At 33.8% G+C, this 72089-nt stretch overlaps 5 protein-coding genes across 7 annotated transcripts; 3 read left to right on the top strand and 2 right to left on the bottom strand.

Moving 5' to 3' along the window:
- Nucleotides 1–9192: 9192 nt before the first annotated feature.
- Nucleotides 9193–11361, top strand: LOC129305535 (probable inactive receptor kinase At2g26730). Its single transcript, XM_054945537.1, has 2 exons — nucleotides 9193–10510; nucleotides 10606–11361. Exons 1-2 carry the CDS (start codon nucleotides 9193–9195, stop codon nucleotides 11172–11174), a joined length of 1887 nt encoding a protein of 628 aa, XP_054801512.1. The 3' UTR covers nucleotides 11175–11361.
- Nucleotides 11362–14934: 3573 nt separating this feature from the next.
- LOC129307301 (RING-H2 finger protein ATL46-like) lies at nucleotides 14935–18136 on the top strand. Of its 3 annotated transcripts, none has more exons than XM_054948223.1 (2): nucleotides 14935–16716; nucleotides 16987–18136. In XM_054948223.1, exon 1 carries the CDS (start codon nucleotides 15555–15557, stop codon nucleotides 16710–16712), a length of 1158 nt encoding a protein of 385 aa, XP_054804198.1. In that variant the 5' UTR covers nucleotides 14935–15554; the 3' UTR covers nucleotides 16713–16716; nucleotides 16987–18136. The 3 variants fall into 3 exon arrangements, with proteins under 3 accessions (XP_054804198.1, XP_054804199.1, XP_054804200.1); XM_054948224.1 differs by having other exon boundaries at nucleotides 16996–18136; XM_054948225.1 differs by lacking the exon at nucleotides 16987–18136 and having other exon boundaries at nucleotides 14937–15237; nucleotides 15554–16877.
- A 9713-nt stretch (nucleotides 18137–27849) lies between these two features.
- LOC129306810 (potassium transporter 8-like) lies at nucleotides 27850–32529 on the bottom strand. Its single transcript, XM_054947549.1, has 8 exons — nucleotides 32046–32529; nucleotides 31486–31975; nucleotides 31301–31354; nucleotides 30012–30272; nucleotides 29871–29923; nucleotides 29556–29679; nucleotides 29201–29455; nucleotides 27850–29110 (listed from the first exon to the last, which is right to left on the bottom strand). The coding sequence occupies exons 1-8, from the start codon at nucleotides 32085–32087 to the stop codon at nucleotides 28059–28061; spliced, it is 2331 nt and encodes a 776-aa protein (XP_054803524.1). The 5' UTR covers nucleotides 32088–32529; the 3' UTR covers nucleotides 27850–28058.
- Nucleotides 32530–46823: 14294 nt separating this feature from the next.
- LOC129306694 (cyclic nucleotide-gated ion channel 18) lies at nucleotides 46824–50089 on the top strand. The gene is made up of 6 exons (XM_054947400.1): nucleotides 46824–47494; nucleotides 47596–47799; nucleotides 47888–48198; nucleotides 48570–48681; nucleotides 48886–49122; nucleotides 49255–50089. Exons 1-6 carry the CDS (start codon nucleotides 46922–46924, stop codon nucleotides 49993–49995), a joined length of 2178 nt encoding a protein of 725 aa, XP_054803375.1. The 5' UTR covers nucleotides 46824–46921; the 3' UTR covers nucleotides 49996–50089.
- A 2056-nt stretch (nucleotides 50090–52145) lies between these two features.
- LOC129304605 (UDP-glycosyltransferase 90A1-like) lies at nucleotides 52146–53366 on the bottom strand. Its single transcript, XM_054944320.1, is given in 3 exon segments — nucleotides 52146–52391; nucleotides 52393–53227; nucleotides 53230–53366. Coding segments are annotated over 3 exon segments (1155 nt in total). The 5' UTR covers nucleotides 53357–53366; the 3' UTR covers nucleotides 52146–52198.
- Between the last annotated feature and the right edge of the window lie 18723 nt (nucleotides 53367–72089).

Raw genomic sequence — 72089 nt, forward strand, 5'->3', positions numbered from 1 at the left:
ATATACATGTTTTGAAGAATTTTAATCATCATACCTGCAAAGCCTTATTGACTTATACGGTAATATGATTATCCTAAATATCTACGGAGATTCTAAAATCTCACACGAGACAGGAATTAAATTTAATTAATTGATTTAATTAATTATATAATATATATGTATATATATTTTAAAAACTAAATCGTTATATCCGCAGAGTCTTATTGACTCACACGATAATACGATGATCTTAGAAGCCTACGGAGATTCAAAAATTTCACATGGCTAAAAGATATAATTGGTAAATATGGTTATAATTTAAATACATTTAATTTGGTTAATTAAGTTTCTTAAATTGTATATTATATGATTATTTGCAAAAATTACTTAAAAATTGAAAATCACTATATCTACGAGGACTTACTGTCCCACATAATAATGTGACTAATTTAAGTTCCTACGAAGATTCTTAAAATCTCACATGGAACTTAAATATTTAGTATAAAGAGAGAGTTAATTTTAATAATGGGCCTTTAGAACCCGTATAAGTATCTACAAAATTAATCCTCATACTTGTAAAATCTTATTGATCTTTATGGTATGAGATCATTTTAAATGCCTGTAAAAATTCTCAAAATCTCCTACTTTAAGTTTTAAAAAAAAATATATGTGCTTAGCATATGAGCATAAAAATAAATACGTATATTCGAGACTTATTCATCTGGATATAAAATTCATAGAAGCAATTAATAAAGTGTGAACTAACTTTACCCACGCTCCCGCGATGCCCGTAACTGAGAAAGGAAGAGGAGATGAAGACACAGAGGAGAACGGAGTGCACAGTCAGTGATGGCAGTAGCCCCTGCAAACTGAGAGGAAACGACGAGGGATGAAGAAGGTGTGAGTTTGACGAAGCAGCGGTAAATGCTCACGCGGATGAAGGAGGAGAGAAAAATGATGAGCGACGAAGAGCTTTAGGTGATTCTCTCCCTTTCCTTCCACACTTTCTCTCTCTCTCCAGTTGCTCTGTTATTCTTTTCGTCTCCAGTCTTCGTTCGTCCTCGTGCTCTCTCTCGGTTCTCCTATGCTCTGTTTTTACTTCTGATCTCCTTCTTCCAGTTTTTCTCGCCCCGTTTCTCCATTTTTCCTCTCCTTTTCTGCTGCTTCCTCTCTGCTCTATTTTCTTTCTCTCTTCTCTTCCTTTTTCGGACTCTCCTCTGTCTCTGTTTTTTTTTTGTTTTCAGTCCTCTCGGTCTTTCTTTTTCTGTTTCACCTCCTCCGTCTCCTCCTCTTTTCTCCCAGCCCTGTCACTCCTTATATAGAGGATGGAAGAGCTGAATGATTACTCCCTTTCTCTACTTCTTCCTTTTCCCTTCTCTTCCGCTGCATTTTCTGCGTGCGCCGAAAGCTCTCTACTCTGTTTTCATTTCTGCATGGCTCTTCTTTTTCTTTGCGTGTGGGTGCTGCCTTTTTGCTTCCCTCTTTCTTCTGTCGTGTCCATGCCTCTACTTTTTCTGTGTGTGTTTCGTATGTGTTGGCGCTGTGTTTTTCTTTCTGCTTTCTCGTGTACGTGCATGTTTCTATTTCCTTTCATTGTGCGTCTCTGCTTGTTTTTTTTTTTGCATTTTTCTCTGTGTAGCTGTGGCTGTGTGTTGACGTGTTCTGGTTTCTCTGCATGGCTGAAAGTTCCTTTTTTCTGCGTCTGCTCGTGCGTTTTTCCGGCGTTCTCTTCGTGCATGCGTGGCTGACTGTTCTCTCTCTCGTTTTCCTTCTTTTTGTCTGTTTCATGTCTGCTGTGTTTTTGTTGCTGAAGCTGGGCAGTTCAAATTGGCATGCACGTGATACTACCTCTTTATTTTATTTTATTATTCAATCTATTATTAAGATATCTCATAGTATTTTTTTTAATTAATTTTCTTTTAAGAGAAGGGTTATCTAAGGTAAAAGGAGAGAGGATTTTTTGTTAGATGATGATGATGATTATTATTATTATTATTATTTTCCTAAAAAGGATTAAAATTTTTTGTATTTTTATATATTTTTTGGTTATTTATTATTACTTTTAAAAAATGCCCGGACAAAATACGGTGTTCACAAGTTAAGTCGGTCATATTGACTTTACCTAGTTACTATATGCAAATAGTTCTCCTCTTATCCAGAATACTAAATGAATTGGAGAAGGCTAGTTATGACTTCCTTTAAGGGGAATATCAAGGATCCAGGAAAGTTCATCTCCTAGCTTGGGATACTATTTAAAGCATAAGGAATTTAGAGGTTTAGGTATAAAACATTTGCAGCATCAAAAAAAGGCCTTTATTTGGAAACTTTTTTAGGGTCTAGTTACTAGTCTTGAGGCCTTATGGGTGAAAATGTTGAGATCTAAATATAACTACGGTGATGGGGTAATGCCGGGAGTTAGAACTAACGTGGGGGCATCTATCATATAGAGAAGTATAGTTAAAGCATGGGATTCTTTTCTTCAAGGAATAGGTAAACATATTATTTCAAAGGGTCAAACTTCCTTTTGGTTTGACAAATGGTTGCTTAATAAACAGCCCTTCATTGATTTTATGGAAGATGGCAAATAATTTATTGACATAAATGAAACTGTGAGACATTATATCTTACTTTATAGGGGATGGGATGTGTTCTAGATGTTACTATGGTTGCCAAGCCACATTGTAGATCTTATTACTAGCACTAGAGTACTGAGTGAGGAGAGTGGTGAGGATAAACACCTATGGATCTATTCAAATTATGGAAATTATTCTATGAAATCTGGTTATTCCTTTCTTTGTACAGGTACCCAGGAGGAAATTGAACACACATGGCATAATATCTGGGGCAGTTAAGATGAGTTTTTGAGTCAGTATTGGTAGTTTACAACAACAGAAGCAAGCCTTATCTTATTAAATAGGATCGGCTATATGTATTGTATTACACCATTATGCTCTATTATTTATTAAGTTTTTAGGAATGTTATTAACTAAAAGGTTTTGCTTAACAACTTTCATAAATATTCTCTTTATTTTTTTTCTACCTCTCTTTATCGAACTCAAAATTATTCAATACACTCTTCTCACCAGTACCTCCTATAGTCTTCTTTGAACCTATACAAACAATCTTAAATGATTTTTTATCATTTCTCCTTTAATAGCCACTACACTCACTTTTTCTTGTACATGCTCATTTTAAATTTTATTTTTATTTTTACACCCGCACATTCATATAAACATTCTCATATTTATCACTTCAACTTTATACTCTTGTTGTCTCTTTAAAGCCCAACATTTAATACCATATAATATAGTTAGTTTTATAGTAATTCAATAAAACTTCCTTATAGTTGCATGCGTTTGAATAGGTAGATTTAAGTTAAGAATTTAGATTTAAAATCTCATATTTAAAATCTCACATTTAAAATACATAGATTCTAAATTCTATGTTTGGATGATATAAAAAATTTTAAATTATAATATTAAAATTCTTTGTTTAGATCTAAAGTAAAATTTTAAATTTTAAATTCTATATTTAAAATTAAAAGAAACTTGGATGACTGGTAAAAGTTGACAGTCTGAATAGCCAATTTCCATCGAAATCAGACAATTAAAGCTTACTAGTACTATAGCATCGGTGATGATTGGGATGGGACAATTGACTACCACAGGGACAGGACTGATGTGACAACGGGGACCAAATAGCTAACTTCTATTGAGATAAGACTAACGGCAACAATCAGAATTGGATAGCTGTCTTTCACCAAGATCGAACTGACAATGACAATTATATATAAATATAAAAATAGGAATTCAAAAACAAGTACAATACAACAAAATGATATAATAAAATGGTAGATAATAATAAGTTCAAAGAAATCAAGTGAAGGGTTGGGACTATTTAAAAGAAAAGTCATTTGTCACTATCCCCCAGCGGTTATGATTACGCTCCATTGTTTTATAGAGATTCTTACGTATGAAATGTGATTAATTGTGCATGGAACTAATTGTAAAGTTTTTAGAGTCATGTAACTATTGTCAATGATGTCAGAATATGTTGTGTTGATCCCATAAATGCAAGATGTGAACTTGAGTGACCTAGCATTGTTCATGAGAATGGTTTCCCTCATCCCTGGAATGAGTATTTATGTGCTCACCCTTAAAATCATTCAAATTTTAACATAGATGATTCAGATTTAAAGTATTACTTTCTTCATTAAAAAATATTAAATATTTTTTAAAAAGTTAGATGTTAAAAATATAAGGCATTTTTAGTCTTTTGAGATGTAATCATTGTCTTTTTTAAAAAGTACCCCTATTGATAATGACTTTATATTTATTATAGGATATTTAATAGGGATAAATATAAAAAAATAGGGTTAGTTTAAAAATAAGTAACTACTTTATTGAGGGGTGAGATTCAGTTAAAAATGCCTTACATTTTTAAACAGAAGGAGTATTTTATATTAATTTATTAAAATAAAAATTTATAAAATTATAAAATACTTTTAATAAATTATTAATTTTTAATCTAATCTAGATTTAATTTAGAAGGTCTAATTTAATATTAAAATTTTTATAATTGAATATCTTGAATTTTTCAAACTTACTATGTATAGTCCAGATATTATATCTAAACTGCTAGACTGTGCAGAGTGCATATAGATAATCAATATACATCAATTATAAAAATTTTAATATTAAGTTAAACCCTCTAAATTAAATCTAGATTAGATTAAAAATAAAAAATTTATTAAAATTATTTTATAATTTTTATAATTTTTATTTTAATAAATTAATATAAAATAATATTTTAAATCTGAATCATTTAGATTAAAATTTAAATGATCAAGATCTCATCTCAAGGATAAGCACGTGGTGCTCATCCCAGAGATGAGCAGGAAAACCATTCCCTATTGTTCATAGTGCTGAAATGTTGAAATTCTAAAGGGATAACACAATTTTTAATCGGTCCATGTTTTAGTATAGGTTTTTGTCGTTCTTTTATGTTGTTTGAGGTCCCTCTAGTTTATTCTTTATGTAACATAAGCTTTTTTATTTTTGAATATGCTTAGAAGAATGGTGAGATGACACTAACATTATTAAATATTCTGATAGGCCACTAATGCTTAAAAGGACGACATTCAACAATGTATTTTGGCATTCGAGTAAGTATGGTTAATGGGGGTTAAGCATTTTTCCCTTGACTATAATGCCCTAATAACCTTCAACCTAGTGGAATCATTGCACATGCTGCCTTTATCTTTTTTTAAGATCTAGATGCTTTTTTTTTTCCTTCTAAATTAATGGCATTAGTGACAAGTCAAAAGATTTAATGATATTAGTGCTACTTCATCATCCTTCTAAGTATATTTAAAAATAGTGAAACTAATATTATATAGAGGATAAGCTAGAGAGACCTAGAATAGTGGAAAAAAAGTACAAAGATTATACCAAAATGCGTTAAAATTATAATGATTAAAATTTATATTTTTCTTCTTACTAATGGCTTGCCACTTCAAAAACCACTACATTTCACTATTGACTGTGTTTTTTTAGTGTTATGAATACAGTTCAGTTTGATTAAAAAAAATCACTGCACTTTGGTTTTCATCTTGTATATGTACTATTTTTTATTTTATTTATAAGCCATTCCAAACATGCTTTACAAAAAAAAAATTAAAACTTATCAACTCTATTTAAAAATTTAATAAGTTTTTAATTTTATTCTTATTAAATATGTATACTTTAATAATATGCTTTCTCTCATCAACATTTAATGAGAGTAAATGAAAAAATTTGTAATAAAAATTTAATAATATAATGACTTATAAATAAGATTAAAAAAATTATTTATTTTCAACATTATAGGTAGAACCAGAAAAAGTAATAGAACCCATTTGATTATCATATATCTCATTTTAAAAAAGCTACTTTTTACTTTCAAAAAGCTCAATTTTGGGTCTTAAAGCACATTAAATAAGATTTGGAAGTGAATTTGAAAAATGGACAATTTTAAAGTTTTTGAAACTAAAAGCAAGGTTGGGGCTTTTAATTAGGAAATAAATATGTACCTAACTTTATATTTGATCACACAAACACATCAAATTTTTATTATATAAATTATTCACTATAGCAAAATTTATACTATTTATATATTTTTCAACAAATCAAGCTTTAAATAAAAAATTACATATCATAAACTAAGTCCTTTTAAGTAATTATGCTTCTAAATGTACTTTTCATCATACATTATGTAAATAATTTTCAGTTAATCAAATTAGTTTTTTTTTAAATATATTTAAATATAAATTTTATTATAATAATTAATTTTTACTAAGTTGATTATTGCCAAACAAACTTTTGGCAACACACTTTTGACCAACTAAAAGGGGAAAAAAAAAAAAAACAAACAGAGCACATAGTTTGACAAGGGACTTGAAGCTAGCATTATCTAAAATTAAGAGAATTATATACAAGTCACACATAACACATTTAAATGCCTTTAGCAAAGGAAAATGATAAAACATTTAGTTGTCATTTTTCTTTATTTAGTTGTTAATGAATTTTATAGTATTTAATTATATTATGTAAGATTTTAAAGTAATTTTTTCAAAGAAAATCATAGAAATTTGTGAATTTCAATTTCAAGAATTGATTCCCAAATAAGGAATAGTGAGGTGTGAGTATAAATAAAAAATTTAAAAAAAAAAAAAGTTGTGGGGGTGGTGGTGGTTTGTGGATGTGTATTTCTGGCGGGAATGATGGGGGCAGCATAAAGGTCCTCCTCTTGCAGATATCACCTCTTGCGGTCTTCATAGGCAATTTGCTTCAATGTTGCTCGGGTAACTATTTGGTTAACTACTCAATAAGTTGACTCTTAATTTCAATTCAGTAATATAATTCAGAAAACCAAGGACCTGTTTGGATTTCAATTAAATATGATTAATTATAAAATAAATTAATTAATATAATTAATTTTAATTATAATTAATTATGTTATAAAGTAATCATATTTGGAAATTATTTTCTCAAATTGATTTTGATAAAATTAAAGATGTTTGGATGATTTTAATTACAATCAATTTCATATGAGTAAATTACCTTAAAGGACATGAGTTTTATGCTGTTAATACTAATAAAGTTATATATAATATTATTAAATTCTTTTTGATATATTTAAAAAATAAATATATAATAATAATAATAATAATAATTAACTTAATACTTAAATTGCATTATATTATAACATTAATAATTTAATCATGAAATTAAAACCAGTGGTTAGTTGACAAGAGGGGAAATATATAAAAATAAATCTCCCAATATATAATAAAAAAATATGTGTTGGTCTCAAAAGGGGGAAATGTATATAAGTATTTACGGATAGAAAAATATCACTTACCGGTCAGATAAAATAAATAGCAATTGTCAGCGCACGCATTCATGTAAGAAAAATACTATGGAGGTTCCTCACTTCAAGAATCACGAGCCACATACAGGTATATTTGGATTGTTCAAATTTTTGACATATAAGTAATGCACCAAAAGATATAATTGATACGCAAAAGTAGGCTTAGTCGTCATCTTTGAGCACGGCTCAAAATTGATTAATGAAAAAAGTGGGTGTTTGGGGGGTTTTTTTTTTTAAATACAAAACCAAGGTTTTGCGGGTTTAGAATTGATTATTCAATCAATTCAAACAGGCACTAAGAAATACTATTAAAATTATATTAATTTTAATTTTATATTATTAACTATTTATAAGAAATAAGTTGTAATTTGTATAAAAAAATAAATAAATAAGTTATTATAATACAACGGGACTCAACTAAGGAATGAGCTCCACATAATGGAACGCATATCACATGAATGCTCATCATAAAACTACAAGAGATAAAAGAAAAGATCAAAATGACGTTTAAAAAAAGAAAAATAGCAATAAAGGATCGCCGGAGAAAGTTTATATTAGCCAAGAACTAATTATTATTAAAATTAAAATGAATTATTGTTAATTTAAAATAAATTATTATTATAATTTAAATGGATACTCGTTGATAAAAGACTAATTTAAATCGATAAATATTTATTCTAGTTTTGACAATAAGTAATTCTTAATTCTTAATTTATATAAATTTTCTTCCACCATCCTTAATTGATATTTTCCTTTTAAAAAATATTGCTCTCTCACGATATAATTACATCTCCAAGAAATGGAAACGTTTTTTATTTTATTTTCCATACCGATTTCTTTTCATTATTTTGTTCCTCTGGGCCCGTATACGGTATATAATTGTTATGATCAGTTTTTGAGTCAGTGTTTTGTTCGTCCATAGTATTGGGCTTATTCATTAAAGAGGCCCAATTCTTAAAGTCCAGTATTCATTCAGTTAGTGACATTAGAGTCGACTTCTGAGTTCTGTTCTTGATATTTACTCCTACTGTGTAAAAACGCTCCCCTTGAAAGTTGGAACAAAAAGATCCAGTATTGGTTCATACTTTAGTTATGGTTTTTTAGCAATACCTGAGATTGAACAAGCGCAAGTTTGTCTCCTTCATCTGTCACTTTCCTCTGCAGCATCTTGATTCCAAATTTCGCAAAGGTCATGTGCAAAAGACGCTGACGATTGGCCTCTTGACACTCATTGTAAGACACGGATGAAAGAGTCGTGCAACATTGAAAGGCGAAACTCAAATGTTGGCCTCTACAAACTACAAATTAAAGCTATTCTGCTCCTTAAACAAGTCCACCAGAGAAAACGACCTTGGACGCATCTACTGGTGGCTTTGTTCCAGCCTTGATAAAGTATCACTCATTAGTTATGATGCATCAATACGGTCAAGCAAAACATGTTCTCCTCACAAGGGTCACAGTCACGCAGCAGAAAGATCGTATAAGCCAACATCACTGTCAGTAGAGCATATGGATAGCCTGGTGACTACAATTGAAATGGAAATGACATTACCGGCCTTCAAATCTGTGTATGTGCCGGCCCATGCTTGTTGGATATATTAGTCATAGATAGCATGATTTTTTTCTTAATGGCAATCGGTCCCTCTTAAAAAACCAAAATAATTGAATGATCAGCCACTTGGACTTGTTCAATTGCCGGCAAAGAACCTCAATATTTGGACTTTTTTAATTTCGCTTACCTTGCCATTCTGATAACCATCTACTATTTAATATCCCCACATAATCATTTGTGTCAGATCCTAAATGGAACAATTTTCCATGTGGATAATCTTCTTGTCATTTCTTCTCCACTTGAACACTAGTAACTGTGTGGAGGACGAGGTCAGCAGCACACTGATAAACTTTCTTGCAAAACTCTCTAACAACGATGGCAGCCAGAACTCTAATTTGGTTTGGAAGCCAGGCTCTCATCCCTGCAAGGACTTGTGGCAGGGTGTGGTATGTAATGAAAAAAATGCATCAGTACAGAAGCTATTTCTTAACAGGTCCAATTTAGCTGGAACTCTTGATGTTGCCATGCTCTGCAACTCGCGGCCAATCGTCATGTCTCTTACATCTCTTAACCTCGACGGCAACAAAGTAAGTGGAGGAATAGCAAATGAGGTTGGAAACTGCAAGCATCTCACTCACTTGAATGTAAGTGGTAATCAACTTCATGGGATCCTTCCTAGTTCACTTGCCATGTTGAGTTACTTAAAAGAGCTTGACATTTCCAACAATAAGTTCTCCGGGAACTTGCCAAACCTGTCCAGAATCTCTGGTTTGAATACCTTTTTGGCACAAAATAATCAGCTCACTGGGGAGATACCTCCTTTTAACTTTTCCAAATTTGACTACTTCAATGTATCCTTCAACGATTTAAGTGGCCGCGTTCCATATTTGCAAAGCCATTTCACTGAGGATAGTTTCTTGGGAAATCCTGAGCTTTGTGGAAATCCTTTGCCAAATAACTGTTCATCTCTCCCTACATCTGATGCTAAACTGTCTGATTCAGAAGAATCGAAGGGTCCCTCAAAAAGCCAGATTCTCATGTATTCAGGCTATGCTGCAATGTGTTTGGTCTTTATCCTTTTTGTAGTTCTTGCGCTGTGTAAAAGAAACAAGACAGGAAACAAGGTTGAAGCAGAAAAGGAGGCAATTGATGATAGTACTATTGACAAGCCCAGCCATGTTTCAAATGAATACAAATTAGGCGTGAGCAGATCAGAGTTTTCAGTCACTTCCGAAAGTGCAATGGCTTCACGATCATTTGCAGTTCTTTCAAAGTCATATGAAAATGATATTACATTGGAGGGTTTGATGAGGTCTCCTGCTGAGCTGATTGGCCGAGGAAAGTTTGGTAGTCTTTATAAAGTACTGCTTGACAATGGGATGATGGTGGTTGTTAAGAGGATTAAAGACTTGACTATATCAAGCCATGACTTCAAACAAAGGATGCATTTGCTGAACCAAGTGAAGCACCATTCTTTACTCTTACCTCTTGCTTTCTATTGTTCCCAACAAGAGAAACTTTTGCTCTATGAATATCAAGAGAACGGAAGTTTATTCAAGATTCTACATGGTATTTATCGTATCCATTAGTTTTTCCCCTCTTGAATGTTATACTTTACCCTCGAGTATATTAAGCAACTGGTACTGCTTGTTTATTTTCTTCAGGTTCCTCAAAAGACTTCGATTGGACTAGTAGACTTGGGATTGCAGCAGCAATTGCGGAGTCATTAGCTTTCATGCATCAAGAGCTTGAACAACATGGGATTGCACATGGCAACTTAAAATCCTCTAACATTTTGCTAAACAAGAATATGGAACCCTGCATAAGCGAGTATGGGGTTATGGTTATGGATGATCAAGAAATTAAAATTCAACAGAGTTCCTCTTTTGCAAGTTCATTTGCAGCTGGCGCGTCAGATGCTTTCAAGGGAGATGTTTATGGCTTTGGAGTGATTCTTCTGGAACTACTCACTGGGAAGTTAGTGAAGAGCAATGGGATGGATTTAACTGAGTGGGTTGAGTCTGTTGTAAGGGAAGAATGGACGGGTGAAGTATTTGACAGGACCCTGATATCAGAGTATGTGAGTGAAGAGAGGATGGTGAGCTTGCTCCAGGTGGCTATAAGATGTATCAATCAGTCCCCAGAGGCCAGGCCAAGCATGAATCAAGTTGCTCTCATGATCAACGTCATAAAAGAGGAAGAAGAGAAATCCTTGATTTATGAAGCATTGTGAGGCTAGTGCTTAATTATGCTTATCCAAGTGTATGGATCAAGAAGAGAATCTTTCAAACAGAGCATATAGAAAAATTGAATATCCATTATCCGGTTTGTAATACATTCAGACATTGATTGTACATTTGGCACTTGATTTTCTCCTACTTGTATTTTCTGTTCACTTTAGTAAAATGAGCATTGCTGGTGTGCCCATGACTCCAAGTTCATCTCAGCAGTAACCTCAACACCATTGAAATGCAGCTTCATTACTGATTAACTCATAATTCAGCACTTTTGAGATCAAGGCTCTTTAGTTTTAGCAATAATATTCTTTTGTAATAAAGCTAAAGTAGGGAAAGCAGAAAGCAACTATCAGCAGCTGTAATTGATAAAGAAAAGATTCATTATACTATTAACTTGGGATCCAGATTTTGGACTAGATAAGTCATTGATGCGAATCTTCGAGCGCAAGCATAACATTCTCAATTACTACATTGCCCTTGATTATAAAAGAAGAATAATAGGAAACAAAGTGTGACTACACACTTACTGTGAAAAGTTGAGAGCCACAACAAAGAAAGCTTATATCCGTATCTAGGAGGTTGCCCTTATGTGTTGTTAGTACACAATCACTTTTTGTATAAATCCATACCAATAAGAAAGCAACAAAGTAAATGAATGAATAAAGCAGCCTCCCTGTAATGAATGGAAAGGAGGAATTAAACTTCTAGCAGGCCTTAAACCTTTCTCTTTTTTTGATACTTGAACCAACGTGGACAAAGACTTTAATGGTGGTAGTTAGTTGGTAGCTTAAGGAAGCACTCTCTTAGAATCACAATATAAAATATCTTTTAAAAATTTTATTTAGTCAAATATATAAAGTATTAGATAACTTTTATAATTATTTTTTTAACTATATTACTATTTCATTTGCTACACTTTTTGGAAAAAAAAATGATATATTAAAATTTTAATTATCATCATCAAAACACTTATATAAGAAATTTAATGAGAGAAAAATTGAAAAGATGTACACTACAGTATTTTAAAAAAAATTAATGTTTCAATTATTTTTTTTTATAACTTTAAATTAGTTACAAATGTTCTATATTTTGGTTTGGGGATAATACATCTTATCTTAAATGATTCAAAACGTGGAAAGTTAAGGCATTTTGGGGCCATCTGCTTTGATTATCTGCTTTTACGCCACACTCAGCAAGTTCTCCCATCATACATAATTATCTTCCCTTGGCATCTAACAATAGTTTTGTGACAGCCTTGGAAATGTTCACCAAACTTGCTTTAGATCTAAGATTAAGCACAGTTTCATCCTTCAAAGCCATGACATGACGAAATAACCCATTCTTAAAAGTAATACCGAAAGAACGTCGTGGGCATTGTGATATTATCTTAACAGCCTGTTTGGATTGAACGTATAATCGATTAATTGGGCCAAATAATAAATTTTAATAAAAATTATTCAAACAGTTAAAAATTTTGATAATTAACTATTGAGCAAGAATTACATTTTGAAATAAGTTTTGAGGAGTTTTTTATAGATTCAATTTTTAATTAAATAATATATTTTACTTCTTAAATAAATTTTAATAAATTTAATATAAATTTATCAATAATTTAATTTTGAAAAGTAATATTTTTTACAATAATTTATATAATTAAAATTAATTTAAAAAAATAATACCTAAACAGATTACGTTATAATATAATTAATTATAATTAAAATTAATTATATTAATTAATAATTTTTATAATCAATTATATCCAACTAAAACCTAAAACAGCCACTATAAGTTCACAAAAAAATTTTGGCAAATTATTGGCGGCCGCGCCACCCTCTACTCTTCACCTTTTTGGTATGAAAAACAGAAAAAAGACATCTTACCAAAAAAAAAAAGAAGAAGAGAAAATGACAAGCTCTTCTAGAGGAAATAAAAAGCATCCGCGTTTTTCTGGCCAATCAATTCTAAAGAATTTGCATGATCGTTTTCTTTTTCTTTTTGACATGAATATGATCGTTTTCTTTATACTACAATCAAAAGCTATAAATATACTAGTATATGGATTCTAAAGAGTGCATTTTTTCCTTTTAAGTTCAGATTTTTTTTTGACATGGAATCTAAGTTCAAAATTAAATCATTATTAACATAGAAAAAATATCACATATATATCAAAACAAATAATTTAAAAATTATAATTCCTTTGGTTATATATTGGTCAAACTTTTTGGTGGCAAACGTGTGTCTCTATATATTGGTCGTTGGCGCAAAAAAAAAAAAACGTAAATATATATTGGTAAAAAAATTTAAAAGATTTCAATGATTCTTAATACAAGATTATGCAATATATATATATATATACACACATATATATAATATGAAACATTTATATTTGTTTTAGATATGCCCTTAATTGAAAAATGAATTTTGACTTTATGTATAAAGAAAGAAACCTCAACACACTATTTCATCTGTCCATATATAGAATATTTCAAAAGATTGTTTTATCCTTAAATATAAGATATGTTATCATATTTTTTAGCAATTAAATAATTTTGTCTTTATTATCCTATTAATGATGTGTTTTACCATCATCACAATGATGTTAATTGTAACATTATTAGAAGCAAAATTAGAAAATTGTTATGATTTTATGTGCTTTCAAATAAATAATAATTTTTTATTGATATGTGAGATTCAGTTAAAAATACTTACTCTTTTCATCTCTACATATAAGATTTTTAAGTGAATTTCACATACCAATAAATAAAATGTTGTTTTTTAGTTGAAATCACAAAAAATCACAATGATTTTTTAATTTTACTTCTAATAATATCACAATTAATATTATGGTGGTGGTGGGTAAAACACACAATTAATATCTTCTTCATTTTTCAAGACAAGGACAAAAATATTTAATTATTCAAAAATATCAAGACATCTCTTATTTTTAGGGATAAGATAAACTTTTAAAAAATATTTTATATTTAAGGGTGGAATGAGTATAAGATAGGGGGAGTATTTAATAACATTAACCATGTGATTTTATAAATAGACTAAAGTATATATTTAGTTATTTAATTTTATATAAGGTTTCAATTTAGTTCTTTAACTTTGTAAAGTATCTTTTTAATACTTTAATCCTAATATTGTTAATTTTAAATAATTATTTTTTGTGTCAATTGTTATTATTTTAAAAAAAATTAAATTTAATATATCAGTATTTGAGAATGTTTTGCTAATATTAAAAAATTTAATGTAAAAATTTGTTAGGATAAAACTAATAATATTAATATTAAATGATTAAAAAATATTTTATAAAATTAAGGGATTGAAATAAAATGTTGTGTAAAATTAAAGAATTAAATATATAATTTAGCTTTATAAAATTAATAAAAATTTCTTATATAAGTACTCTTATTTAACTAATTTTAAAAATTTTATAATATATATATAATATAATTAAAAATGTTTTATAAGTCTGGTTCAAATTTAACTATGAAATTCCAGGTTAAAAAAAATTAACTATGAAATTTGATACACTATTCTTTAATTTAATTAATGGACAAAATCATAAAACCGTGCGGTATCCGGCATCCCTTTGACCTTAAGTCCTTGCGCGCAGCCAGGCGGCAGTGAAGGGGAGTAATGCTTGAAAAAGCGCAAATAATATCTGAACACGTACGAAAGTGATGAGGACGCTCTGGGTCTGAGAGTGGGATAAAGAATTCACAGAGTTTCATTTTGTCATCGTTAAACCTCGCAATTTGTAGCCTTGTGCCGCTTTGGGTCTTCGGTTTCCTTGGCTCTTTACCATAAACATGACAGAGACTTGAGTACATCCTTGGGGGGAGAGACACTCTCCTGAGAATCCCTTTCGCGTTTTCACTTTCCTCTTCCCTTCTTTCTTTCGCCTATTTAATCCTATCATTCTCCTGCCTTAGGGTTTTTTTTTCGTGTGGTGGTCTGGTAGAACTGCCAGCCTGCAGAAAAGTTGGCATTACCTGCTCAAAATTTCAAGACTAAAGCTAGCGCACGCTTGGTGGACTGCCCAATATGAGCTAGGTGAATTGTGATTCTGATAAGCCTTCCTCTCTCTCTCTTTTATTGCTCCATCACTGATTGCCTTTTCATTTGAAATTATTTCTGGATTAAAAAAAAAAAAAACCAATAGCCTTCTCATTGCTTCGTCGTTATTTCACTAATCTTCCATTCCCACCTACAATTTCTTTGAAATCTGAGTGTTAAAGCTGTCTGTGAGTTTTGGCGTGGTAGACGGAGAGAGTGTTCTCTTTTGGCTATGGCAGTGTCCAAATGTAAGTAGGATTGTGTTCGATGACAGCGGTTAACATGTTTTATCGGTCTGCCTTATGATCTGAAGGATGTCAAGAAACAGGTATGAGTGGTTATATAACCACACCCATTTGAAGATGGCTTGGATTCCTCATCAAATCCAGGAAAAAGATGGGTATTTGAACTACCCACCACCGGTTTTGTCTTCATATCCATCCTCATTCCCAGGTTCTCTCCGCGACGAATCAATGTCTTCTTCGTCATCACCTCCATCCGGTGGCAGTACTAGAATTAGTCCGGCTGTTCTTTTCATTATAGTGATTCTAGCTGTGTTGTTTTTCGTATCTGGTCTGCTTCATCTGCTTGTCAGATTTCTCGCGAAGCACCCATCATCTGCTCCGTCTGCTCAATCCAACGGACACCAGGACATTTCTAGCTCTGATGCTCTGCAGAGACAGCTCCAGCAACTTTTCCATCTCCATGACTCAGGGCTGGATCAAGCTTTCATTGACGCACTTCCTGTTTTCCAGTACAGAGAAATCGTGGGTCTGAAAGAGCCATTTGACTGTGCTGTTTGTCTCTGTGAATTCTCTGAAAATGACAAGCTCAGATTGCTTCCTACCTGCAGCCATGCTTTTCACATCGATTGCATAGACACCTGGCTCCTATCCAATTCGACATGCCCACTCTGCAGAGGAACCCTCTTCACTCCAGGACTCTCAGTCGAAAACCCGATGTTTTATTTTGACGATCCAAGGGAAGAAGATGGGTGCCCTTGCAATGGAGAAAGTGGAGTAACTACCAGCCAAAAATCTGTGGAAATCGAAGAAATCGTAGAGAAAGCTGTTCTCCCTGTAAGACTCGGTAAATTCAGAAGGCTCAATATGGATGCAGAGGATGATAATGCAGGAGGAGAGACTAGTAGCAGTAATTTGGATGCAAGAAGATGTTTCTCAATGGGGTCTTACCAGTATGTGCTCGGCAACTCAGACCTGCGAATTACATTGAACGGTGACAGAAGACTTTCAGGTGGAGCAGAACAGACTGATAAGCTTTCAGTGGAGGGCGATAAGGAAGCCAAAAAGATTACAAGTGTGAGTAAGGGTGAGAGCTATTCTGTTTCGAAAATCTGGCTGTGGTCCGACAGGGGAAAATTTTCTAGTTCTTCGGATGATCAAATGGGCATGCCATCTTCTCTCCGCGCAGATTTGCCTTGGATGAGGGCAAGGACAACGGAAGGAACCTAAAGAGGTATCCTCATTAATATCTTCCCCTTTTCGCTTGAATTGGATATTATCGGCAGAGGAAACCTTGTAGTAGAATTCCTTAATTCGGTGATTACAGTAAAATATTGATGTACTGGAATTCCATATTGAATAGATTTTAAAAAGTAGTATATTTCTTGCTTCAAACAGATCTTCGGACTCGATTAAGAATGTGGATTTATCATTTGTATAACTAACCCAAGTGGCTAACTTTTCCTATAATAGCAAATGTTAATCTGATACTAAATTCTTAAAGCTTGGTCAGCGAGGGCGATTGTTCAGCAATCTTGGAGCACTCATCTTGAACCTGTGTTCCATTCCATCTTGATCTGCCCAGTCCAACAAATTTGTACCATTTACTCTTCAAATATTTACAGCTGACATGTATTTACGGCTGTTGATTGAATCTGAATGTGGGAGCCTATCTGGAAGACAGAGTTGCCCTCATTCACTGTGTCAAGTTTGTGTACGGCAGGAGTCAAATGCCATTGTCAGAGGGGCTTCTTGAGATCACATATCCTTTGTGGGGTCTGAGAACACACTTGGGCTGGACGCTTGGAAGTAGCCAGGGGTGGCATCCATGAAAGTTGTGACAGAAATTGTATCCTGCGGCGCAGAGATTAATTTACCTAAAAATCTAAGCTCTAGAAGGAGCACCGTGGGGTCGTTTCGAAAGCTCCCGTGCACATGTTCCCGGCGAAATTAAGGACTGAGGTAGTTGAAGGTGGTGACACGGAAGAGTTGTGTAGTTGTAGATGTATGCAAGTGTTTTCAGGGGACAAAGGATATGACTAACTGACAATCAAGTAATGATAATCGTTTGTTATTGGAAAAGGCGTGTTAATCACCAGAAGCATAACCGACGCTACACGCCAGGATGGATCCTCTTGAAGTTCGATGGAAATATACAAAAAGGAACAAGACTTGTCTCAAGAATGTTGGTTTTCTGTATCTGTAACCTTAGGGTGTCAAACATGGGTTCATAATTTTTCTTTTAAGGGAAGAATTCTGATACGGCAACAACCAAGGTACCGGAATTTATTAAAACAGGGTAATTATGGTGGTAAAGAATAAAGTATTTAATGATGGGAAGAGGGGAAAAAGGAAAATGGAAAAAGGGGTGACATTGAAAGTGGGGCTGCAAGAGGGGCCACATTGAGATAAAAGGGAACAGAGATGGCTGTGTGGGTATGAATACGAAGGATGGTTGTTTTCCTTTTTGGTGAGGGTATGGTAATGGTATTGGTGTGTAGAGCTTGGGAATGGAAGGAATATTTTTGTAGCATGCTGGCAACGGCACTCGGGGAAGCAGCATGTGAAACCATATTTGTCTTGACTTGAAGCTCCACTTCGCTTCATCTGTATCTGTACGGCAACTCATGTCATTTGTCGTGTCGTTTTGGTGTGATTCTTGGTCAATCATCATAAATATTTTCATTATAAAAAACAAATCACCAACAATAATAAAATTGGGGAGCAGGCAGCATCAGTGGCGCACTCTAAGTGGGCTGGCGCCTAAGTTAGTAACGTCCAATGTTGGGGAGCACCAGAGGTGGCAGGTGACTCATTGGTGCCCATTCTCATCTGCTTTTCTTTTTAAACTAAACAAAATCCTCAAATATTAAACTCATTTACTCTTTATATCTTAAACAAATGTTTTTTTTCCCCCATACTTCGAAGTTCCACTTCTAACTGGAGAACCATGTCTATTGTAACTCACGCTCCCTCGGCGCGTTTCTTACCCCTTATATATCTCTTGTCAGAGGTCAAAGGACTCGCAGCCAGGTCCACTTCCCGCCCGCTCCCCTCTTAACTTGGCCCAATAAAATAAAATAAATTACTGATCCCTACCAGATCGCATGGTGTTCCATGATTCTTATAATATTGTTATTTTTAATGTTTCATCTTTAGATTACCAAAGCTTGTTAAATTCTAACATGACTTAATTTTGTTGTGGTTGCACGGTGTTTCCGTGGCCATTAATTAAAAAAAAAAAAGCCATAAGTTGGTGTTGATCATTAACTCATTTTTATTTAATTTTTTTTAAAGAAATGAAATTACCTGGTCCTGGAATTACTAAAAATGAACTGATTTTTATGACTCGTGCCACGCTATTGGAATTAATAATGGACATCTTGACATGAAATTTTAAGGCAAATGCTTCACTCGAAATCATTCTATAACATAATTTTATGACAAGTAATGTCATCTCCAAACAAAGAAAAATTTGATTCACTTCTATATATTCTACCAATCTAGTCTAAATAAATATATAGTCTACATAAATTTAAGCAAGACATAAGAAAGGCCAATAACATGTTGAGTGGATGTGAAGCAGCTAATACATGACTACGATTTACTGTCTCTTTGCGTGTCATTCATGGCCATGCCTTCTTGTGCAACCATCCGCTTCCTTACAGCCTCAGCGGTTATATACATGAATAGTCAGTTATAGATGACCATTGAGAACTCATTGCCTTTACATTATTCAGATTTAATTTTCATGGTCTAGATCTACAATTTTTCAATTAGTGCTTTTTAAATGAAAAATTATTTTTTAAAAAAACTACAAGTTAAAAAATTGTCTTTATTTTAGATTCTGTATCAATTAAAATAATTTTTTTAAAAATAAAAATAAAAAGTTTTGAATTCAATCATTCAGATTAAATGTAAATGATTCAAAAATGATGGGCTCTTAATACTCATTTGTATGATGAATACTAAAATTTATTCCAATTACAGTGAGTGGTTTTGATGCTGTCAATTGTTTTTGGTTGTAATGAATGAGCCGCGGAATGCTTTATTTAAATAACAAATTTTAAAAAGAAAAAGGAAGTAATTAAATAAATAAAGGAGAAAAAGTTTGTGGGTTTGATGATAAAAATGATAGGAATCGGAGAAAGTAAAAGGGTTGATGGAACGCTGGAGGCCGGAGTAAAAGATGAAAAAAGCTAAGCAATGGTGGATACTGGATTGTGCTTGCATTTTTATGTGGCAAAGGATATTGAGAATGCTTATTATCACTATTTTACAATGTTATGAGAATTGGACCGATTATTGAATCGATTGAGGTTTTTATTTACGGTTCAATGGTCGAACAGCGGTTTGAATCGCAGTTCAACCAGTCATAAATAAATTAATATATTTTAAATATTATATATTTAGAAAATAAAGGAATAATTACATATAGTAATAAAAATGAATGTCTAAATTTCAAAAAAAATAATATACAACAAAAAATATAACATCCATTAATATTACATAATTTTCATCCAAAATATATATAAGTATTTCATAATTTATAATTTATAACTTTAAAATATATACACATATGCATAATTCATACATATTTTTTGCATTTTTTATTTCATAATGCTTATTGGGTATAAATATGTATAAATTATAATTTAAAAATATGAATTAAAATACAAAAAATAAAAAAAACATAATTGGTTCAACTGATTCTTACCCGATTTTGACCAGTTTTTCCTATTTTTGGCCGGTTCTACTTATTTTTAACCGGTTTTTGAAATTTTCATTTTTTAGTGATGACCGGACCAGACTGGGGACTAGTTCTTAGTTGAACCGGCCAGTCCAATTCTAATAGAGACCTTGACTGTTTTAAATGATCAAACTGGTTTGATCATTATTTGAAAAAGAAAATAGCTTGATTTAACCTTTTGGCCTATTTTGACAATTGGCCTATGTTGGCACTTGAGCAATTCTTGAAGATTCAAAAAAAAAAAAACTTAAACTCAAAACAGTTAGACTATTTTGAACCATTTTTAATATATATGTATATATAAATATTATTTTTATTTAATTATTACATTATTAGTTTCTACACGGGTCTAACCAACAAATTATAAGAATCGTGATTAGTTGACTTTTCCTGTTCATTGTCTAGTCCTTCTTAAAAGATTGCTTATTATTGTTATCCTCTGAGTGCGTGTTTGATGTGATTCCTTCTTTTCTTCAATTGCCATGTCATGCCCCACCAGATTCCCTTTCTCTGATCCATTTGATCACTGTACTTGTTATCATCAACAGACATACTCATCGTAACATATTCTCAGATTCTACTGATTAATTAATTCATCAAAAATTAATTGACAACCCAATGCTATATCTACAAGTTAAGAGACAAACGACAACTGCTTGCCTATATGTGATATCCACATCTTTCTTTTGTTTATTAATTGCTATTAGTTGGGCTGCTTACTATATTTGTGGGTTTGTATAGGAGCAGTTGATAACTTTGCGGTGCTGATCCCAGGGAGGCCTAACCTTGTCTCATGTTTTGTTTTCAACAACCAGACTCATTTTAGCAGCAGAAGATACAAAATAACGACACTCATTTTCTGGTTGCAAACACAGTTTGATAAGCTGGCAGTTAATTAATTACTTAATCAAGCATGCTCTTTAATCTATCCGAATTTAATTAAGTGCCATTCACGGTTTCTATTATTATGTCGCTTTGAACTCCATTGTGTTATAATTGGAGCAATAATGCTATTTGACATCTATATTAACGCTCGATTACTCCAGCGCCACACATGCATCATGCATTTTATGTTATACCATGTCTTTATATTTAATTCTCCAACAGTAAAACTTATCAAATTACTTACTGAAAAAGATTATCCGTTATCAACTGAATATTCTATTAGGATGAAATCTTTCAGGATGATTTTTTAAAAATATTTTAAAATTCGAATGATTGTTTCGTCAGGTAAAAGTAAAAAAACTGGTTTGCATGTGGCAGGGACACGCACGACACCCCACCATATCCGCCATCATACCCGACGGTGGCGTGCTTGACGGTCTTGGTATGGAAACGACGAAGGAAGGTCATGCACGAGGGTGTGAGAGCATCGTCGGCCGATCCTGTGGAAATGACGGATACACCAGAAACCCACAGTGTGGCTTTCCGGGGGGCTGTTATTCTCTACAGTCTACACACACTAATCCGATGCGCCTTGGCCTTTCTATCAGCTCTGTTCAGCACTGAGCTTCACTATGGCCTACTTCTTATACTTTTGCCGGGAATACCCCATGCCACGTCTGTGTTGCACCATCAAAAATTACTGCTAGAGTTGGAGACCCAAGTGTGATTTCATTTACATACAAAGAGTTTGAATGTGTGTTGGGAAGTGACATCATGGCTACACCAGAACAGAATACGGTTGCTCAAGGCCTTGGCGTTGCGCCTCTGTGCTTATGTTCTGTTGTTATTTTTTCTTGTTCAAAGATGACCCTTATAAGCACTCTTTCTTTCTTTTAATTCTACTCATCACCCCGAAATTATTCAAAGTTTTTTTTTGGCTTTCTTGTGCACTTTTTTGTCACTCACCTCTCTGTGCCGATGCAGTACATATGCTTCACATTTTTTTTTGTATTTTTTAAATTGTAAACTGAGTTTATATTTGTTGGCTAGAAACAACCAGGTGTGCCAGAGGAGTTTTAGCCCTAAATGTATGTGAATAAATTATTATAAGTTTTCAAAGTTCTTTATCACAATTTTCTTAAAGTGCCTTAGTGGTCAAGAGTTTAAGAACAATTCAAAAACTAGTCGCAAGGAAGTAAACATGCGTTTATGGGGAATGTACGATGGAGATGCTTCTATAAACGGAGTGAAAAGCAAAATAACGAATCTAGACAACCTTGGTTAGGAATAAGGGTTGCGTTGAGCAAAGTATTGCATTTTGCTTTTATACGTTCAGGCCACCGCACGCCCTTTAATTCAAATTTGAATCCCAACCCTTTGTGGAGCTATAACCATTCATGGTAACTGAAGGAGTCCAGTGCTCCGTGATTGGAGAACATGGCCTGAAGAGTGCCCGAGATACTTGGGAACATGGTTTGGTGGCCATTTAATTAATGTACGTACCACATATATCTTCTCTCATATTTTATATCTCCTTTTTAATAATAAAATAAAAGTTATGTATAACAGTGAGATTAAATTCATTTTTACTGTGTATTAGTAATTTGACGGTTTTGTAAGTAAACCCCCAAATTTATGGTGTCATATGTTGGCTTTTTTTATGGTATAGAGTTCAGATAATATAAGTAGTTAATTAAAAATGAAATCCGACATAATATTGAAGTCATCATCAACCTCATAAATTACATCATTTGTTCTCTATATAGGCAAATAGTTCCTATTATATGACGCATTTTAGAAGAATTTTTTTATACTTAATATAAGACACTTGATAGGGTTTTAATTATATATTTTTCTAACATTATTCTTATTTAAATTTATTAATTTTGAGAGAAAATATAATGCAAATTTAAAATTTTTTAATTTAATAAGAGTAAAAATAAAAATTTATTTTATTTTAAGACGAAATTAATAGTTTAACTATCTTTTATTTATTCCAATGATAGTTAGAAATAGCTTATAATAGGTAACGGAAAAAGTACAGATTAGCATGTTAATAGTTTTTGTTTGATGAATATACTAAGGTTTAAATTCAACGCTCTGGCCTTAGAGTCAAGGAAGCATGAAGAGAACTGGCAAGTGGCGAGAGATTGGGGTAGGTGACAACCTCCGTATGTTTAGCTGTGTTGGTGGTGGAGGATCTTCTCTATTTATTAGAGCCAGAGAGAAGCCACATGGAGATCACACATTCACACCCACCTTATTACGACCTAATTTCCTTCTCTCTCTCGTCTCGTTCCTTATGGACGCTACTCTGAGAAGACGACTACGATCTGGTAATGTACATTTTTCACACTTCAATTCAATCCCACGCTCCTCTTTTCTTTTGCACCACACAGAATGTGGACTATTGAACGAGACTTTTTTCTTTTTCTTTTTTTTCCTTTTTCGGCAGGTTTTGAGTGAGCTAGAAGGCTTAACAATGTAAGATGAAAATGAAGAAAAAGCTAAGGAAACTGGAATCCCACGTAGTGGATGAAGCCTCAGACTCGAATTTCTCCATGCCCTAATTACAAACACGTGGAAATTAGACTTGATCTACAGTTCTAAGCAAAGAAGTTCAAGATTGAGGTTTTATCACTACGTGGATTTTCTGTGCCTTCTTTGACCACTATGCAACTCTAGCTACCATTTTTCTACTTACTGTGGTTCGCTGGGTTTCTCTCCGTTTTTTTCTCAAGTCATTTTCACTGACTGGCTTCAGGTACTCTTGTTGGCGTTATGCAGATTTTGGTATTTTTGACGGAATTACTTACTCTGTGCAATATATATATATATAGTGTGTGTGTGTGTGTGAGAGAGAGAGACTCCATGTTACTATTTCCGGGCTGTTTATAAGAAACAAATGTAGTATTAGCTATAAACAAGTGCTTCACACGTAATTGGACTACATATAGACATACTTCAAGGGCGACTCGTGCTTTTGTTCGTAAAAAAAATCTCGGCAGTACTTATTGGCTTCCACCAATGGTCAGATAGGGAAGGGCTCAGTTGCAAATATATTAACTCAAGCTAATTCTCATGAGATTTTGACTTCCAAGGAGATCACAGCAGACAACCCATGCGATCGGCCTGGCTTCTAGGGAAGCAGTTCAATTGTGTACTTGATGATCGCTAGACAGATCCGGTTAGACTCACTCCATTGTTTATGGAAGGCTATTTCAGAAGCACTGGACTCGGAAGAGAGATCCGCAGGCTTGGGCTCTCTCAGAGCTAAATCTTTCTCAGAAATGGTCAGATACATATTGAGGGACTCTTTCCAGTCATCATAGTTAGTCCCATTAAGAGCCTTCACGAAGGATAGTTGCGTAAAAGCAGAAACTGAAATCGCAAAACAAAAAATGAGAAATATTAATTATGCGTGCACAACATAATTATAAAACAGAATTTCCAACAAGCGATTATCAATTATGCAACTATAACCATGCACCAAGAAAGCTCATACACCATAAAGATTTAGCTCACACAAAAGTCCATACAAAATAATGCATTAAACATTTCCATACCTATAGGGTACAATAAATATCTAATACATTAAAGGAGTGCTATTAGCCTATTCTCAAAGCCAACCATCAAAATCACATTAATAATGTTACACCTATGGGGTGTGTCCATTATTCATGCTACAAGATCTTAAGCATCATCAATAATTCATAAAGTCACAAATTTTATGACCTTAGGACAAAACAACATAATTTTAAAAGTCCTTAGGGTCTTTTGGGAATTAGAAAACGAGTCTAGTACTTAAGTGAAATTTTAAAAGGTAATCAAGGGCAAATAAGTAATTCTGGAAGAGATTTGGGTTAAAATTGCAATTCTGGAAGTTAAGGGACTGCAGTGTAATTTCTAGAAATATCATAGGGCTTATTCGTAAATTTAATAAATTATAGGCCAAGAAGGTAATTTAAACTGAGACTGAAAACACAATTAACTGATTTTTTTTTTGCACTATACTGGGCCCATACAATTTGGGCCCAGTATCAATTTCATATATAAAAAAAAAACGAAATGGACCAGCCCCACCAAAAGCATAACTGTCACTTTTTTTTTATCAAAGATCTGGGCCCATACGAAGATGGGCCCAAAACCATGGAAGGATCCGGTTCCTGACCCGTTTCTGGGTCTTCCCAGCCGCGAGTTGGGAACGAGGAAGGGGGGAGACTGGCGCTGAGACGTTGACGGAGAGACGATGCCGGCGACGGAATCCTGCGGCGGAGACGAAGCCGGCGATGGAAGCCTGCTGCGGAGATGACGCGGCGACAGAAGCAGAGGCGGAACGACGCTGCGATCCTATTCTGGCGAAGGAGGAAGACGCCGTGAACCTGACGGAATTCTGCAGCTCCTTTTTTTTTCGGCGACTTGAACCAGAAATATTTGCAGCAACTGAAGCTGCGTCTTCCCCTGAACAAAGTTGAACGAAATAGAAGCGTTTGGCATTTTTTTTTTGAAGACAGCAAAGTGAAGTCGAGACACCATCTCGGCCAGCGACCGCGGAGACGCCAATAACAACAAAAAAAGACGCGGGGGAAGGATAGATCAAAGAACAGATAATATAATCAAATTTTATATTTGCAACTCTCTCTTGAATATAATAGGATGATGCATATATGAGTATATATGAATCTCATATTCATTCTCATTTTCAATAATATGGATATATATATAAAGAAAGAAAATATATATATATATATATATATCAACATATGAGAGAAATCTCTATCAATGTATCAATATATGCATTAGAAGAATTGAGATATACAAATTTAAAATTCGTTACCAGGCTCTGATGCCACGTGTTGATCTGTATATCTCAATTCACATATATAATAATAATATGATAGAATAAAGTAATTCATGCGTACCTGAAGAATCCATGAGTGCTAGAGAAATCTCGATTACCTCGAGTGCAGGCAGGTACACAACCCTCAAGTCCCTAGAGCCTTCAGAGAGTTCAGAGATAATGGAAGTAGAAGAAAATGAGTCGTGTATTTGCGGTTATCGACTAATCGTCTTATATAGATCAGATCGGTAACCGCCTTATTAAACAATTAAATAATTATATTATCTATTATCTCTGACCCAGTCAGTTAAGAGATAAGAAATAACTGACGGCGGTTGTGGGTTGGGCTTCTGCCCATTGGGCTCACTTGTGTGGTCCACCTATCACGGTCCACACAAGATCATAAGGATCAATTTATTGGGCTTATTAATAAATGCTAATTCATAAATAATATTCTAACAGATAACTCCTTTTCTCTATTTATAACTTTCTTCTAAACTCCTTGACTTGTAAACTAAAGCAATTGTGAGAGTTTAGGTCTTTTATGAGATCGGCCTAGCTACTAGTATTCTCGCGTCTCCTTGTTTCTTTTCCTTTTTCTCCTTTTTTTGGATAATATAATTGGATCCTGGAGATGCCAGGAGATGCCTTCAAGCTAAAAAATGACTTACAAACACCATTATAATTCATCATGCCGTACATTTAAGAGAATGGAAAAGGTAGCATAATCCAGTGCATATGCACAGCTTTGTGTCAGCCCAACAATCTTAATCAAGTACGTATAACATCATGAAATAACTATAAATAAATAAATAAGTAATTTTGTAGCCAAACAATACTCTTCACGTCCAGAATAAAAACTAAGAAAATATTTTTTGTTGTTATAAGGTTTGGGTGTAAGAGAGTTGAATGAGATCACACGTGAATACGGAGCTACTGGTCAACCGCACCTGCCTTCTCTCATCTCATTCTTTCTCATCCCTCAATTAATTTCAGAGTTTCTGTTCAGTGGCATTCATTCTGATTTCCATCTCTCTGTTGCGGCTTAGCTTTTTCTTATGCCTTCCTTAACTTCTTTTCCGCCAAAAAAAAAAATCGTTCTAAGATATTTCTTGGGCGAACCAACGTAATGTGTGTATGTGCGTGTGTTTATGTGTTTACTTAAGTTTGTAAGAAAAAATGATAATTGAGAAACATCATGAAAAGCATATAAGTTTTTTTCCTTTATGTAAACAAGTTACAAGATTCTTAATAAAATATTAAAGTCCTGTATTCATTCTTTTTCTTTCTTTTTTCTTTTTGGTAAATAATTCTTTCTTTATAAATCACAAACAGTCGTTGTTACTATTGGGCTCATGATCTGTTCAGCTTCTGCCCGTTCGCCAACCCAAAATTATTCCGGCTGAAAACTCGTTTTTCGATTGTGCGGTTGACGTTGATACTCCATTTTACGAACACTGCGAAGTTAGTGCTTATACATCTTAGCAAGGCGTTCCACATTTTTTTTAAAGGGTCATCAAGAGTCTATGTGAACTACGTTACGAACTTCGAAGTGAATATGCCTACATCTCAGCGACGCATTTCAGGTTATGCAAGTATAAACGAGTGGCTTAGTTAGACTTTGAGGGTCAATTTAGTGATCCGGTTATCAATAACTCTCTCTCTCTCTCCCTCTCTCTCTATGGTGTAAATAGGATTTTTAGGATTTATTATTATTTTTTAAATATTCCCGTTAGATTTCGAAGGGTTCCGCTGCACCTGAAACCCCATTAATTGCTTGTGCTGCCTTTCATTACATTAATCTTGCGCGAGGCGGTTTCGGCTTTTACTAAGAAGCTCGGCAGATGGTACTGTTATGTAATTAAAAATTACTACTAGGTTCTCTCGTATGATTTTGTAACAAGGCTAGTAACATTGCTTTGTGTAGAATCTACAGTATCGGAATGTCTTAGTGTCTTACCCTGGGTGGGGACAATTAACACCACTGTTTACCCTCCATCACCTCAAGCTCCATTTCAATTAACCAAGTTCATATATGACTCTATCTGCACGTTTATATTACAGTGATAACTCAGATAACTAGGAAACGATAACTGCTACACTAGACATAATAGATCATGCCAACCTCTAGAGTAGATGCTTGAGGTATGTTTAAAGCATAATTTGGTCCTCTAGAGTTCCTCCTCAGAAAATCAAACCCATAATTGATCACTGCTTTCTTTATCCAGCTCGATCCCCTTTTGGCTTTTACGTACGAGTGGCCCATTATGAAAGCCATTCCTGCTTCCCTTGCTTCCTTTAACTTCTGCAACTCCTCGCTCGCGTCCAAGTTTATCTGTGGACTTGCTGGCACCACAAACCTCACTCTCTTCTTAACCCTTTCCGGAGACCTGACCTCCCTCAACTCTGAAGTGCCTTCCATTTGAGAACAAGCTCCGTTTTCTTCACACATTCTTATGCCTTTGAGTTTTGAAGCTGACGTCCCAACAACTGTCATTTTTGCATCCACTTCAATGTTGTCCAGCGCTGAGACATTCTCAAAACTGTCTGATCGGATAAATTCTGCTATGCTGCAGACAAGATCGTTCTCAAACTCTGTGTCATCCTTGTGGAAATCACGGTAACCATACCGTGCTATGCACCGATAGAGCTGATACTCTTTTGGGCCAACTCTCCCCACCAAGAACCTCTCCTCAGGTCTGACGTGAGGCACTGGCACGGATTTAATGCAGAGGAAGACGACGACCTGATGGAAAGCTGGCAGATTGGTGACGAATTGAGAGAATATAGCTGGGATTCCTGATACGAGCTGTGTGTGTATGAGGCCAATTCCTCTGACTCTTACAATGCCGAGAGCAGGGCCTAGACCGAGGAGCCATTTGATGGAGACCTTGTTTTGAAGATCAAACTCGTATTTCTTGAGTGTACCGTAATGCCATACACACATGACAGCGAGGAAGGAGAAGGAGAGGGCAATGGGGACCCATGCCCCTTCTAGGAACTTGATGAGGGATGCAGAGAAGTACAGTGCTTCAATGGAACCAAATATCAACATAAAGGAAATGGCTAGCGAAATGCTTTTGCGCCAGCACAAGATTATAACTAGAGACATCAGGCAAGTAGTCACCAGCATCACAGTTATGACAGCCAAGCCTGTTTATGGAATGAAAACATAAAATTAATTTTTGGAATTGCTACAAGTTATTGGTTAGGGACATGGTAATATCTTGTGAGGGAAAGTACCTGATGCATTTCCCATGCGTTTGGTGTCTCGAAATCCAATAGTGATGGCGAGGCAAAGAAGCATCAAAGTCCAGTTGATTTCTGGAATGTAAATCTGGCCGTGTATCTTAGATGACGTGTGAATAATTTTGACTTTGGGGAAGCAGCCCAAAGCAGAACATTGCTTGATTATTGAGAAAGTCCCTGTGATTACTGCTTGGCTTCCAACAACAGCTTGAAGTATGGCTATTGCAAGAACAGGCCATCTAATCTTCTCTGGAGAAAAGAATGAAATGTAAGCCAAACAGTGAACACTAAATGGCTCTAGGAATTGTGGAATTCATCCTTCCCACTAAATATAATTCAAAGAACCTACCAGGAACAGATACGTAGAAACCGATTCGATAGTCACTCTCCAAGATATGGTGCTTGGAAAGATACGCAGCTTGTCCCATATACGCCAAAATTAAAGAAGGATACACTAAAAAGGTGAAAGCGATCTGCAGACAGCCAAACGAATTAATGCTAAATTATACGATATCCATATGAAATGTTCAGTAACAAATGCATCAGATAGTGTTAGACCAAGCATTCAGCTAAACAGTTGATTCATCTCTTATTCCTTTTTAACATTGCCTCATTTTTTTTTTTTTTCAAATCCAGAGTTCTAAACAAAAGGCTTCATTTTTACCTTAATTGACAGCTGTGAAAAGTGTCCTAGATCAGCAAACATAGCTTCAGAACCTGAAGAAAATCAGTGTTTGCATCAGAGAAAGATAAGGCATCTGTCAAACATGAAGCAATAGAGTATAATTGCTATACTCATTATTACCCGTTATACACAGAAGGATCCCACCTAATGACATCCAGCCTCCCCTCTGGGTCTTTCTCAGGAACTTGAACATGTAATATGGGCAGAGAGCTTCATAAACATGTGGGTTCCAGTGAAAGATATTATAGACACCAATGGCACTAATGCATAACAGCCAGGTCAGCACGACAGGAGCAAACAGAAACCCCAATCGGTGGGTCCCATAATGTTGGAGGGCAAACAAAAGTACCAGAATTATACAAGCCACTGGAACCTCAACATCTGGAGAACCAATCCATTAGCTTAACTTCGTTCTAGTATTTTCAGCTCATGCAATACAGCCAAGAATCATTGAGGAACATAGTTTATAAGTAGTCTAATAGTGCCCAGTCCCAATATTGTCATCCGCGGAAATAAAAGCTGGCTGCTACATAGAATTTTGTTGATATCTTATCCAAATTACTATACTCTTATTTTTTTATCCTCACTACAGACTGCAAGGAAAGCTTAAATTGATATGTGAACTACTTTGTGCTTAAGCTTCCAATATATGAAGTCAATCTTTATCTTAGCCTCATCATGTTCTATGTTTACTCGATCAAGAGAAAGGTAACAATAACTAGAGGGAAAGATTGGGTGGGGAAAAGACAAGTAATAGCTCAAACCAGATTTGTGGATAGCGCTGCAACATTTATAATACATATTTTATTTATACAGCGTTAAAAATCAATCATTTGATATTATTAACATTAAATATATCAATTAATTAGTGGTAAGTCACAGTTAGTTAATATTAAAATCATGCAGTCAAACTTAATTCCATACCATAATCGATGAGATCCTCTAAACAAGACATGGAAAACACTACAATCAAATAATTCCCATCACTGTGATTTTTGACCAAGATATTTTGCTCTCGGGATCCACAACAACATAATTTATGAACAGGAGGGCATTTGGTTCCTTGTTAACGTCCACTAGCTGAAACGTCTTGCCAACATACAACATGAAAAAGAAGCCTTACTGAAACTGAAAGTCTAAACGAACGGCTTTACAGAACGAGAACTTGGCCTGAATTAAACTGACAAAACATGAACATATTCCGAAGAATAGTTCCAGACACATGGATTTTCTTTATCAAAGCATGAAACATCTTATAATGTTACAGCATCTTATAATGTGCTAAAAAGCAGGATAACTTTGTGCAGCCGAGACCTCTTCATACCAAGAAACATAAAAGGCAAAAAAGTGAATCAGCCGACAAGCTATTAGTACCAGACTAGAAGTAGAGTAGGGCTTGGGGAGCTTACATCGATGCTGCTCTTTAGACATGGAAAGTTCAAGGCCTGATACGGCGGAAAAAACTGCAAAATGACCAAAAAAGCCCAAACCACTGCTCTTGTCAAGATTCCATTCCTCTGCTACTTGAGACCAAAACAGTTTATACATAGAAGTGACAACACTATGTCTATAGGTAAAATAAAATCCCAAGTACCAGAAATCGCTGGTGTGAGCACGCCATCGCCAATGACCATGCAAGTCCCTATCAAAGCCAGAATAAGTAACACTCTCTGAAGCACCCTATGTTTTTCCAACACTGATTTCAAGCCCCACCCAACATTCTTCTTATCGACCAGTACAGTCCCGTCTTTAGTATATTCCGTTAAGTCTTCATCAGCTTGCTGGGTATTTGGCAGTAAGCTAACTCGGACGTGCCGGCACAGCAAGGAATACAAAGCAAAAGTGCCTCCTTCGCCATTGTCATCTGCTCGAAGCACAATGAAGACATACTTGACCAGAGGAATCAGTGTGAGCGTCCAAAATACAAAAGACAGAACCCCGTATATTTCTTCATTGGTTTCTGAATGCTGAATATCCTCATCGAAGGTGCTTTTGTAGACGTAAAGAGGGGAAGTGCTCAAATCTCCATAGACAACTCCCAAGCTTTGATAAGCCAGAGTCAGTACCGTCTTCCATGATTCTTTCTGCCAGGATATAAGTATGATGAGAAAGCAGAGGTTTGGAAAAGGGTCTAACAGTAGTCACATGCCTTACCTTAGTCGGATTTTGGTATACCACGGATTCCAAGTCCATCATTGGCTATCCCAGAGCTACAAAGCTTCCATCTCTAGAGTCCAATTAAAGGATGATGAAGATATAACCTTCAAGGATTGACCCCCGCCCCAGAAGAAACAAGTAGAAAAACAAAAAAATATCAAGGGGGAAGTGGCCGCAGCATAACTAATACAACCTTTTGCTTTTTTTTTTTTTTAATATATATACCAGATACTAGAGAAACGTGTGTCGACGAGGAGGTGATATGGAATGGGTTGGCTTGAGATTAAAAAATGAGGAGGCTTGATAATTGGTATTCTGGGTTGAGGTTGTGGATAGAGAAACCATCAAATATGGCATGGCATGGCATGCGCTTATCGCAAATCGTTAATGTCTTTTGAAGGCCTAGTTAACAGGGACCACTGAGAGGGACTTCTCCATTCCTCCTGATACAACTCTGACGTTCGAGTTTCACTCTGTTGCGTTGCTTCCACTCGAATCTTATTTCCCACTAGCCCTTTCTTTTGCCCCTGCTGCGGAGCCAGAGAATTATATCCCAAATGATTGATCTCAAGTTTGTGTTTTTTTTTTTTTTTGGGGGGGGGGGTGGGAATTAATATATATACTTAATTTGTGACAATATATATTTTTGGCTGACAAACATATTTATGACAATATGTGTGTGTGGGGGGGGGGTATGTATAAATTGTAAATATTTTCAAGTCATAAAATAATTGAGAAAACGTGTATCACATAGAAACATGTTTTTTTCTTAAACCTTGCTGCTCAGTAAGCCACTTGAGTTTTTTTTTTTTTTTGTTTACAGAAAAATGCATTGTACTTTTATACTTCCTTCATCTTTGTCATTTGCAAACGTTGGGATGGGGGGAAAACTTAAGAGAAATACTTTAGGATCTCATACAACATGATTAAATGCTATAAGTTTCATTAATAATTGTTGTCATTTTTTTTATTAAGTTGTCAATAAACTTTGTAATATTTAAATGTGTTGTGTGTAAGTTATAGGTAATTCTTCTAAAAAAATTCCATCATTTTGTAAATAACTTAATACGTTTCTCATTTCTTATAATTAGAACCTGCATATCATATGCGTAGTGGTGGTATTTGTATGTGTTTGCAAGCAGGAATTTTATTTTATAATATGGAAATAATTTCTTTTGAGGTAATATTTACTAGAGTCAAATTTTATTGAAAAAATAAATATAAAACGAAAGCCACTGTAGAGCCCTAAAGAGGTAATTTTGAAGTGATTTTATGAAATAAAAATAATTATGATCAGATGGATAAAAAGCAATATCTTGGGACAAACATGATTAAGATATCACATTTTTTTAGGCCCACGGACATCATTTGGATTGGTCTTAAAAAAAGTTGGCAAGTCCATCGATCCCAAATGTCGTAAAGCAAAAACGTTGCGTTGTCAAGTCCCTTCCATCCTTTTGGCGCTGTCGTGCTGTTGGTTTTGACAAGCAAATTTAAATTTTGTTTCAAAATAATGAAGGCTTTAATTTTTTTGATTGACCATTGATTATATTCTTGTAACGTTTTCCCTTATTAACACATAACATTTGGAAACGATAAAGTATGCATGAGATGTAAGGTATTTCAGATAAATAATAGAAAAATATTTTGATCCGAAAGAGATTATAATAAGCTATAAGAATCAGAGGCAGCTCAAACCCTACCGACACTCAAGATAAGGAAACTAGAAAACATAGCCCACCCATGACATGTCAAGGAAAACCCTGAATGGATGAGATGAGTGTGCCTTTTCAAATCATTTTCAAATATCTTTAGTTCTTTACGAAGTTGAACTAATTGAAGTTTAAAAAAAAAAAGGTCTTATTTTTTTTCTCTCAAATTTCACTCTTTTTTTTTCTGGGTTAATTAGGTGCAAGGTCCTAGTCGATGGAATACGTGTTAGGTCCTCACTAGAATTAGAGTGTTGTCGTTTAGAACATTAAAAAAAAAAAACGAGAGAACATTATTGCAAAGAATATATATAAGATAAGAGAACCAACCCTACCATTAAATTTGGTTATGCTACTAGTTGTCACCTAACGTTACAAAAGGACTATATAAGCTTATATATATAATAAGAGAGGTGGAAGATGAGATAAGTGGAGATAAGTGGAGGCAACACTGAGAGAAGCCACTTTCCAACCTGACACGTGGCCACTTCATCCAAAAGCCCACAACTATCTTTGCTTCTTTTCTTTTCTTACTTGCTCACGACTTCCCCCGTCTCTCTCTCCATCTCTCCATTTTATTTTATTTTTAATTAAAAGGCTAAATCCTAAGAACTTAAAATTATAAGCAAGATTAAACTTATAATCTCCACTAATAAAAAAAGCTTACATATCACTAGATTAAGGTTATTAACAATCACTGCATTCTATTAATTGCCTCTGTCTTGCCTTCCCCGGGCAATCAACAAAAAGAACATCAATTTTGATATTGAATAGTCTTCCTGGTCTTAATCTTTTTTTATGAAAATCCATATTTAAAAATATAATACACATAATTATTGATAATAAAAACATATAGAACGAATCTTATCTTTAATTCCCTTCAATTGGTATAAGAATAGTAACAAATGTTTTACACTAAAAATAGTGGTAACATACACATGCATGCGTCATCTTCTTATCTAATCACTTTATTTTGTCACTCATTGTCATGCTTTAATTTAAAAAAGGACAGAACCCACCGATTTTCACTTTAATGACTTGTTTTATTCATCTTGGAATTGTTTTTGGATCACCTCCTCTTCAATTTTATTGAAAAAGAATTAAGAAGAATCCCGATAAGTTTAGTGCCTTCCACATCTTAAAAAATATAAGAGAGTTTGAATCATTGATCACTACCTCCATTTCAGCATATTTTCATGGCTGGAGAAAAATGAAATATTTTACTAGCCAAGTTTTGAAAGAGCGCCTAGCAGATTTTAATTCAAAAAATATACTGACCAAGAATAAATTTTTTCAACACGAAATACGGATAGCACAAGTAATTCGCTAGCTTAATGGCACTCACGTAAACGTATACATACACGCGCGCGCGCGCGCGCGAGGAGAGACATGTAGAGAAATCAACGCGCGTGCCTAAGTCTAACCTTTATTGGACAAAAAAAAAAAAAAACCATGGATCATTACAAAGTGTCAAGCTTGTGTTTTTGTTTCTGGTTTTGATCACCGAGGCCAAACTCTTGATGATATTAAAAAGATTCGAATATGCCAACAGCTGTCGGCATGTAAACGTCTGATCAAATAAACACGTTTCGTTAAATGAGTGAAGTCTTATTTTGTCGGCGCGTTTACTGTTTTCAGATATTGATAAGAAATAATAGGTTCTTATTAATAAATCAAAATATTAAATAAGATCGATAAGTGAATTTCCTCAATATTCATTCATCTGGGAATGTCAGCTTTCCAATTTGTCTCTATCACGGACTTGAACGTGTATAAAGATTTCGTCTCCTTCAAAACAAATTAACTCAAGCTAAAACACTGTTGCAAAATTAAAAAAAAAACGCGGCCCGATACAAATTAAACACTTCAAATAAGAGCATGATCGATGAACTAGATACGCAGAGTGACTTCTTCCGTGCTTGTTTTGAAAGTACACATGGTTTTTTTTATTAGAATTAAGATACATAAATATCAATTACGACTTAAAAATAACTTGAAAAAAAAAGAAGGGTAAAAGAGTAAAAATACATATAAAGTAGTTAGTCAGGGTAGTCAATATTTTAAAATAAAAAAAATGACGTAAATACTCATAATGTTACATGAGTGGGGGTAAAAGTAACCAAACCATTAACTTTATTCTAACGTTGTTAACTTTGACTATTAAATGCTAAATGTGCATGATATATGTTAGTCTTTGCTAACGTGGATTGATAAAGAAACAAAAATACACATAAAGTTATTGACCAAAAGAAAAAATACTCATAACGTTACCGAAATTTATACAAAAATGACCAATCTATCAAATCCCTTAAATATTGATTGTTTAGCTAACATTTAAGTAGGAGTTGACTATTTTTTTGTTGACATGGACAAAAAATATTCTAAGATGAAATTCTCTAAAGATTGATCAGTCATCATATGAATATCATGTGAGAAAATATCGTCTTGACCGAATATCAAATTAAATTGGTTGTTTCTTTACAATAATGTCAAAAACCATTTGAAATTTTTGAATTTATCATGAATAAAATTGCTTAAAGTTATGACAATGTTTTTAAGGTAAGGTGATGTAGAAGGTGTGTTGAGTCTTGATCTTCGATTGTGTACAACTTATCTTACTATGTTGAATCTCAAGTTTTGTAGATAAGAAAAATGAGTGGAGAGGGAAGGAAGAAGGGGATGGGATACGTGGCGATGGAAAGAAACCATGTAACATGAATTTTGACAGATTGATCACTATTGCACCTATTAAAGTAACATTATGAGTTTTTATATAATGATCGATCAACCTCCGTAAAAATTCATCTGGCAATGTTTTTTGTCTATATCAGCAAAAAAAAATTGTCAACTTTTGCTTAGGTGTCAATTAAATGGTCAGCATCTAAGAAATTTGATGGACTAGTCACTTTTGTACCAATTTTAGCAATGTTATAGATATTTTTGCTCTTGACCGATAATTTTGTAAGTATTTTTGCCCCTTTATTAATTCATGTCAGCAAAGCCTAACTCATGGCTTGTATAGTTAGTATTTAATAGTTAAAGTTAACGGTGTTAAGGCAAAGTTAATGATTTAATTACTTTTGCACCCGCTTATGTAATGTTATGTGTATTTATATTTTTTTCTCACTTTAGGATATTGAGTGTCCCTGGCTGACTACTTTGTAGGTACTTTTGCTATAAAGGATGTCCTAAATTAGATTTATTCATCAATCTGACTATAGTAAATTAAAGACTAACCCAAAAGGATTATCCTATAAGAGATTAACCTAAATATATTCTTAACATGTATTTTCACAAACGATTCAATATAAAAGGATCCCAAGTCTTTAAAATATTTCAAGAACTCATATCATTTAATTAGACATATGCGGAAGCATGATAAAGGAAACACATTAACATGGGAGAAGGGCTTCCCCCTTTATTTTCTCTCTATACCTTACTCCACAATACATATATACATATTTACAACATAATACTTGGCCATTCAAACCCTTCCATAATTGATAGCGGGGAGCCAAGGTTTCAATCACATTTATCACAATGACTATTACCTAATCATTATACTCTATATATCATCTATTCATCAATAGCCCATCATATACATGAATTTCTCTTTTCATTCACATATAATTAATATCAATTGCTCACCCTTAGACATCAAAAATACAAGGGGAGACCATAACAACATTCAAGTCCTCAAATTAAGCAAATAATAACTATTTTCATTTGCACAAATATTTTGGCTCGTCAATATAACACAAGCATCAAACCACATTTCTTAGGGTCCAAAATACATTTCCCCCAACACAAAACCCATAATGCAAGTAGATCAATAATATATTATCTTGGTTGGTAATATCATAAACTAAATACACATATCAAAATTAAAAGAGAAAGGCCTACAGAAGTGATTACTATCACTTGGCCTAATATTCCTTTCCTCTGTTCTTCTGAGATAAGCTAGCTCCTGTAATATGTTAAAAGAGAGGAGTGAGTACAATCACTCAGTAATCAAGGTACATCTAAGTTATACAAATGCATATAATTAATCATGAATGCAAGTGGCTAATAAATTTATCAAGGTGACCATATAAACAATCACATTAATAACATATTAATCACATTACCACTTAACTCGTATGAATAATCTCAAGAATAAAGTCAAGTACAAAGTTTGCACAAATGGCCTTATATACATTATTCGCATAATTATTACGTGTTCTTATTTTCACAATTATAATCATATTCTCAACGTAGCCATCAATCACTTAAATGGCATGATAACAATAATATGCATGATCAATCTCTCCCTTATATCCTCCCTTATTTCCTCTGACATGAAATCTGTGGGCCAACAACCAGAAGGAATCATCCATGTGGCGAGACTATCTAAGGCCTTAATCATATCGTGAGGGGCTACCGGGTCAGCGTTACCTTACTTACTTATGAACACGGTTTCTCCCAAATCACACACTATGGGGTGTCATACCCAAAACTAGCTTTACCCAAAACTCCAGATAAGCCAGTAGGGTCAAGTCTCTTAATAAGAACAATGCTACAGTACCTTACATGGTAAGTAGCGGCTATAACCCCTAGGATTATTGATTAATAGCCAAGTACTATATAGATTTTGTATAGCCACTAACTCATTCACTAAAGCAAACTCTCACTATATGATCATACTCATGAGAAAATGCATTTCAAAAACTCATATATATAATTCATAATTATCCTACATGCTCATCAACTTTCTTGTTCAACAAACATCAAGAATCATTATATTTCAATCATGTCTCTTGCATCAATTTTTATATTATCACATAAAACCACATTAGCATCATATAAAACTCAACTTTCTCATATACAATTCATCACTGTGCCTAATCCACAACTTATAACAAAGAGTATACACATCATCATCAACCATCAATCTCATTACTCACACCAAGTCACAATTAACTTGGTCACAAGTCATAGAGTCTCAACAAAGCCACATACATTACAAACAACCATTTTAAAATCTAGATACACACACACACATACACTCTTTTATTTCACCAACATAATTAATTAATTAACATACAAATGCATAAAATAGATTTTTCCCGGTTACCTTAACCTTTGAGAGGTCAAAGGTTACCCCTTAAATTACAATACTTTCAAAGCTTTCCAAAGCTTGAATGGTGTCAAAAGAAAATTAATCTATAATTGATCATATTTCAATATATCAATAATATTATTAACACAATTTTCACTTATACTCTAACACCTAAGTATTTATTTTATTTTATTTCATTTTTTTAAGACCTTAGTCTTAGCCTCTTGTGTTCTAAAATTTAATTTCATATTTTTGAACCTATCTACTTAGTTCAATAGTCTTCTTCACAATAATTTCATTTAAATAATTTTCTAATATCAAAATTTTCCTTTTTATTCCAAAAATTCGCACATAAAAATACTCAAAAATTACAAACTTGATTTCAAGCCTAGAATCATTATTCTATAGCCATAATAATTTATTTTTCATCTCAAATAATCATTTAAATATCAATAAATCAGTTTATATTTTTAAATTTAACTAAAAATCTACCCATAAGGATCTAGGGATAAACTCAAATGTCTCAAATCCCAATTCTATCAACAAAATAATACTCTAAATATTTATTACACTACCAACAATCTCAATAATCAGATTTACTCATCAAAATTCATTCCTCTTTTAAACCTTATGTTTTTAAAATCTTAAAATCTACAGCTCAAAGGAAAAAACGACTAAGAAAAAATGTTTAAAACACTTACCTAGTCTTATAATACTTAAAATCTTATCTGAAATATCCTATTATGGAGCTTCACCTTTTAAATCAGCTCTTCTAGCCATAACGTGGCTCACACTCTATATGCGAAAGCAAAAACGAAAATGAAGAAGAGAATAGAAAGCCAAAAGACTTTGTTGGCCTTTTTAAAAAATAGCGTGGGTCCTACAGCCTTTACTCTTTACCTTTTCTTTTATCTTTTATTAATCCATTATGTACACATACATGGTTTTCGCCCCCACCTTTTCTCTCTCTCTCTTTTTTTTTACATTATTTACACCTCAACACCCAAAGAAAAAATTACTTCCCTCCCCTCTCTTTAATTTTTAATTTTTTTATGTTCCTTTTTCCTTCTTCTTTCTTTCTTTTTTTTAATAATATTATCATTGCTATTTCTATTTACTATAAAATCATAAATTAGGATTTTAATCTAAATTAAATTAAATAATAATCTTCTAACTAAAATTATTTATATCTAAATATTTCTCCAAAATTACTCATTTGCTCTAAATTAACTTAATTAACCTTAGGTTAATTTTTAGAATGTTACATTTGCCCCTTTATCTAAAAAAATAATGATAGGTTATATTTCAAGAATCAAATAATATAACATAAGTAAATCAATATGAATAAATGTGTTTCAAATTTCTTATAATACACAGGACTTTATTATATCAATGCATTCATTGATTTAGTCAATTAAAGGTGTTTGACACTTAGCCATGGTGTTTCTAAACTTTTTTCTCTCTCTTGATTTTTGTGCCTTTTGTGCTTTAGCTTCATGGATGAACATGGTCATTAGAAGTTACCTCCGGACAGGCTTATAGATGACTCCCTTCTGGATTCAAAAAGGAAAAAACTAAATGATGAATCAAAATCCCCCATCAAGGATGCTCTCATAGATGATAATATGGCTAGTACTGGGAAAATGGCAATAATCTGACCTAACCCCACCTAGAAAAGATGACTTAAACTGAGGCGACACTAAACGCAAGCCAGAATCTATCCCTGTCTCTTATAGAGATTCCCTGTTGGGTTACAACGGAGTGGCAAGTAGCGGTAAAATAGTTGAGGATGAAGATCTAATTCTTGATGATGATGAACTCTTGTGGCCACTACCAAAACCCTCAAAGGAAATCAAGCAACTAAAGCACCTCTGCCTTAAAGTCCCTATAATTGAAGAAGAGTTTAATGATTGGTGCAAACCTTATAACAGAGCTCTAATCATCACTGTAGTAAGAAAAAGATTCAATGTCTATGACTTAAAAGATTATCTAAGTTTTCTATGGGGAATAAAAAGTATTAAGCTCATTGACTTACTTAATAATTATTTTGTAGTTACATTCAAAGATGAGGAGCAAGAACTCATCTACTATAATAAGGTTGTTTACGAAGGCCCTTGGGTGGTAAGATAGCACTGTGTCCTTGTTTAACACTAAATGCCCTATTTTGATCTTTACCATAATCCTCTTCGGCATGTAGCCACTTTAGTTAAGATACCTAACATCCCCATACATTCTTATAACAAGAATTTTATCTATAAGTTTGGTGAGAGGATTAGAAAACCACTCAAGGTAGACATGAAAACTCTTGTTGATTTCACCGCTAAGGAGTCCTAAATACAAAGAGGGCGTTTTTATAGGATTTATGTTGAACTTAATCTTCAAAAGAAGCTCGTGCCTAGGGTCATCGTAGCCAACTCTCTTTTTAATATTACATATGAAGGACTCAACCAAATTTACTTTGTTTGTGGATATTATGGCCATAAGAAAGAAAATTGTCCGTGGTTTTATAATTCACATGCTCAGTATGAATCTCAAGAGGCTAGTTGCTCTGCAAGCACACCAGAAAAAACTCTAATAAAGAAATATCCAGATGCTTTTAATCTGTATGGCATATAGTTGCTTTAAGGCTACACTGTCAAACCTCATTTCATGAGAAGAGACAAATTAGCAGACAATGAGCATGAACACAAAAGACCTAGCATACTTATAAGAAGAGAGGAGCAGTTGACTCTAACATCGTGATACGAAGCCTTAATAATCTCGAAGAAGAAGAAAATTTATTAGAAGAAAATCTAATTAAAGGAAAGGAGCCATATAGCGAACCTCTAAGGTGAGTAAGAGATCACAGTATGATTAAAGAAAAGGAAAAGGCTATTTTGAAAAGTCAGAATGATCAAGTTTCATCCCTTAGATAGAGGAGAAAGCCTTAAGATATGTCAAAGTCTATAAAGCAACAAGCAAGGAAAATGTCAAGCCAATTGGGCTTACTAGACCAAGCCCATAATAAAATATGGGAGAAAAATAGAAATATGTCAACATTAAGGCCACTACACCCATGCATGAAGGAAAAAGCCCAAACAAGAAAATAGCCTAGAGAACACTAAATGTTGTAAATGGAAAGCTCACAAATTTATAGCAGTCTTCTATTAGTCAAACCTCAATGCTGCAAACCCAAACTCTGTTCAGTCCCCACCCTTGATCAAAAATGAAGACCACCTTTATCAACCACAACCTGAGACTGCATAAAAGAGTAGGTCAATTTCGTATATTTTGAAGCCTCTTGATATTTCATCATCCTCTTCGATGCATATTGACTTATTTGGTGAAGAAGAACCTGTGACATTGGTGACTATATCAAGAGTTATTCTTGATGAGCTTGTTAATGACCCAGTCAAATAAGGTTGGGTTCTTGTCTTTTTCTATCTATCAATTGTTTAAATGATAATTGCTTCATGAAATTGTCATGGTATTGGTGGCAAAACTTTTCCAACACTATTAGAGATCTAGTTTCTTCTTACCACATAAATTTCCTATGCCTTCTCAAACCTAGGATTAGTGGGTCTCACGCTGATCATGTTGTTAGAAACCTTAGTTTTAATAGTTGGCTCCCAGTTGAGCTATGAGTTTTGCTAGGGGCATATAAGTTCTATGGAATGACAATGTTACTGAGGTTACTAACCTTTGCTCTACTACCCAACTTCTGCACTATAGACTCAATGATTTAAATTCAAATGATTACAACTTATTCTCCTTCATCTATGCTAAGACTTGCCCTGCCAAAAGAAAAGTATTATGGGAAACCATCAAAATAATCACTAACTATGCCCATGAGGTTTGGCTCCTAATAAGAGATTTCAATACCTGCTTGGACTTTCTTTATAAAGTTGGAGGATGCTCCCCATCTGCACAATCCATATTTGATTTTTCAAACTGCATCAACTATAATACCCTCTTAGAATTACCTTTAATTGGAGATAAATTCACCTGGAAAAAAAGTGGTGTCAAGGAATGATTAGACTAGACTTTTTGTAAAACCCTCTAGGAAAAATCTTATCCTTATACAAAAGTCGACCATTGTTTAAGATACAGCTTTGACTATAGGCATTTGGTTGTTAAAAATGACAACCCTCCTATTCAAACTCCATGTATTAAGAGATTCTTCTATCATGCGGCTTGAACTCTTGAAGAAGGCTTTTCAAGTGTGGTTAAAGATGCTTGGGATAACAAGAATTGGCTTGATAGAGTTGCTCATTTCAATAAATCTACCTCAAATTAGAATCAAAATGTAATTGGAAACATAAAAAAAAAAGAAATAGCTCAATCACAGACTTATAGGTATTAACAGAAAAATGTTGTGAGAATGATCATAAGGGACCTTTTTAATTAGAAAAATCTCTTTGACAAGAATACCAAAAGACCTATACTCAAGAGGAAATGATATGGTTTTAAAAATCTAGATGCAATTGGCTCTAATAGGGAAACTGCAACACTAGATTTTTCCATGCCATCACCAAGATCAAGCAAAAGAAAAGCATCATCAATGCTCTCCAAAATGATACTGGAGAATGGATTCAAGACAAAGACAGCTTAAAAGAGATGGCTTGTGACTTCTTTTAAAATCTTTATTCCAAGGATCCTAATATTTCTAGCTTTGTTAACTGGCCTAACATGTTTCCTTCCCTGTATAACAGTGATCTTCGGCTTATTCATAGAGAAGTTATTGATATTGAGAAAAAGAATGCTACTTTTGACTGGGAGCTTTCAAGGCACCTAGACCCGATGGTATTCAAGTCCATTTCTTCCAGTCACAATGGGATTTAATTGGGGGAAAAATAAGTTATCTTGTCAAGCATACTTTCCTCAATCCAGCCTTAGTCAAAGACCTCAACCACACCAATAATGTGCTCATCCCCAAAGTGGAACACCCTACCTCCCTTAAAGAGTTTAGACCTATCTCCCTTTATAATGTTAGCTTGAAAATCATCACCAAGATTATTGCTAATAAACTCAAAAGTGTTCTTTATCTCTTGTCGAACTAGCCCAATATAGCTTCATAAAAGGCAGACAAAGTTCTAATAATATCATTATTGCCCAAAAAATCATCCACTTCATGCATAGTAAAAATAGAACAAAAGGCTATATTGCTATTAAAGTAGACATGGAAAAAACTTTTGACAGAATTGATTAGAACCTCATCCAAAGTACTCTCACTAATATTGGCCTTCACCAAGTCCCTATATATCTCATCATGTCTTATGTCACCCCTACAACCATGAATGTCCTGGTGAGGAGACTTATCAATTTTCCCCCTTAAGAGGAATTAAACAAGGAGATCCTCTTAGCCCTCACCTCTTTATCTTGTGCATAGAGTGACTTGGACATCTCATTCAAAATAAGGTTGCTAGAAAGAATTGGAAGACAATTAAGATAAGCAACCAAGGCCCCAAAATCTCTCATCTCTTCTTTGCAGATGATCTCATCCTCTTTGTTGAAGCTTCTTCCCACCAAATAAGTGTCATAAGAGATGTCATGACTAAATTTTGTGAGGATTTTTGATATCGCATAAATTAATCTAAGTCTAAAGCCTTTTTTGCTAGAAATGTCAATTTCCATCGGGCTTAGGAGCTTAGTGACTTGCTTGGCATTAGAATTAACGCTGACCTTGGCAAGTACCTTAGTATTCCCCTCCTTCACCAGTGTACTTCTATTAAAACTTATCATCCCATCCTTCGGAAAGTTCGCAACAAACTCTCCTTATCGAAAGGTAAGTATCTCTCTCTTGTTGGTAGGGCTCTTTTAATTAATTCTGTCCTTTTTGTCATTTCCAATCATACTATGCAAACCACCCTTCTCCCAAAAGGAATCTCAAATGAAATTGAAAAGACTACCAGGAATTTCTATTAGAATTAGGGTAGGGCGGGTAAAAAGTTGCACCTCATTGCTTGTGATACCTTAAAAATGGACAAAAAAGATGGAGTATTAGGTTTTAAAGATCTCCACAAACAAAATATGACTTACATGATGAAACTTTGTTGGGGCTTATTAACCAAGACTAACTCCCTTTGGGTTTAAGTCTTAAAAGCCAAATATAAATGTAGATCTAATCTTTATCCCTCTGTCTGGAAGAAAAAGAATTCCTCTCCATCTGGAATGGTATATTTGCTATTTGGGATACCTTCTCTATTGAAGTTGGGAGGAGAATTCACAATAGAAAAAGAACCAAATTTTAGAGGATTTATGGACACCCTTGGTGTTGGTGTTCCCCTTATTCAATGTGTGGATAACAATCATCATTTGCTTAATCCTAATGCCATTGTTGATCACTTTATTCTACCCAATGGACACTAGAACATTCATGCTTGGCTTAAGTTCCTCCCTCTTTAGGTTATTTCAAAAAATTAAATGGACAAAATTACCCAATGATGGCCTTGAAGATTGCTCCATTTGGAGAAAATCCTCTTATAGGAACTTTAGTATTAAATTAGCTTATTTTTCTCTTCAGAATCCAATCTCTCATCCTATAGATACTTTTTGGAGAAAACTTTAGAAGTAGCCCATCCCTAAAAAGCAAAAGCAATTTTTCTGGCAAGTTTACCATGAGAGACTTCCCATAAATCATTTGACAGTATCAAGAGGCTTATCTTTGAATGCAAATTGCCCTTTTGAGTGCAATAGTAAGGAAAACACTTTACATATCCTTCGCTATTGTAAGGTTGCCAAGCAAGTGTGGTCCTATTTTACTAACCCTTTATATCTACAATTTTTCTTCTCTTTCAATTTGCAGGTCTGGTTGAAGATGAACTCCCACAAGACCATGGGATGCAGAACACAAAATACTCTCTCCTGGCTTAGCACTTTCTGCACAATTTGCTGGCTACTATGGAAAAATAGGTGCAAAAAGATAATGGAAGGCTAGAGATTTGATGTAAGGGCAATTAGTTACAGCGCACAACACCAAATCTCTGAGACAGTGAAAAATGGCAAATATAAACACAAGATTTTTCATACTGCTGAATGGACAGAAAAGAAGTGGTGTCCTCCCCCAACTGATTTCTTACGGCTAGGCGTGGATGGATCTGTCAAGCAATCGGGCTTCGCTTTGTGTGGGGGCATTATTAGAGACGCTTACGAGAGCTGGATCATGGGCTTTCAGCAAAAGCTTAGTTTTACCCTTCTACTAATGCTGAACTTCTAGCTATGGGTTTAGGATTAAGATTGTGCAAGCAATTCCAGCTGAACAAATCAAGTGCCATACGGACTCAGTTGAAGATCTCCAATTGCTCAAGACTAGTGGAGGATTAGAACACCCATTGCACTTTGAGATCCTCAACAGTCAAGAATTGTTATACTCTAACTAGGATATGGAGATAATTCACTCCAGACGATAGACTCTCCAAGTTGCTGATTTTTAAGCCAAAGATACCCATATCACTGCCTTTGATTTTGCAATATTGTATAAGCCCCCGATTGGATGTTATGACCTTTATTGGGCCAAATATTATGCTACTACTTTAGTTTGTAATCCCTCAGGCTTTTTTGCCTGTCCTTCTCGAAAAACAAAGAGGTGTTTTGACACCAAATATAAAAATAGTATTTTTGTAGTTTAAAATAAAGTATTTATTAGTCATTGCATCACGTAATTATCACCTCATCAATGTCATTATTTGAATTCATAAACAATATAATTAACTCAAAAAAAATATAATTTTTAATTTTATATCCATCTCTATTATACTTTATCATGCTGTCAAACGGCCACTCAGGTAATGGGAGGGACATGGAGCTGGTAAGGATAGACAAAGTCAGATTATTTTTTTTTTGGCTATGATAGACGATGGGCAAACCAGAATTGGGCTGGAGAGCGAAAGTCCGATAAGAAAGGCCCAAAATCTAAAAGATTTTCGAAGCTGTGCATTTGAGGACCAATGATGCCTCCTTGCATGGGCATCTCCCAACGTTCTTGAATTTTCTTCGGTTTGGCGCGAATTTCTCACTGCTCAAAAAAGGTTACCATCGCCGTCTGCGTCTGTTCCTTCTTGTTCGTCTTTTTCGCCAAAACTCTCACCATGCCCACCACCCTCTCTCTTTTGCAATTGAGCAGGTCCCCTCCATCTCCCCCCTCTCTATTCTCGGCTGCGGAATCCGTTCACCTCGGAATCCGCCATGGAAGGATGTATAGAATAATATCCACGCCGGCCCATAAATTCCGCCAATTTGGGCGACTCCAAGTGAAGCCCTCCGGCGCCACCACCGAAGAGGAACACGCCCACCTCATCCTATGGCGTCACCAGATCCTCGACCCCGACAGCGACATTGTGGCACGTTGGAACAGGATCTTCCTTGTCACCAGTCTCATCGCGCTTTTCATAGACCCTCTTTACTTATATCTGCCTTCCATCGGAGGCCCCGGTTGCTTGCAAACCAATACAAAATTGAGCATCATCGTCACTCTTCTGCGCTCCTTCTCGGACCTTTTCTACGTGCTCCACATGATCATGAAATTTCGGACTGCCTTCGTGGCCCCAAATTCTAGGATTTTTGGTCGGGGTGAGTTGGTTACCGATGCCCGAGAAATTGCCAGACGCTACATGAAGTCTGATTTTGTCATCGATCTCGCCGCGACGCTCCCACTGCCCCAGGTCACGTCAATGTCAATCTTTTTTTTAAAAAAAAAAAATACTCATAATTTCTTGCATTATCTCAAAAATATTTGATATTTTGTTTTGGGTTTCTCCTGCAGATTGTCATTTGGCTAGTTATTCCAACGTCCTCAGCTGACCATGCCCACATCACTCTGGCTCTTTTCGTGCTCATTCAGTATGTTCCTCGACTGTTTCTGATCTTCCCGTTGAACAAGCGCATTGTCAAAACCTCTGGTGTTGTTGCCAAGACTCCCTGGACTGGAGCTGCATATAATCTTCTACTCTACATGCTAGCTAGTCATGTAAGCTCACATACTTGCCCATTAATTTGGCCCTTCCTTCACTCTTTTTAAGGGTTGTTTTGTTCACGACGGCGCTGTGGTGGGATAGGTTACCGGAGCAACTTGGTATCTGTCTGCAATAGCACGACAATTGAATTGTTGGACTGAAGAGTGCAGAGCTGAGAACGAATTACAAACCCTGTCTTGCCTAATAAGTTATCTTGATTGTGGAACTTTGAACAACCCTGATAGGCAATACTGGCTAAATGTCACCAACGTTGTTAAAAGTTGCGATGTGAAGAGCGGGAATAACAAATATTCATTTGGGATGTTTCAAGCTGCTTTTAGGAAGGCAGTTGCTACTGGCAGTTTCAGTGAGAGATACTTTTATTGTCTTTGGTGGGGTATAAGAAATTTAAGGTATATTCCTCACTTGAAACGTCAGTGCTAATACTTCCTCAAATATTTCTTCTGAGCTATAGAAATTTACATCTCGTGCACCATTTCCTCTTTTATGTATTGCTCTGCTTCTCGTTTTGAAATCTAAGGTAGACGATGGAATATATAAATTTACATTGCGTGTCATTCTGATATCAATGTTACTTGATGATACTTTGATATGTAGTCATATCTCTGACGGTGAAATATTTTCTGGGGAAATCAGCGGTTGGAATCGAATTTCGGGACCATTAATTCTTATAGTTCTTATAATTTCTATACTACTTTAAATTGCCTGCAATTTTTATATTACCATGTTCACATATTAGAATTCACGTTATTTTTCCCCGCAGTTCATATGGACAGAACTTGGACACCACTGTATTCATCGGGGAGACCCTTTTTTCCATCATCCTATGCGTTGTTGGACTAGTGCTCTTTGCACTTTTGATTGGGAACATGCAGGTACGAGTTTTCCAAGTTATTTGTTAATCCCCAAGGCCACAAAAATACAAAACATTTTTCTTTTGGTTTAGATTTTTCAGTATAAAATGAACGTCTATGAGAAAAGTTTACTGGGATGGAAATATATGTATGTATGTGTCATGTGTATATAGAAGTAATGCAACTGCTAATTTTAGCTAATGAACATCTTTTCCGCTATTGAAGACATACTTAGAGTCAATGTCAGCAAGACTTGAAGAATGGAGGATTAGGAAGAGAGATACAGATGAATGGATGAGGCATCGCCAGTTGCCTCCAGATTTGCAGGAACGTGTCCGTCGCTTTGGTCAATATAAATGGCTCGCAACAAGAGGAGTTGATGAGAAATCCATATTGCTTTCACTACCTTTAGATCTACGTCGTGAAATCCAACGCCACCTGTGTCTTGCTCTTGTTCGGCGTGTATGTCTGCCTTCATCTTCCATGTCTTAGTTCACCAGTCTGGCATAGCTCTGGATCTTAATTAATCACATATAATCATATATTTACTCATAAGATTTCCGTGCTTATTTAGAAAATTGTTTGCACATCCAGGTCCCTTTCTTTTCACAGATGGACGATCAGCTCCTTGATGCCATCTGTGAACACCTTGTCTCGTCCCTAAGCACTGAAGGCACCTACATTTTTCGAGAGGGTGATCCCGTAAATGAAATGGTGTTCATTATTAGAGGACAACTGGAGAGCTCCACTACCAATGGAGGAAGGTCGGGCTTCTTCAATTCTATTACCCTCAGACCTGGAGATTTCTGTGGCGAGGAACTATTGACATGGGCCTTAATGCCAAACTCTAGCTCAAACCTACCTTCTTCAACTCGAACTGTCAGGGCTCTCACCGAAGTCGAAGCTTTTGCGTTACAGGCGGAGGATCTCAAAGCTGTGGCGGCTCAGTTCAAGCGCCTCCATAGCAAGAAACTTCAACATGCTTTTAGGTATTATTCCCATCAATGGAGGGCGTGGGCAGCTTGCTTGATAGAGGCTGCTTGGAGAAGGTACAAGAAACGCAAGGCGTCTAGAGAGTTGTCGCTGAAAGAGAGCCTTTACTACATGGCAAAACCAGAGGGAGAAACTAGTTACAGCGACATGCTTGATGTTGATTTGGAGGACTCATCAAGGGACGCCGCAAGTAATAGAACTCAAGCTCTTGGTGCTACTGTTATGGCCTCCACCTTCGCTGCAAATGCAAGGAAAGGCACTAATGCTGGCCGTAAATCTCAGGGCGGTGATCCTGTACCCCAATTGTTTAAGCCTGATGAACCTGATTTCTCTGTGTTATAGCAAGCAAACTTGTTAACGTACAGCTAGGAAATGACTTGGATGCAAAGTTATTAAAAAATTTTTGACTCTCCTGTAAATGTGTGTATTCATATGGTAGAGTAGCACTGATGTTCACATCTTCAACTGTAAGTTTAACGTGTTCTGTAAAATATATTTTGAAAAAATTTCCCCTAAATCATGGTAGATGCATTTTAATTTACGACCAAAGGATGGCTAAGATCGTTATTCAAAATCATTGGTTTTCTCTAGCGTTAATTTGTTCTGAGAATGGGATGAAATGAATTAGAGACGGAAAAAAGTGAGTTTTTTATTTTAAATTCCAAATACAAAAATAAAAAAATATAGAGATATTGTTGAATAATTATAATTGCATATCTTAAACCTTATGTCAAGAAATCTAGTTCTGTTTCAATCAAGACAACCAATTAGGGACTCCTGGTCTTGGATCTTAATTTGTCATTCCATTATTATTTCATTATATATTATCAAAACTATAAATTCAAATATTTTAATAATGTATTCACTTTTTCTAAAAAAAATTTGACGACACACATGATTTTAAAATCTCTGACATTTGGAATAAGGTAAAGAAATTCATTAATTGGCAGTGATGTTGAATTTCGTACACGCATGTACCATGAGTGTCATCAGTATGGAAGGATTATCGTAAAATCCTCAACTTACTTCCACCACACACATAAGTATATAACACGTTCTTGTCTTTCCAAACCGTGCTATGAAAGGAGCACATTTCATTCTGAATCGAACAAAGAAAGTTCAAAACGACGACAGGAACGAGCGACCCGCCCAGGGATCATGTGGTTGGTGTTAGTTTTTCATTCTGGGACTGCTTTATTGATGGAATATAGATGAGATGCGATTAGATTTATTTTAGATATTTAAAATTATTTGAATAATGATATTTAGAATATCCATTAGATTATTTAGGATTTTCAGATTTTTATCAATATCTTTTCTATGATTATTTTAAATTTTATTTATTTTTCAATAAAATAGGATAATTAGGCAAATCTATATCCTTTTTAAGGTTCTCAGTTGTGAGATATTCTTGTATGGATTCATATACTATCTAATAAAAACATCCTATATCAAAATTCATTTAATCTTATGTGTTATCCGGTTCATGCAAGAATTTATTCTTCTCTTTTCTCTCCTTTTTTTTTCCTCTCTTTTCTTCATTTTCTGTTTTTTAGCACTAAACTAAGACTACCAGAAAATAATTAAATATTATAGATGCTGAGAATAAGGATATCAATATTAAATAGCAAATAATGTAACAAAATAAACCTCCAATATGGCAATAAGTGGAGAAGGTCAATTGGGCATTACTAGCCTCAAGAAAGCCATGCACTCAGAAAAATTACCCTCAGTGGTTTCGTGAGATGATATGCATCTTTGGAAGGAGGGAAGTGAAAGCTGGTTGAGACTTTCTATTTTTCATACATTGATCCTTTCTCTTTTCTCTCTTCCCCTTTTATTCTCTCCGCTTCACATATATTCATGCTTTATAGTTTTTTTGTCATCAAATTAATAGTTTTCTTATTTTATACATATATATATATATATATAAACGTCTCATATTAAGTTATTAGAAAATTAATTACAATTATATAAATGTACAGTGAGTTATTTTAAAGTAGTTTAATTCATTTTGGTGTAAGTGACAAACCTTAACTTGTAATTAAAATAAACTCTAATATATGCTATCAAGAGTCAGGCTGATTTAAGAGTAAAATAAAGGGGAAAATGATATTAAAAAAAGAAATGAAAGCAGAAATCGGTTTAAAATATTTTATAAGTGAGAAATTTTCGTAAAATTTTTCAAGTATCTTTCTTCATTTTATTATTTTTTATAAAATATGAAATAATTTTTTCTTTGTTAAAAAAGTGACCTTCAAGAAATTTACATAATCTTAATTTCAATTTCAGATAATCTAAACCTTAAAGAAATAAAAAAAATTAGATTAAATGCAGGATGGAATGCAAGATAATTAATAATACTCGTAGAAACTTATAAAAGGACGAACAAATTCCAATCCTTCCCACTTATTAATTAATTAATAATGCAAATAAATTAAAGGCTAGCTTTGTGGGTCTCTTCTCGATGGAGAGTTTCCATGAGAGTTTCCATGAGAGGAGTGATGGAGACAAATATATTGCTGCAGTCTCCAACTCGTATCAATTATACACCATTCATGGAGGATTCCGTCCGGCATGCCTCCACAAACAGTGAGTCTAAGGCTCGCCAAGACGAGCCACCCTCAACCACCTCCTTCTTCGCCTTCTCCGCCAACTCCGCCACCTTCCTCCTCACCTCTCTCCCGTTCTCTCCTTCCATCAGCTCTCTCACCATTTTGCTTACCCCTTCTCCGGCCCAGCGAACCCTGGAACGCGTCAACTCTCAACCCCACCTTTATCTCCTCCTCCACCATTTTCGCATTCAGATGCTGTTCCGCCATCATTGGCCACGCCAGGATCGGCACTCCTCCGCATATAGCTTCCAGCACTGAATTCCACCCGCAGTGGCTCAGGAACCCCTTCACACTCTTGTGCATCAGTATTCCTCTCTGGTCCACCCACTCTCTCACTATAATCCCTCTCTCTTCCACTCTTTCTTCGAACCCCTGAGGTAGCTCCCACTCTTTCTTCCTCACCACCCACATAAACTCCACCTTCGATTCTTCCAATCCCGTGGCTATTTCTTTTAGTTGTTCGCTTGATATCTCGGCTTGCGACCCAAATGCAACGTACAGGACTTCCTGCTTTTTGTCTAACCACTCCATCCATGTTGGTTTTCTAGGTTCTTCGCTAAACTTATTCCTCGGCTCTTCGTCCAGGCATAAAGGCCCCACATAGTAGTGTGGTTTCTGATCCGACTCTGCGTAAGTGCTGGTGGCGGAGTACTCCAGTCTGGGAATATCGAACTTGGAAGCCGAGTGCAGGGTCCCCCATAAGAAGCCGTCAGAAACTAAACAGCTTACACTCGAAAGAGTCTCCAGCAATCGTTCGAAATGGGGCTGCATGTGCACCGTGGCGGAGGCAAACTTGCAGAACAGGGACATGGAAGTGAGTTTATCGGAGCTCTCGACGCCGGCGGGGATTTCGGGGACGTTGGCAGGGAATGGGAGGTCGATTATGGAAGCGGTGGTGTTTTGAAGGGATTCGGTTAAAAATGGGAGGTTGGCGGGGGTTGTGATAACGGTGACCGAATCACCGAAGTGTTACGGCGGAGGAGGAGGCGACCAAAGTGGAGGAGGGGAGTGGTGTGGCCTTTGGCCATGAATGGAAAAGGAAGGACGTGGTGTTGGCACGAGTCTTCCTCACACTGAACTAAACCCATGTTTTCTTGGTTAACCAAAATCTGCATGTGACCGCCACTTTGTATGAGCTAAATTGTTTGAAGGACCATAAGTAGTGATAGCGAAGGAACGCCATGTGCAATCATAGGGGCAGTATTTTAGGCTCAAAATAAATAAGTAAATAATAAAAAAATTCTGGGAGTAGCCTTCAAGCCAAAGATGATCAACGGTGATTATTTAAGAATATTTATTAATTAGCTTTATATTTGTACTTAGAGGCCAAGGCACTTTTTTTTTTAATTAATAGTGTGCTTGGTAGCACCGAATTACATGTTGCACTATGTGGTGTAACATGCACGGTAAAACATATTTTGAAAAATTTTCCACTAAATGACAAGAGATACATTTTATAGGGGAAACAGGTTCAATTAGAGGTAAGCAAGTGACCCTTGACCCGGTCTAGACCATTGGGCTGCATTCACGTTCCCACTCGTATTTATAGATATTTCTTTTTTTAATTAAGTCCGTTACAGTTTTTTTGGGTAAAAAATTAAGTCGATTAGATTGAGTCTAAAATAAAATCCAAAAAAAAAAATACCAAAAGCCTCTAATGTGCCATTTTTTAATGTCTCTTATAATATCCCAACTTTTTAATTTTATTTTTTATTTTTCTTTGAATAATTAGCTTCTACATAAAATAAAAGATATTTGAATATCTTGATGTCCCAAAATGATAAAGATTTATATTTTTTATGATTTTTCAAAAATAAAAGGGTGTATTTGTGATATTTTTCTTTAAAAAATCATAAAAAATATAAATCTTTATCATGGGACATCAAGATATCCAAATGTCTCTTATTTTATGTAGAAGTTAATAATCTAAAGAAAAATAAAAATAAAATTAAAAAATTAAAGTATTATAAAGAATATTAAAGAAGGGCACATTAAAAGTCTCTAACAAAAAAAAATCACACTACAAAGCCCAACCTATTAAGCCTTTTTTCCCCCTTACATCTTCTCAACTTTTCCTCCAGTCACAAATTTGCAATTTTCATTATAAATGATAGCGGTCTAGACTCTTTAAATATCATTTCAAAGTTCAAATAAAAAACCCAGCGTCTCATCTATTGCTCTTCTCTCTCAAATCGCAGCAGCTTGTCACCTTCTTTCTCTTATCGCACCTTTCAAGTATGTACCCTGTTGCCCTTCTTTAATCTTCATTTGAAAACCTTGCATCTCTCTCCCTCGTCGTTGTTGGACGACCAGTTGCCTTGTCTCCTTCCGCTGCTTGTCTATTTGTCCCTTGCCTTCATTCTCGCTCTACACATGCGGCGCTTTCCCAGCGTCCATATGCCTCTTCTGCTTTCGTCTTCTCTTCTTTGAATCTTAACATCTATTTGAAGTCCCGGTGCATCGTCATCCAGCTCGTGCTGATCTTCTCTTCTTGCTTTAATTAGCGTCCAAATGCGTCTTCACTCATTATTGCTCTCCCTCTATCTAGATCTGTATAATAGTATGGGGATTACTTATAAAATTGCTTTGATGAATTGTCGGGTACTTGGATATAATTTGAGAATCATCATTACACTTTGGGGATATTCTGATCTAAGATTTGGCAAACAAAGGTATATTTCTTAGCTTTCTAAAATTTAGGAATGATTTTTTTCCCTTTGGATCTCTTCCCGTATTTTTTTTTATTGTAATGAATTTTTCCTTTTACTTTGGTTATAGCATTGAAAAGTTTTGAAAATTGGAATAGGTGCTTGCTCGGTTTTATTTTTTTTAAAGGCTTTTGCACAAAACTGGCTAATCTCAACCCATCCAGTAGCCTATTTGAATTTCAGTTAAATATAATTAATTATGAAAATAATTGACTAATATGATCGATTTTGATTATAATTGATTATGTTATAAAGTAATATGTTTATATACTATTTTTCTGAATTGATTTTGGATAGAATTGAAGATGTTTAAATAATTGAATTAGAATTAATTTGGCTATGCAAATTATCATAAAGGGCATTACTTTTCAAAATTAAATTATTAATAAATTTCTATCTAATATTATTAAATTTGTTAAATTTTATTTAAAAAATAAAATATATTATTTAAATTATATGTCTGATCAATTATAAAAGTTTAAATTATATTAATATTAACAATTTAATTTACGTAAATAAATAACTCAATATATGTTAGTTTAAATAAATTTAACAAAAAATAAAGATTTAATTTTTAAATATCAAACATCAATTTTACAATAACTAATGAAGATGAAAATATACAAATTGATCCCTAATGACATCATAGATATGAGTCATAGCTAATGAATATATTATGGATGATGGTAAGGATGAATATTCATCAATGTGATAATATTCTTGTTTCTCATGCTCTATTTGATCTTCCCTTTCATGACACAAAAAATCAAAATCATAACTAGATTGTCTTCTAATGAAATTATGCATCATCATTGATGCAACAACGATCTGAACTTATATATCATAGTCGTAGCTAGGCATATTATGTAATATTGCAAACCTGTTCTTCCAAAATTCAAATGTTCTTTCTATTATGCACCATAAACTTGAATAAAAATAATTAAAGACCTTATTATTGTTTGCAAATTCAGTTGATCTTCTAAAATTAGAAAGATGGTAGTGTTCTTGTCTATATAGACTAAGATATTCATTTGGTGTTGGTAGCCGGTATTTACCAAATAATATTTACTTGTAAAAAAGAGATTATTATCAAAGTTTGTAAGTTAAAAAGTCCAACATAAATAAATTAAACCAACAAATATAACTAAAGGCGGTGTAAAAGGTTCATTAATTAAGTTGTCAGAGCACGTTTAAAAGCGAGCATCATGTGCAGTACCCTATCATCCAACTAAGACAAAAGCAAAGCATATATCTTTATCACACACAACTATTACATTTTACGTTGAGATTCCTTTTTTTCAATATATTTTAATTTTTCACTGGTGGGGACTACACATAGAATATGTGTACCATCAATTGCTCCAATTGTATTTTTGAAAAATGACCAATACCACTTATCATTTTGTATTTTGTTTGATACGCAACAAAAAGGACCTATCTTATGGTTTAATATATTCCATTGTAGATTGAAAGCAAGCCATTAAAACTTCATAGAAATATATGTGAATAGTCTCTCTTGAGTGTTGAAATCTTTCTTGTGTCATCTTGTTTCCTAGCCCATGTCCAATTGTATTTAAAAATATTGCAATCATTTCTTGTACTCTCATTCACCTAATATCCTTTAGTCCATGCCGTATCAATTCACTGCATAATTGATGAAACACATATAGTTTCATTCTAAACATTTCATAACAATGAATTGGGTGTCCTCCTAAGATTTCATTCACCCACAAATGACCTGTATATTCATTATTTCTTCATGGCTTTTTACACAAATGTTTTAATGCATACAACTAATCAAAGCATTAACTTTTTAGGCTCTCTTTAACTTTTTTTTACATGACTCTTTCATACTCCTTACTGCCTATAGCCAAACACATAAATAATATGTACACTTAATTTCAATTATAAATATATATAAATAATTTAACTATACAAATATCAATAACTTTTCCACAACATTAAAATATTTCAATAGCATATATAAAAAGCACATAAATAGTTGAAAGAGTGACATAAGTCAAATTCAACAATATAATATAAATATGTCAGACTAATCTTTAAGTAAGATAATAAATCACAACAATACAATGAAACAAGAATTAGTACCTTAAAAAGACCTTAGTACTATATTATTCTTCAATAAAAAGGAATTAGTACATTAAAAAGGCCATATTACTATATCATCCATGAATACACAATCAAACAACTATACACTTGTTATCATAATCTTGTCAACTTTCTTTATGTAGCCATACACTTATCATTGCTAAGTTTGTAATACATGCCTACCTAGAAAACTACCTTAATTTACCTTTAGTTATGATTATCACGACAAGCTTATAAATGGGTACAAACTAAGGAACCATGATATTAGAAAGTCATTTTGTAACTTAATTGATGCAAATGGCATTGCTAAGATCAGTGACTCAATTTTTCATGTTTCCAGTGAAATATACAATATCTTTCAATTTCCAAAGGAGCTAAAATGAATTTTCACTAGACTATTAAAATTTCATTATTTTCGTACATCAAAATCTAGCAAAGAAAGGAATCCAATTTTTCCTACTTATTGACCATTTTTCCATCATGACCAAAATGAATGTACTCCATTTCCAATTCAGCTCCTGGCTTGTTCATGAGAGCATCTTGCTTTCCCAAATCAAGTCATGAGTTCAGTTAGGCAGTAAAGATTTTGTACTAGAAAATGAATATACTCAAAATCTCAAGCATATTATTTTTCATCCCAACATATTATTTCCATGATTAATTATATACCATCCAATACAGAGTCTCAGGCAACTAAAAACAGCATAAAAACTTAACAAAGAAAGCAAAATTACAAGCCACAGCTAAGCTTGAAGTGACAAGAAAAATTTCCACACCATCCAAAACAAAGTCACCAAATTGCTCAAAATAATGCTTGGAGAAGATCATTTACCTTGCAAGAGGCTTAGCCCAGCTAATGCTTCACTCAAATAGATCAAAGGAGATCAAAGATGAAGAAGACACTGGATGACAAGCATATTAGAGATGGGGCGAGTAGATCAAGGCAAGACTAACCTTCTTCAACTATGGCTAGAGATTACTGCCACTGGCCATAGATCAAAGATTATAGATAGTAGTCGAGGATGTCAGGAGAACAGCACAGGAGAAGGACCACATAGATCTGCATATAAGAGACAAGAGAAAATAAGATGGCCGAAGATCTTTGCCTCTGGCCATAGATCAAAGACGATGGGCAATGACCACATTAGGGGTGGGTGAATGATGGTAGAGAGATAGCACAAGGAAGTTATAGATCAAAGAGAGTGAGAGACGGGAGATGACAGATAACAAGAGAATGAGAAATGAGAGAATTTATGTATAATAAAATGGGTGAGGGTAATATTGGCGGGTAGGATAGTCTTTGACAAATAATTAATATTGCAATAGGAGAATTAAATCCTAGAAGTTGCCTCTACAAGGTTATATCAAAACGTGATTTTTGGCTGATAATCGATTACTTAAAAATAGTGTTGTTTAGAAAACTTTAACTAAAAAATTGATTTTATGTCTTATCCAAACAGGTAGTATATCTATATGGGCTAGCCTCAACCCATCCATGCCAGTACAAGCTAGCCTCACCTATTTAAGGGCTAAAATGGGCCATGGATGAGTACTAGTTGGCCTAGCTCATCTTGTGCAATATGGGATCACTTGTCTTATAGCCCCTCAGGCCAGCATGTCTCATTTATTACACAGTCCTAGTTTCAGTGCTCCTTATGCTTATTAGGTTTATGAGATATGAACCATTTATATTTTGATATGAACGGTACAAGTTTAAAGATTTGTTTTATTTTTATTAAAATAAAAAATATAAAAATTTTAATAAATTTATTTTATTATCAATTTAAACAATACATATTTAATATAGATGATCCAATTTAATATTATTATAAATTATTGATTCAAATGTACTCTGAACAATTTAAATTTAAAAATTTTAACTCGCAACTTTGTTAAAAAAAATTCTTTTTGAATGTACCAATTTAGATATTATCTTTAATTTTAATATTATATTTACAAAAATAAAAATTTAAAAAAATTAATATTAAATCTAGACTATTCAAAATACATCTAGATGATTAATTTATAAAATTATTAAAACTTTTAATATTTAACTGGATCATTCAAATTAAATTTATATTATCTAGATTGATGATAAAATAAATTTATTAAAATTTTTATAATTTTATTTTAATAAACATACATAAAAATAAAAACTAAAACCTTTAAACCTAGACTGTCTATATTAAAATTTGAATTGTTCATATCACATCAACCTGATGAGCACAAGGAACTTATGAGTATTGAAACTGGTTCATTTTGTGGGTTTATTTGGTTTCTATTTTTAAAAAAACAATAGAATTTGAAAACTTGTTTAGCTAAGTGTTTTAAATTTGATTGTTTTCAAAATTGTTCTGTTTTTTGTTTTTAAAAATAAAAAATAAAAACACCTTAAAACTGTTTTTTTTTTGTTTTTACAATATGTTACATTTGATTATTAAAAACTATAGTTACCTTAACTAATTAGTATAATAAACCACCATCATTAACTGTAAAAAAAAAATCACCGTCGGTCAATTTTAATTCTAAAGATTTTTTTTTTTAAAATGAACATAACCAAATAGATTTTTTAATGGAGCTTTTTCACATATAGCTCATATCATAAAATCAAATAAAAGAAATAGCTTATCCTTTCTTAAATTTCAAAAATGGCCTTTTTAATATTTAGTTTATAATTAATTTACAAAATTGCCCTTTTAATATATGCTTTTTGCAAATACTAGAAGATTTAAAATATAAGAAATCTTTGAAACTGAATGCAATGAAGTCTAAAATGACCTTTTTTATAGATGAATGTGAGCGAGAAGATGGAACTGGATGTGAGAGAGACGAACGTGAGACAATAGAACAGTGTGAGCAAGCTATAATCACAATCGCGAGAGACAAACGTGAGGTGAGATACATCGATGGTACTCAACGGAATAGAGCATGTCAGTGGCAAAATTGAGCTACATATTCATGATTTTTTATTTTATTAGATTATGTGTTTGACTCTCTGTGATAAACTTAAAGTCCAAAAATTTTTGTGGACTATATTTAATCCATTTTGAGCAAATGATTATGTATTTTTTTTGTTATTGATTCGTGATACTATAACATTGATATATTAATGTATATCACTAATATACTATCATAGATCAACATCACTAAATAATCAGACATAAACTTGTTTATCATTGATATACATATGTATATCAATGATATAGTATCAGAGATCAACAATACGAAAAATACATAATCATTTGCCAAAATGAATTAAACACAGTCTGGAAAAAAATTGATGCTATCGAGAGATGTAAAAATGGTAAAAATATGATGACAAAGAATAGATTCTAGCTTAGTCTTCTACTTCTAAAAATGAAGGTTCCTCTTCAATGTCTAATGTCCTCTTTATAGTGTTCCTAGGAAAAACGGGGAGAGAGAGAGAGGGAGAGAAGAAAGCTCTGCAATGAGGGAAGGCACCGACAATTTATATTCAAAAAAAAAGGATTGATTCAGAGAAAAAAAAGAAAAGATTCAGTCAATTAAGGATTAGTTACAATAAATATATTTTGTTTTAATAATAAATTTAATTTGAGAATAAAAAAGATATATCTAATTCATTTTATGAATGGGCCATATTTTAAAATATTCATAAAATCTCATACATAATTTATGGGAGTTATGTTTTTTGAGGCCATTGAGCTAATTTTCACATTAATTAATTATTAACTTGATAGAAATAGGATTAGACTTCTTTACACAGCATTTAGAAGATGTGAAGCTATAATTATTTAACAATATATTTCTAAACATATTTTTTATTCTTTATTTAGAGACATAGAGCTTGTTTGGTTTTGCTCTTAATTTTTGTTTTTAAAAACTGATTTGTAAACTGATTTTTAAAAATTGTTTTTCAAGACAAACAAAAAAATGTTTGGTTATGTTAATTTTAAAACATTTTTAGAATTAAAAATTGACCAATAATAATGTCACTTGTAGTTAATGGTGGTGACTTATGATACTAATTAGTTAAGCTGACCACAATTTTCAACTAGTAAATTAAAGTTCCCATGCATCTTATACTACAATTTTTATAAATAAATGTCAATTATGCAAAAAGATCTTTCCTAATAGAATAACTTGTTGTAGACAAATTCTCCATATCATTTTATATGCAGTGGGGTTGTGTAAGTATTGCTTTTCATATTAAATGTGTATGTTAGGGTTAATCAAATGGTTAAAAACTAAATGCATGTGATAGGAAGCAAATTACAAAAATTCATAATCAATTCGATTAAATTATTGAAGACTTCCCTATAAACAACATTAGGAATTATATACGTGGATTGACCACTCTCATCAAGAACGAACATTTTTGAATCCTTCCTATTTCAAACACGAGAAACAACAAAGTATAACCATCTGTCGGTAAAAATAGGATAAGGCAAGTGTAAATTGACATGACACGGGCTCTAGGCTTGCTCTTATTCATGGTCATTGTAAAGGCTAACATAATGGAAAGCTACCTCCTAATAGTAAATGGTAATCAGATGGACACATAGCAATATGCGATATACATACTTTTGTCCTTACAATGGACCTAGACATTTCCTCGACCTCAATAACATGTTTTTTAAATTTATGTAACTATGAGACATGTACCATTGCAGAATCCCATAAACTTATTAATGCTTCACATTAAAATAATTAGAGTGCCAACTTTTAGGCTTATTTCATGATTCGGGAGGCTTCTCATTGTAATTAAATTTAGAAAATCTGTAGAGTGCAAGTCATCAAGCGAATTCTTGTCCCCATCATTGTTCACAATACTACTAGAGCTCAAATATACAACTTCTTCTCCAGGGAGGGGACAACATATACATGTTTACTTCTTCAACCACAACCAAATGCTAAGATAGCCCTATCTCTAAATTTTGAAATATGAAAAATTATAAACACTGTTAAGGAAATTCAGGAAAGTTGAATTAACAATAGACTTTATTAGATTATAGATTACCTAAACCATCTATTAACAAATTAGCTACGATTTTAATATCCATAGACCCTTTATTAACTTCAGCAACAGTCCATCGTCATTTGAGATAATCTAATCAGCAAAATCCTAAAGAGCACTGATAGACGGTATATCATTTATTGTCGTAAGTCTCATGTTTCTTATTAATATAAGAAGTTGACAATTATCCCATGTATACAAAAAGTTTATGGTTACAAGAATAATAGCTTCTTTGGATCTACATGAAGTCTCCGCCAAATACAACAACTTTTCTTTTAAATGAAAGATTGGTAGCTAATGGGTTGCTTAATTTTAGAATATCCTTTAAGCATCTGTTAAGAGCTACAGAACAAAACTTGTGCACCATTAAAGCATCATCCCATATAATCAATGACATGTGAACCAATAATTTAGCTAAGTTGCTTCCTTGTTTTATGCTACGTATAGCATCTTTTGTTAAAAAAACGAAATACAAAAGTTTGAGTGAGCTAGTTCATCCTCCTTAGAAGCAGTAAATAAGTTATCTCGCTTGATACTACATTAAAAATAATTTTATCTCTGAATCATAATGAAGCAAACAATATCTTCCAAACATACATCTTTCCAACACCACAATATCCCTCAATCACGTCACGTTTGCCTTGACTATGATAACTCATATAATATCCTAATTCCTCAAAATTTCCACAATATTTATGTTCCATAATTATTTCAACATTATCATTATTGTCATTATTACCAATTATGCTTACTTCCCCAAGTAAAAAGACAATATAATGAGCCCACAACTCCCATACTTAAAACAACAATAAATTCTCAATTTATGCAATCTTTTTTATTTTTTGTGTGAATAATTTGCCCAATACTATTAGCTTCTCAACCTTATTCAACTTCTCATTTTCAAGAAAGACCCTTACATGTCCCCTTAAATACTTTTTTTTTTTTTCAAATGGACCTACTGTATCTTTTAAGCTGTACAATGAAGTTAGAAAATCACTTATTGTTTCGTCTCCCACTACTTGAGGATGGCCGTTTAATAAACGAATGCCACAATTAGAGTTTTAAAAATTGAATGGTTTTTTTTCCCAAATAAAAATTTCAAAATATTCCTAATCATTCCAAATATTTAAAATCAATGAAGAATCATATTTATTTTCACAAGTACTTGTGTAAAAATTTACTTAGAATTTAGAAATAGAAACTCCTTTAATCTCTTTTTTTTTTTAACCAAAGACTCCTTTAATCTCAAAACATCATTGTGACCTTGTATGTACTTCAAAAAGTATCCTATTATATTAGAAAAAAGATGTCAAAAAGCTAAATAACAAAATCATGACTTTAAAGGTGAAGTTTGGAAAAAATAATTCCTTAAAGCCAAAAAAAAATTATAGATGTATGAATCAGGGAAAAAAAAACGTAACTCAGTGAATTCTTAGCAAAAACACTACTTCACATAATATCTTGTACAATTTCAATAATTTATCCACTTATGTGTGTCTAAATATCTGGTATAATTTCTTTTTATCTCATGATCTTGTATTTTGGTTTTATAAATTTTAAAACCATTTTTATAATATTTATATAATTTTTTCAAAACTCTCCCAAAATTTAAGACAATTGAGTTTTATATATTAAGCTCACATATAATTTTCTAATACTCAAATAATTTTTTTTATAAATTGAAACACTATTTTAACTGCTTATTTAATCCCACAAAAAAAATTATATGTTTCTCCTTTTCTAAAAATTATATCTTTGACACCTTTTAAAATAAATTATCTTCAATCACTAATTATATGGTAAATTTCAATTACCAAAAAATCTTATCCAATGTTACTTAAATCTTAACAATAAAATTTGGGATGTTATAGATAGTATCAAATGATGAAGCGCACAAGATATGGTAAATTTAGAGCCCATTTGAATTTCAATTGGGTGTAATTAATTATAAAAATAATTGATTAATATGATTAATTTAAATTATAATTGATTATATTGTAACATAATATATTTGGATACTGTTTTTTTGAAATTAATTTTAATGAAATTGAAAATATTTAAATAATTTAATTAAAATTAATTTTAGACGTGCAAGTTATCATAAGGATGTGTTTGATTCGAGGGGAGAGGAGGTGATGGAGGGAAAAATTTTAATGTTACCTTGTTTGATTTTGTTGGAGGGAGGGGAGGAGAGAAGGTTTTTAATAATTTTTTATTTAGTTTAGGAGGGGAAGGGAAGGGAGATGAGGTAATAACTAATTTACTATTATATCTTTATATATTAGTTTAAAATTTTTAAAATTTTTTTAGTAGAGAATAATTTTACACCTTAATTTAAATTGCATGATTTTTTAAAAATTTACTCTCATCCTATCATATTGTCAATATGTGAAAAAAAAAATTAAACCAATAATTATAATGATAATAATTTTTATAAAAAAATAAATAACTAAAGATATAATAAAATATGATGAAATATAACTTTTAAAAAAAAAACTCAATAAGCTCAGTCTGGGAGTGAAACACAATTTGATATGAAGGAATTTTTTTTAGTGATGGATATACTTAGAAAATTAAAATTTAAATAAGGATAAAATAGTAAAAAAAATTAGCTGCCCTCCAAAAAACCTCAATTTTGACGGGAGCAATATGAGGGGAGGGGAGGCCCTCCAAAAATCCCAACCAAACACAATCTAAAAAACATTACTTTTTAAAATCAAATTATTAATAAATTTATACTTAATATTATTAAATTTATTAAATTTTATTTAACACAAAAATGAATTATTGACAAATTATTTATTATTAATACGGTAAAGTGATAATCAAATAAGTAGGTATAGATAGCTTAACACAAAAATCAATTTTAGCCTATTCAATCAATTATCTTATATATATGATGTTTGGGTAATTTTCTTTTAAAAATCAATTTCCTCCCAAAAAATCGATCCTGGAGACAAACCAAACAGGCAATTCGTTGGTAAAAAGAAAAAAGAAAAAACAAGTTCATTTATGAGATGAGTTAACAAAAATTATATGCATCACAAAACAAAATGACATTAATGTTTAGAGTTTTTCTATTGTATCTTCAGATTAGATCATGACCTTTGTTATGGGATTTTTCTGTCTTGTCCCGGTCCTATAAGTGAGGGAAGGGATATAAGATAAAAATTCAATCCTTTTTTTTTTTATAATTGGATACAGGATGTGGTTATTATAAAAAAAATCACTTTTTTATGAAAAGAAAGGTAGAAAATTTAATTTACATGTTAACTACATCTATTTATATAATAAAACGATATATCCTGTAACACTAAGGCACAATTCGTGAGAGTTTTAGTTTCCCTGGCAAACCCTTTACGAAATCTTGAAGGAGTGACTGACAGAAAAATTTCTTGAATAGTGGATACGTGATTCTTTTTTTTTTTTAATTTTCAACCAGTACAAGAATCTGATGTTGCTCTCCAGATTCATGCCCAGGAAAGTTCAGCTTTTCCATGCTTTAAGATATCATCCCATAACAAATAATATAAACTTATGAATTGTAAAAGGATTTGTGGAAAGGCAGTAAAACATAAGAAAGATGAACTTAGCTTGTCTTTGAAATCAGACATTGGAGAGTTGGTGTCTTGGCGAGACGAAGCATGTGCATGGAAGCAGACTGTTGAAGAAGAAGATTGACACTGTGAGGAAGAGAAGACGATGCAGAAGAAAATGGCACCGAAAAAGGAAAAAAAAAGTCATAGAATGTTGAAAAGGCGAGTTTATTGTGCTCCATTATGTGACTTTCATTTCTACTCTTTTATTTTTCCGTTTCATCCTCCTCAGGTTAGACAGAACTCGCCCTCAAGTCAAATTCATCATCTTCGTCAACATAAGAAGATAGATCAGCGACATTGAAGTTGGCAAATACATCATAAGAACCAAGTAATTCAACCTTGTAAGCATTGTTGATCTTTTACGCTATCTTGAATAGACCATCATCTCTTGAGGACAACTTAGCATTTGGTTGTTTAGAAAATCGTTCCTTTCATAAATGTATCCAAACCAAATCGCCCACATTAAAAGCTTGATACTTTTAATGCTTGTCATGTTGAGTCTTGTATCTTAAATTCTACTTCTGTATTCGTGCACGAACTTATTCATGCAACTTCTTGATTTTCTTAACCCTTTGGTCAATATCAGAACTATATTACTGTTTATCAAGTGAAAGGGTCAAGTCTAGCGAACTAGGAATGCCATGAAGACGCACAATCTCCTTAAAGTATAAGTATACTACTTGAATAGCATCATTAGTCTTCTTATATGGAATGAAATGGGCCATTTTTGAGAAATGATCCACAACTACCATGATAGAATCTTTTTGCCTCTGAGTTCGTGGTAAAGCTAGAATAAAATCCATAGTTACATCTTCCCAAGGTGCTCCTGGAATTGGCAAAGGCATATATAATCTAGTATTTTGACCCTTGGATTTAGCCAAGTGATAAATTTTGCATCTCTATATATGCCTATTGACATCTCGTTCAAGTCAAGGCCAGTAAAAGTTCTTCTTCACTAGGTCAACTATTTTATCCCTTTCAAAATGTCCAGCTAATCCACCGTCATATGCTTCCCAAATTATGGCTTCTCTTAAGGAACCCTATGGAATGCATAGGGTTTTGCTTTGAAATAGAAACCTGTCGTGTCTGTAAAACTGGTGGAAAGGTTGATTTACAGTTGCTTCCAATACTTCTTAAAAGTCAGGATCATCCTAATACAACTCTTTGACAAGGTCAAACCTAATAACTTTAGTTTCCAGTATTGTGAGTAGCACATGTCGACGGCTAAGAGCATCAGCTACGGAGTTCAAAGTTCTAGCCTTATCCTTGATAAGGAATAAATAAGACTATAAAAGTTCACTCCAACAGGCATGTTTGTGGCTGATCTTCTGCTAGGAATTCAAATACTTGAGAGCCTCATGATCAAAAAAAAAGTATGAACTCTTTATTCAGGAGATAATGACTCCAATGTTGGAGAGCTCGAACAATGGCATAAAATTCTTCATCATAGGTAGAATACCTAAGCTTGGCATCATTGAGCTTCTCACTAAAAAAGGCAATGGGATGGCCCTCCTGACTCAAGACAGAACCAATATCGGTGTTAGAAGCATCACAGCTAACTTTGAATACTTTGTCAAAATTAGGAAGAGCTAGGACTGGAGCTTCGGTCAATTTTTTCTTATGCTTCTCAAAGCTTTTTTGAGCTTGCTCTGTCCATTGAAATTTCTCTCCCTTGATGCAATCTATAAGTAGTGCAGCAATATAGCTAAAATTGCGGATGAACCTCTTTTAATCCGTGAAAGCTTCGAACCTCGGAATAGATTTTAGAATTGGCCAGCTGTTAATGGTTGAAACTTTGCTTGGATCAACTCAAATACCCTCTGCGGTAATGATGTAATTCAAGAACACAACTTCATTGGTGAGGAAGGTGCACTTCTTGAGATTTGCATAAAGTTTCTATTCACACAAGGCTTGCAAAACTTATCGTAAGTGATCTAAATGTTCTTCTTGACTCTTGCTGTAAATAAGAATATCATCAAAGTACACAACAATAAATTTGCCAATGAAGTGTCTCAATACTTGATTCATCAGGTGCATAAATGTGCTAGGGGTATTTGTTAACCCAAAATGCATCACATTCTACTCATACAAGCCATCTCTGGTCTTGAAAGCAGTCTTTCACTCATTTCCTGGCCAAATTCTAATTTAGTGGTACCCACTATGAAGGTTAATTTTGGAGAAAGTAGTAACACCATACAACTGGTCAAGCATATCATCGAGATGAGGTATCAAAAATTGATACTTAATAATGATCTTGTTGACGGCTCAACAGTCAATGCACATTCTCCAACTCCTATCCGTCTTAGGTACTAAAAGAATAGGTACAGCATAAGGGCTAATACTTTCTCGAACTAACCCTTTTTTCAATAACTCTTCAACTTGCTGTTGGACTTCGGCATGTTCCTGGGGACTCATCTTGTAATCAGGCTTGTTAGGAATGAATGCTCCTAGAATGAAGTCAATGGCGTGCTGTATGTCTCGTATGAGAGGCAACATTGGTGGTATCTCATCAGATATTACATTTGAAAATTTTGACAATAACGGAATGACTCCTGGTGGATTGGCTGACTCATCGTTTACCTTAAGCACTAGAATAAAGCTCATCATTTAGGCTTCAAACTTCGATACCTTGAATTTCTCTGTAGTCATCAAAGACATTAATGGTTTAGAGGTACTAAATTCCCTTAAGGATTGGCTAATCTCGTTGGGAGGTAAAGGTGCTAGTATGAACTTGACACTATCTTTCGTAAAAGAATAGGTGTTTGCTCGCCCATTGTGCATAGCATGTTGGTCATATTGCCATGACCTCCCCAAGAGAAGGTGGCATGCATCCATAGGAACAACATCACATAAAACTTCATCACAATATCAATTCCTAATAGAAAAGGTCACAAGGCATTGTTTAGAAACTTTTACCTCATTCCCTTTGTTGAGCCAGTAAAGCTTGTAAGATTACGGATGATTTTATGTTGGCAACATCAATTTCTCCACCATGTAGTCAGATACTACATTTTCACAGCTTCCACTGTCATTGATGACATTACAAACTTTTCCTTAGACCGTACAATGAGTGTGAAAAATATTATGTCGTAGCGAAGGTTCTTCTTTAACTACAGTTGTTTGTAGACTTTGTCTAAGCACCAATGCTTCTCCCTGATCAGCAGGCGTGACCTCCTCGTCATATACAAGATTAGTGCTATAAAACTCAGTGTCCTCCTCATCTTCTTCAAGTGCTTCATACTCTGGTCCTTCCCTAATAGTGACAACCCTTCGAGTAAGACAATCTATAGTAATGTGGCCAAATCCTTGACATTTAAAGCATTTGATTACTTTAGAGCCAGACTCCCTAGCAACATTAGATGGCGGTTTGCGCATAAGGGTAGATTGCGGCTTGCTTGAGGAGTTGGTCTGCTGAAATTTTACCTTACGGCCTTCTGAATAACCCCTAGAGGATGAAGGCTGGAAAGTAGATCTCTTGGGCATCTGTTTCTCAACACGCATGGCTAGACGAATGACATCATCTAGGGTCCAATATTGCTGAAGCTAGACTAGACGATTAATATCTATGTTTAAGCTTGCAAGGTACCAGGCTATTATTTGCTCCTCCTTCTCCTGAATGTCACACTTTATCATGAGTTGTTCAAATTCTCTAGTATATTCTTCTACAAATAAAGATCTCTGTTAAAGATTTTATAGCTGGATAAAATTATCCTGATAGTAATGATCTGGCAAAAATTTCCTGGGGAGCTGGCATTTCATTTTCTCCCAGGTCTCAATCTTGTGCTTTTCCTCACGTTCTCGCTTCTGTCTAAGGTTTTCCTACCAAATAGAAGCATGTTTCTTGAGTTTGAGGGTGACAATTTTGACTTTCTGTGCATCTAGAATCTCCTTGTATTCAAATACTCGTTCAACAGTTTGCAGCCAATCTACAAAGTTGTCTAGCTAGAATCTTTCCTCAAATTCAAAAATATCTACCTTAATGTCATTAGGGCAGAATTATTGTTGTCGTTAACGGCAGCGGTTGTCAGTGGATGACGAACTGCTTCTTCCCGAATCTCCCTCTAAGTTTTCTCTATTATTGTTTAATAGAGTTTGCTGCAATTCCATAGTGGCTTCCAACTCTCGTATCTTACGTCTCATCTCTTCCATCTTAACCTCGTGCACATGCCTGCGTCTTGGAGGCATTTTGATAAGTGTCAAGGATAGGGATATTTGAAAAAATTGAGGTGCAAATGGAAACGTTGAAAAGATATAGGGGTAGAATGGGATTTCTTGACAGTCGAGGGGTAAAAATGGAGATCTTGAAAGTATGGGGTCAATCTACAATTTATGAAAAATATAGGGGTCAAAATGGAATTTAAGCAAAATTAAGGGCAAAAGTGTAATTTTAGAAAAGATTAGGGGTCAAAAAAGAATTTTGAAAAATTTTGGTGTCAATGCGAAATTTCATAAACTTAAGGGGTCAATATGGAATTATGAAAAGATTTAAGGCAAAACTGTAATTTCAAAAAATATGGCTGACTGGGTAGGGTGACGTGGTGACTATGACACATGGTAGGAAATGATTGGGCTGACTTATCATTGACGATCAGATTGATGATGTGGCAGATGACGTCGATTGGCACGTGTGAAGACGGCGACGGCACGTGGAGGCGCGTGAAGACGATTCTGACGACGAGAAACCTCCTGTTCCATCTTTTCGGACCTTCTGAGCACAATGGTAATGTTAGTTTCTAGGGAAAACATTCGGAATGTAGGATTTGAACAAGTCAAGGACTCTTCCTCTGAGCTTCTCTCCTCTCCAACGTAGTTCCTTAACTCTACCCTACTCTTTCGCTCTCTGGACTAGCTCTAATGCAAAAATGGCACAGAAACTGAATGGAAAACAAACACTTCTTTATTCTTTTCAAACTAAGATGCTTTACACAGGTAACAAAGGCCCTATTTATAGTACTAGGATCCTGAAATTGAAGCACACAAAGTAAAATGGAGGTTACAGGAATTAAGGGAAGCTTATGGAGAGTTTATTGTGCTCCATTATGTGACTTTCATTTCTGCTTTTTTATTTTTCCGTTTCATTAATCTTTCGACATGTAATCATTACCTTTTTTTAAAAAGTGCCTCTATTAATAAGTGATTTTATATTTATTGTAGGGTGTTTAATAAGGATAAATATAAAAAAATATAATTAATTTAAAAATAAGTAACTATTTTATTAAAGATAAGATTCAATTAAAAATATTTTATATTTTCTAACATAGCAAGCATATGATTTTGTTTAAAGTAAGTTATAATTTGAGAGCAGAGAGAGTTGGTTGAATCATAGTATCATACATATAAATCCATGCAGCTTGATTTGACAATAATAGAGAAAATTGGGTTTCTCTTCTTGACCACTCTTGCGAGCTGCAATCCCGCTACACTCTCGATAAAAATAAAGGAAAAAATAGGCTAAAGGATTTATACATTTCTCGCTTTGTTCAGAGAACAAGTATCTATGAATTCCTTATCAAGTGCGCAAGCTACTAACAAGTAAATAAAATGCAGATAGATCCTCTAATTTATACATAGACTATATAGTTAGACACTTATACTTCCTCCGTTTCTTATATGTAAGAGATTTCTTAGATTTTTTTTATCTCTAAATATAAGATATTATTAATATATTTTTTTTGTGAATAGACCATTATACTTTTATTAAATTAAAAAGATAAGTATTCTAATTAATTTACTTTAAAAAAATTTATTTTTTATTTATAATAATTAGGAATAAAATTAAAATATTGCTCTGCTTTTAATTAAATAATCAACTTTTATTAGTTTACGTGATTCAATTAAAAGCATCTTATATATAAAGATGGAAAGAGTATGTCATAACGACAAGATGTGCACGTAGAGAAATTAAAAACATATCCTAAACGGGGATGCCTGGTATAAGCAGTAGAGCTTATATATGTCCAACATTAATGGAAGGGCTAATCACTTGAATTAATTAAATTAATTAAAGGAGGCCGTTGTTGTTTGTCTCCCATGGAAGCCAAAGTCAAACAGAACCAAGCATTCAAGTTTTGGACATGATCCAATACTGCTTATGAATTTGGAGGAAAATTGATGACAATTCTAAAGTTAGATTTGGTTCAATATAATGCATTATTTTAAGTTTAATTTGCACATCTTTTGGTCAACATGTCACACCCAATTAGTTCTCTAAAAGCCTCATTTGGTTGCCTTGAATTATGTCTCAATTGTCATATTAGTCCACCTGAGTCATAATTAAATTAAATAATTATAGTGTAACATTTATTTAAGAAAAAATGATCATAAAATCCCTCTAAAATATATAAATAATAATTTAATCTCTTAAAATGTCATAATTTTCCTAAAGTCTCAAGAACTTTTCTGTCATTAA

The sequence above is a fragment of the Prosopis cineraria genome, unplaced genomic scaffold, assembly GCF_029017545.1.
Source record: "Prosopis cineraria cultivar Desert tree isolate PC_DT_omini unplaced genomic scaffold, ASM2901754v1 PC3, whole genome shotgun sequence".
Lineage (NCBI taxonomy): Eukaryota > Viridiplantae > Streptophyta > Magnoliopsida > Fabales > Fabaceae > Prosopis > Prosopis cineraria.

Bases quoted from the DNA above. Each gene is read 5' to 3' on its own strand.
- LOC129305535 (XM_054945537.1), top strand. From the start codon at position 9,193: ATGGAACAATTTTCCATGTGGATAATCTTCTTGTCATTTCTTCTCCAC. The intron at 10,511-10,605 runs GTATTTATCGTA...TATTTTCTTCAG, and splicing joins TTTATTCAAGATTCTACATG to GTTCCTCAAAAGACTTCGAT.
- LOC129306810 (XM_054947549.1), bottom strand. From the start codon at position 32,087: ATGATGGACTTGGAATCCGTGGTATACCAAAATCCGACTAAG. The intron at 29,924-30,011 runs GTAATAATGAGT...GATTTTCTTCAG, and splicing joins GATCCTTCTGTGTATAACGG to GTTCTGAAGCTATGTTTGCT. The intron at 29,111-29,200 runs GTACTTTCCCTC...TTCCATAAACAG, and splicing joins ACGCATGGGAAATGCATCAG to GCTTGGCTGTCATAACTGTG.
- LOC129306694 (XM_054947400.1), top strand. From the start codon at position 46,922: ATGCCCACCACCCTCTCTCTTTTGCAATTGAGCAGGTCCCCTCCATCT. The intron at 47,495-47,595 runs GTCACGTCAATG...TTTCTCCTGCAG, and splicing joins CGACGCTCCCACTGCCCCAG to ATTGTCATTTGGCTAGTTAT. The intron at 48,682-48,885 runs GTACGAGTTTTC...CCGCTATTGAAG, and splicing joins TTTTGATTGGGAACATGCAG to ACATACTTAGAGTCAATGTC.
- LOC129307301 (XM_054948223.1), top strand. From the start codon at position 15,555: ATGTCAAGAAACAGGTATGAGTGGTTATATAACCACACCCATTTGAAG.